Source organism: Ips typographus, linkage group LG15, assembly GCF_016097725.1.
Source record: "Ips typographus isolate SLU linkage group LG15, UJ_Ityp_2.0, whole genome shotgun sequence".
Classification (NCBI taxonomy): domain Eukaryota; kingdom Metazoa; phylum Arthropoda; class Insecta; order Coleoptera; family Curculionidae; genus Ips; species Ips typographus.
Window position 1 is genome coordinate 2306602 of NC_138436.1, and position 72089 is coordinate 2378690.

Below are 72089 nucleotides of genomic sequence, written 5' to 3' on the forward strand. Positions count from 1 at the left end.
CAATTTTCCATGCTTTGGTTAAATCTCATTTGGACTTTGCTTCTTTTGGTTTTGGCAATGCTGCTAAAACACTTCTTAAAAAATTAGATACAGTGCATCATGAAGGGTTACGTATTTGTTTGGGTTCCATGAAATCGACCCCTATTAAGGTACTGCTCTGTGAAGCAGCTGATTTGCCTCTTTCGGTGAGAAGAAATGTTTTGGCAGTAAGATTCTTGTCCAGAATCTTTTCCTTGTCTGACCACCCCCTGCTTGTCTTATTGAAATCACTCAGAATAAAATACTTGATTAACACCACTACCAGAACCCTTAATGTCCCGTTGCTGGTTCAGATGCTATTCAGATTTTTTCCTTATCATAGGAGAATTTTCAGAAGTCCGTCTCTTCCATGCTTTGTTTTTGGTTTTGAAAATCAAATAACCCCCATTAAAGTTCTTACGTTAAATATTGATAAAAGGGATTCGGACGCTAGACATCAATTTCTATTAAAAACTGAACACCTTAAAGATACTCACGTTTTTGTTTTTACTGATGCCTCTAAAAGGGAAAACGTCGGTATGGGAATCTCAATACCTAAAATAAAGTTTAATTTTGCATCAAAACTACCCAAAGAACTATCAATATGTAATGCTGAGTGTTGCGAACGAATCTGTTTTTTATTGCGCTAAATACGGAACGCTCCTGTGTGTGTCGTTTTTTATTTCGGAACGCGCTGCTCGCGAAAAGAGACATTGCGTTTTTACCTAACCTAACTTTTGTTTTGGGGTTACTATTGATCTTGCACGGCCAGTGTGGTCTAACTTACTTTTTCTTGTTATTTTATTTAAACAATAAAGTTGTTTTAGATGTTATTCTACGTGAAATTCTTAAAATCTACACACCCGTACATTACATGGTCCTTCGACACGGATTTTTCCAGCTAAAACTACGCTACTAAATACAATTATCCATCAAGACATGTGCATTGGTTTTGGAGGGAACAACACAACACAATTACAATCTAACCAAGGGTTTTTTGGTTTTACGAGCAGCTACGGGTGTTTCTGTGATTGAAGCTGCACTCTACTGAGGCCTTGTAACATCTTTGTGGAGAAATACTACATCTGGAGACAAAATTCTACAAACAACAGGTCAGTCCTTTCCAGTTTTCCTTTATTTTATCCACAAGGAAACAAGCCTTGATGTTATTTCTTTGCTTCTGTTACTCATATTGCCACATTTGATGAATAAAGCACTATCTACACAGACCTTACCACATTTTGTTGCTTTTACTGCTCGATACAAATTTTGTCTAACATTTTGCACTAGCTATATCAGTACTGACTGATCAACTACCTTCAATCAATTACATTGTTACTCTTTGCACACATTATTTTACTGTATTTTCTGTACATTGTTGATTTACTTAATTTTGCAAACATAAAACATACTGAATGATGTCTGACCTCAACAAAGCTAAAAGAACTGCTGCAAAAAGTGGTTTGACTAGATTTGCCAACTATTTTAATAACATTAAAACCCAGGAAAACATAAACTTGTTGGATTTACACTCTAGGTTAGAAAAAGCTGAAGAGTTATTTAAAACTTTTGAGGAAGCTCAATCACTGATCGAAATTGCTGACCTGAACCTTGAGGAAAATTATGAAACTATCCACAGCCATGAGAGACAGTTATTTGAAGATCAATACTTTAAAATAACATCTGATGTTAAGCAATTTCTTGACAATAAAACTGTCATTCAAGGTTGTGAAACTAACAGCACACAAGGTGTTAAACCAGCTGAAAATGCTGACTCTCTTAACTCAAGTTCAGTTCAAGTTCAATTACCACCACTTAATTTACCAACCTTTAATGGGTCATTTGATCAGTGGTTATTTTTTAGAGATAGTTTTGTTTCTATTATACATGAAAACACCAAGTTTCCTGACATCCAAAAGTTTCATTATTTGCGTTTGTCTCTTGAGGGTTCTGCTGCTGAAATGATTAAATCTTTACAAACTTCAGCTGACAATTACAATGTTGCTTGGCAATTACTTACTGAACGATTTGAAAACAAGCCTTTGCTTGTTCACAACCACATAAAGAAACTTTTTTCATTACCTACAATTACAAAGGAGTCTAAAGACAGTTTACGGTAACTTTTAGATGGCTGTCAACGTCATCTTAGGTCTTTAAATATACTTGGATGTCGAACAGAGCACTGGGCCGACTTAGTTGTTTATTTAATATCTAATAAATTTGACAACACTACTAGACGCGACTGGGAGTCACGCAACTGTTCAAACACACTACACACTATGGATGACTTACTTGACTTTTTGAAAGAACGTTGCAGAATTTTGGAAACTATGACTTCAAGTGACACACCACCTACAAGACAACCAAGCAAGCCTTTCAACATGCTAATAAACCTAAAACATTTCTAGTTTCTACTAATGACATTAAATGCCTTCATTGTCAAAAGGCTCACAGTATTTATACTTGCACTGATTTTCTAAAATTAAGTTCTTTTGATAGATTAAACACAGCAAAGCGTCTTCGCTTGTGCATTAACTGCTTATCTAACACTCATAACACAAAAAGTTGCAGATCTTGTGGTTGTAGACGTTGTGGTAAAATTCATCACACTTTATTACATTTTGAAACTTCAGATCGTTCAACTGACAACAACGTGCATCAACAGACAAGTAAACAGAGTGCACCTCTTGAACAGCCTACAAATCTAGTAGGCCATATAAATACTGGTTTGGAAAATCAGACAAGCTGTCAAGCTTTACTTTCCACTGCATTAGTCCAAGTTTTGGACAAGCATGGGTCATATCATCCTTGTCGGGTCTTACTAGATAGTCGTAGTCAATCTAACTTTATCACAGAGCAGTTTGCTAACAGGTTACATCTAGACAGACACAGTACAACTCTCATTATTTCTGGTGTAACTGGAATGACAAACAACGTTAATTCACTTGTAAATATAACCTTCAAGTCTTTTGTAAATAACTTTCAACATAAGTTGGTTTGCTTAATTGTTCCAAAAATAACTGGACAAATTCCTTCCTTACCTGTCAGTAGATCTTCGTTACTAATACCTAGAAATATACATCTAGCAGATCCAGATTTTGATCAACCTGCTTCAGTAGATCTTCTAATAGGTGCAGATATATTTTGGGACCTTTTATGCATCGGTCAAATTAAACTTGGTACATCTTATCCTATCTTGCAGAAAACTAAACTAGGATGGATTATTTCTGGCCCCATTCCTATCAATTCACATTGTAACTTTTCTCAGTGTCATTTCTCTACTGAAACCGCCTTAGAACGTCAACTTTCAAAGTTCTGGGAACTAGAAGACTGTCCTAAAACTAAGTTTCTATCGCAAGAGGAGAATTTCTGCGAGGAACATTTTAAACAAAATACCTTTCTTGGTGAAAATGGACATTTTACTGGTTCATTACCTCGAAAGCACTCTCCATCTGTTTTGGGTGAATCTAAACAGACTGCTATTAAACGACTTCTGAATACTGAGAAGAAACTATCGAATAACTCTGATCTACAGAAACAATACCATGACTTTTTGCAAGAATACATAGACCTGGGTCACATGTCTGGTTGATACTGATCTTGACAATGAACCTACTTTCTACTTACCACATCACTGTGTACTTAAAGACTCTTCGACAACCACCAAACTTAGAGTAGTGTTTGATGGCTCAGCCAAGTCTTCCACAGGATATTCAGCCAATGATATCATGATGGTTGGATCGAACATTCAACACGACTTATTTTCCATTTTAATTCGTTTCAGGAAACATAACTATGTATTAAGTGCTGACATTGCAAAAATGTATCGGCAAATCTATATTAAGGAAAATCAGAGACAATTACAAAGAATTCTTTGGCGTTTTAGTCCGAAGGATAAAATATCTGTTTATAACCTTAACACTGTTACTTGTACTGGTACAGCTTGTGCCTCCTTTTTGGCCACTCGGGCTTTACATGAAGTAGTTTATCTTCATGTAAATGATTGCCCTAAATTAGCTTCCATAATACTTGACGATTTTTATGTAGACGACTTATTGACTGGTTGCAATGCTATTGAGCAATTAAACGAAATTAAGTCTTCTATTACTGAGCTTTTGCAAAGGTACGGTTTTGCTTTGCGAAAGTGGTCTTCGAATTGTCCTACTGTGTCTGATAACGACACCAGTCATTTTGAATTTGCAGCTGATGTACAAAGTAAAACATTGGGTCTTTTGTGGAACCGCCACACTGATACTCTGCAATATTCAGTAAATATGCCTTTATCACCAACTCGAATTACTTAACGGCAGATTCTTTCATACACTTCCCAGATTTTCGATCCGTTAGGATTACTTTCACCTGTCACGATTACTTCAAAAATTATCATGTAGGAGCTGTGGAAGTTAAAACTCTCTTGGGATGAGTCTGTACCTGCAAATCTGCACACAGTCTGGTCCACTTACAAATTTCAATTAACAAAATTAAATGATATTAAATTTTCAAGGCATGTATTGTCCAAAAATCCATCTAACATACAGCTTCACGGATTTTGTGATGGCTCACAGGCAGCTTATGGCGCCTGTATCTACATTCGTTGTATTGATTCATCTGGTTTAATATCGTCAAATCTACTTTGTTCAAAGACTCGTGTTGCACCATTGAAAGTGGTTTCAGTTCCAAGATTAGAGTTATGTGGTGCTCTTTTACTGGCTGAACTTGTCAGCAAAATACTTTCAATTTGTGGAATAGACTTTGACACCATTTCATTGTGGAGTGATTCCACTATTACCTTGTCTTGGATAAATACTTCTCCCCACCTTCTAAAGACTTTTGTCGCCAACCGTGTGTCACAGATTCAATCTTTTACCCAACCTAACAATTGGCACTACGTTAAGACAGACAAAAATCCTGCTGATCTCTTATCCCGTGGTTTGACTCCGACAGAAATAATGAACTCCAAGCTATGATTTCATGGACCTGATTGGCTCACTAAACTTGAAACCTTTTGGGCTCCTCATGACATCAAGATCAAACAGCTTAATCTAACTGACATTCCCGAATTAAACATCAAACATCAAGTATTTCACATTGACCAAGTAGTACATTTTGACATTTCCAAATATTCGTCATTGTCTAAATTAAAAAGAGTACTTGGTTACATTTTTCGATTTAAAAACAGTTCTTCTAAGTCCAAGGAATTTCGGCAATACGGTCCTTTAACAACTCAGGAATTGTCATGTGCTTTTTTTCACCTTATCAAAATTGTACAAATTGAGTGTTTTCCTGAAGAATATTCATCTTTAAGCAACAATTTGACTGTTAGCAAACGAAGCAGATTACTTTCTCTTAGTCCTTTTTTTGATAAGGAAAATGATCTGATAAGGGTAGGAGGACGCTTACGACACTCTACATACGATTTTCAGAAAAAGTTTCCAATCATCCTACCACCCAAACATCACCTTACTCAATTAATTGTACAACAGGAACATTCACGCTTGATGCATGCTGGTCCTCAGGCGCTTTTAGCTTCCATCAGAGAAAGATTTTGGCCTCTTTCTGGACGAATGTTAGTTCGAAAGGTGGTTCATAATTGTGCCAAATGTTTTCGAGCAAACCCTATCCTACAACAGCACAAAATGGGTGACCTTCCTTCTTCTCGAGTCATGCCCTGTCGACCTTTTTTAATAGCCGGTGTGGACTACGCTGGAGTTTTTTTATTGCGAGATAGGAAAACCCGAAAATATCAAACCACAAAGGCTTATATTGCGCTTTTTGTGTGTTTTACTACCAAGGCAGTTCACATTGAAATTGTCAGCAAACTCACCACTGAATGTTTCTTAGCGGCTTTGCGGCGTTTTATGTCCAGACGTGGCAAGTGTTCAGAGATATTTTCTGACAACGGAACCACTTTTGTAGGCGCAGATAATGAAATTAAACGCTTTATTTCAAGTAATGACAAGACTATCTCTGAAAACCTATCTAACGACGGCATAAAATGGAATTTCATAGTACTACCCGCTCCTCACTTTGGCGGGCTCTGGGAGTCAGGCGTCAAATCAGTGAAATTTCACCTTAAACGTGTAATCGGTTATGCCGCACTTACTTTTGAAGATTTTTATACTGTGCTTTGCCAAATCGATGCTTGTCTTAACTCCAGACCACTTTATCCACTCTCATCTGACCTTAACGATCCCACTCCTTTGACCCCTGGCCACATGTTGATTGGAGAACCTCTCACCACAATACCAGAACCCAACCTGCTTTTGGTCAAGGAGAACTACCTAAGTAGATTTCAGCGACTGCAACAATTACTGCAGCACTTTTGGGCCAGATGGACCAAATCATCCACAACTGTTACATCCTGGTGCACTGGCGATAGTGAAAGAGGTTGGCTTGCCACCTCTCAAGTGGAAACTAGGCAGAATTACTGAAATTCACCCAGGGAGCGACAACATAGTTCGGTCTGTTACTATTCGAACTTCAGGAAGTGACATCAAACGACCAGTGGTAAAAGTTTGTGTTTTACCTATGCCCAATCAGGACTGAGTGCGCGGCATATATTTTCTATTTTAATATTTGACCTCTTGAAACCCGTAGGTTTTCAAGGCCGGCGGCATATGTTGCGAACAAATCTGTTTTTTATAGTGCTAAATACGGAACGCTCCTGTGTGTGTCGTTTTTATTTCGGAACGCGCTGCTCGCAAAAGAGACATTGCGTTTTTAATCTAACCTAACTTGTTTTTTGGGATTACTATTGATCTTTGCACGGCCAGTGTGGTCTAACTTATTTTTTCCTCCCTTTTTGTTATTTTTTTTCAACAATAAAGTTGTTTTAGATGTTATTTTACGTGAAATTCTTAAAATCTACACACCCGTACATTACATTGCCAATGAAAAAATATTGGTATCTTTTATAAAGGATTAATTTAAATACTCAAGAATTCAACAGGAAAAACAGTATAATTCAATATTGGTAGGAGTATTAGCTCTCAAAGTAGTTGTTTCTGATTTTTTCCTTCTCAGTTGAGAACTTTCTGATACAGAAAGGTCTGTACATGTTGAGATATTTGTTTTAGTGCCACACAGCAATACTGTTTGCTGTTATCGAGGTTAGGGCGGTGCATAAATTTTTCTTAAGGAACAAACCAAAAATACTCGTTGAATGCGGAATTAGTAGCAGGCTGAAATAATTGAAAGATGAAACCTTATACATACGTTTATTAAGTTTTGAAAATTGGGTCTTTGAAGCAAATCGATACTAGACTTTTTTAAACTCGGATATAAAAAAGGTCCATATAAAGTAGCTAAATTTGGCGACATTTTCAGGCAACGGAGATTCCTATTCCTGACAGCAACCGGTTATACGTTATCCTGGAAACTTGCGTATTAGTTGCTTTGATCGTTTACCTTAATTCCGTTTATAGGATCGTCTCATTACGATGTACAATAAGTTGTACAAATTTCTAGCAGACTGACTACGACTACTTTTTGAAACAAATATTAAACTGTTAAATAATTCAGAGTTACAAGTTACAAGCCCGATAAAGTCAAAATGCTCATAATTAAGTTATAAAAATGATTTACTTTTATTTGCTTAAATGAATTATCCTACAGTAGGATATATTTTGTTTTTTGTGCACATGAAAAAATGCGATATATAGGAACGTACCTAACCAATTGATTAGATAATTCTTTTCTTATGCCGCAGGCAGATGGTGATCACTTTGTTATTTAAGTCATCGCGGTACGATCGTTAACAAAAACTGCGTATGGATAAATATCATTGTAATTTCATTGTTACATGCAAATTTTTAGCATATGAGAATAAATATTAAGAAAAATGGCCATTGTTATTATACAAGTTAAGAAGTGTACACTTGAGTTTTATTATGTGATTTTTCATTGTATGAGTAAATCGATTGATTGAAGATCGATCGATTTTGAACTTATTGAACATTGACAAATAAAGAGTGGATTGCACGGTCAAAATGTCAACAGACTACTTATTACCTATGCTGATTTTTATACTATTTGGAAAATAGTAAGACAGATACATGGTATATTTTGAATTATACCACACGAAATAAAGAGTTACAAAAATACATCAGCTCTTGGACTAAAGCAAAAGCGAACATCGCTGCTTATTTCTACTTCGTCCGGCTGATAATCCGAATGATGACAAACTTTAGCCTTGATTAAGTTTAGTAAGGCAAAGTGAAACTAAGACAAACACTTACTACACACTTACACATACTTGCGTTTGCATACTAATAACATATTTTTATTTTTACAGAAATCAATGAGGGAAAAGCATTTAATTGAGGACATTACATCCAATTTTTGATAAAACAATCTTCTCCAAAAGGATTTGAAGTTAATTAGAAACGGTTAATGTTTCTGTATTTTTTGAAACAGGCAAATACGTTCTACTTTCCATAACATGAAAACTAGAGCGTCTTATACTTACAGAGTTCAAACTTTTTAGTTTCAGGACCGGATTCCTGATTATTTTTACATGTCAATTAACTATATAAAGTAATACGCAAGACTGCATGCAAATTAGAATTTTAATATAAGTATATTAGGCCTTAATGAACACATATTAACCTTTGTTCTTGCAATGTCACGTTTAAATTGTAAAGCCCTTTTGGCCCAACAAGTTAAACGAGACGTGCGTTTATTACTTTAATAAACGCCTTTACCGAGATCTTGTTTCGGAGGTAGAATTAAACCACTTGGTAGAAAAATATAATTTAATAACTAAATGACAGTTAAAACTAATTGACAAGATGATTGGTTTATCAACTTAGTAAATCGGAATAAAAACCTTCAAACATAATTCCCAAAGTAACACTTTAAACAATACCTTTTACATGCACAAAATATTACAATAACAAATCTGTACTTACATTTGTTAAACAATTATGAGGGCAGCTTCCTAGAGGGTTTGGCACTCGCGATTTATTATAGTTTAAGATATGGTTTACTATTTAATTAATTTGTAAACCCGGCGCGGGTTGCAGAATTCAGGACGACTACATTCTGTGGCGTGAGCGGAGTCTTCTGGCTAGGTACTGCCTTCTCTGACGTGGTGCACAGCAAAACTGGACTCGCTGGAATGAACTGAACTGAACCCCTCTCTAGGGTACAACTTCCTTTTTATAGCATTATAAGTAATAAAAATTTCACATTTTTTAATGTTTCCGTTCAAGTGAAATAAATTAGATTTATTTCATTCATGACAATATAAATAGTATATATTTCAACTCAAATTACTCAAAAGTACATATTTTGACTTCATGTATTTTGCTTGCAACTTGGCAATATTACAACCAAGCTTATGAGCTTACACCTTTTAGGTCAGTGCCGATGTGAGTGTCTGGACTACAAAAAAGCCCACAACAAGGGATCATCAAGCAACATTGCGATTTTTACAAATAAGGAAGACAATGTCTGCTAAATTTGATGATCAAAAAACTCCAAAAAATTCATTGTGGCAGGAAATTGCAAAAATATTAAACAAAGAGGGATTTTATGTAGGTTTAGGCCTAGAAGGAGGTGAAAAATGTAGGAAAAAGTTTGCCAACTTACAGGCGGCTTACATAAGATACAAAGACAAGAAACACCAAACTGGACAGGGCCATGTTCACAAACCACCCTATTTCGAGGAGATAGACGAGATATTGGGGCTGAAAGACAAAGTGACTCCACCTATAATAATTGATTCTCTTTTGATTCCTGAAATTGAAGCCCTATTAAAAACACCTTCACCACAACCTTCTCACCACATTAGAAAGAAAAGAAGATTGGAAGGAAGTGAAGATATTGAGTGCACACCAACAACTTCATTCAGAGAACACAGAAAGGGAGATTTAGACCCATCAAACAAATTTATAAACATTAAAAAGTCTGTTCGTCCAGAAAAAAATGCATTAATCCGAGAATTGATAGATATTACGAAAATTGACATAGAAGAAAGAAAAACTGAATTTAACAGAATTATGACCCCCATGGAGACAACAGCAGCCATGAGACATGAAGAAATGATGTCTATTAGGGAAAAGAAAAAAAGTAAGAAAAGCAGGAAAGATACCAGGATCCCCTCAAAATCAAAACTGTATGTACAGTCGTGACCATATCAGTGACAGCAGCAGTAGCTAAATAATTGATTTGTAACAGTTGGTGTATTTTTTCTGTAAAAAAATTAACAGTTTAATTATAATTATTATTAAAGTTTACTTTTGTTTCATTAGGACACTGTCTTATTGTAGACTTATTAAAGTTTACCCAAGTATTTTTGGGATTATCCTTTGGTTAAGAGGACCCAACTTTATATAAGTGGGTGTTAATGGTATAGATGCTTCAGTTTGAAAAAATGTTGTAGTAAAACAGTTTTTTGAAAAAAAAAATAAAATTTTGGCCCCTTAAGTAATACTTCTGCAGACTTATAGCTATTGTGCTATTACCTCCTCAAAATATATATTTTTATTATCATCCTAGTTCTAAGCTAGCGAAGGAAAGAAAAATAACTCATAATTTATATACAAAATAAATTATAATATTACATAAATAAATTTGCAATCTGTTGACGTTTTGCAACACCTAAATTTTCTTGCTCAAATCTGTACATTGGATGCTCTTCATCAATATTTTCATGATCATCTTCCTCATTATTTCCTTCATTTTTCCATTCATCATTATTAATATACCAAAAATTATGTAGCATGCAACATGTAGCAATTATTCTGCTTGCCTTTATTGGGCAATTGACATTTACATATTTTAATATTCTCCACCTCGATTTTAAAAGCCCAAATGTGTGTTCAATTTTTATTCTGGTTTTGGCATGATGGGTGTTGTACATTGTTTGTCTTCTTGTCATGTTTCCATAATTCCTAAAACAGAGATTTACTTGTATTTAATGTAAAAATGTATTGTTGTGGAGAAGGCTTAATGTTTCTCACCTACCTTTTGTAGATATAATACTATTTTTGTAACTGTGCAAAACTTACTAAAAAGGCGTCATTAGCCAAGATACAGTTGGGAAGGCTTTATCACCAACTAAATGGAATGGTTTCTCATCTCTACAAATATGTGACTATTACAAAACACCTGAAAAATGTAACTACATAATATTATTTTAATAAACATAACATAATACAACTTTACTCTTGCATCATGAACTGATCCTGGATATCCAATATTTAAGTTTGTGAAAATTTTGCTTGCTGTGGCTATGGCTTGAAATATAATGCTGTGGTTGTGGTGTGGACAAAACGAGTGCTTCCACGAGGTCCATTGTTTATACTAATATTACAAAATTGAAGGTACACTATTCCACTATTTTTCTATTCAAAGGTTAAAAAAGTCGTTAAACGTCAAACCTCTGCCAATTGTCAATGTCAGAAACGCTGTGACGTAACGCTTATTAGACAACTTATTTCTGCAAGAAATTTTTCTGTGACGTAACGCTTAAGCTGCTTATAAGACAAGCTGCTAAGACGCCACATCGCAAAAATACAGCTTTATGTTTGTGAGAATTGGCGTTAGACCGAATTTTTCATTTTTTGATTACACGTCAGTCACACCCTGTATACTCGGATCCGTGACAACTTTCAAAAAGATTATTTAGGTCTTAGGTCATCAGAGAGCAAGAAAATACCTCTTAATACTCAGACAAATAATTATTAAAATCGAGTGAATCAATTTGAAGAAACAGCCGCTCAAAAATGTTGCCGTCCCAATCTTTTTGACGAGCAGTTTATATAATTCATGCGAATTCTGTAGTCTATTTTTTCTACGACTAAATGTAATTATACCAATTTTTCATAATAGAGCAAATCGATGTATTTGGATGATTTCTATGTTTGCTATGTTGTTGCATAAATTAACTATAATATATCAAAGACTTTATATCCGTTCAGCCAATTGTAACTGCTTGCTTAACCAATCCTTAACCGCTTTTGAAAAAAGCTTCTAATTATTAAAGCACACATAATTTACAGATGAAATGTTAAAGGTAACAAATGTAATTATTACAGGTTACTGGGTCAATATTTTACACTGGACAGACATGACTGACTGACAGACCTAAATTGACATACATCACATTTGAGTTTCAGTTCCAACCAATATCGGATCATGCCTCAAGTCATGTGAAAAAAAAACTTGATTGTTTTTATTTACTGAAGTTCTAATAACAAACATTCTGGATAGTTCTTAGGAAACACACGTTATTGGCATTGATTCTTCGATATAAATAGGAGCTGACCCAGCCAACAAGTAAATGACCAATTACGTCATAGATACGTCCTACGACGTTTATTTTATTGAATACCGCAAAAAATTCGTCTGATAAGGTCATTTTGAAGACGTCACAATAAGGTCCAATGTTAACGTCTTTATCGGCGTTATTTAACGTTAATTATCGTCAAGTGGAATATGACGATTGTGGACGTCATTTCCAATCGTTAGATTACGTTGACAATTAACGTGATTCGCAAAGTTTTTGTTGACGTTACTATCGACGTCAATATACAGTGCGTTTTTTTTAACGCGCAACATAGGATTTTACATGTTAAATTTTTAAGCCCCTGTAAGACCATGCTATTTTAGAACTACAGGTGTAAAACTTGACGAGTGGCTGTTTCGTACACTGAAGCTTAAGTAGGTTTACCAATTTGGTCAAAAAAGTGATTAGAAACTGGCAAAAAACCATCTTCTTTCAAAAATATTTTATCTTTCCATACTCCCTGTATGTATGGTAGGTGTTTGTGGTTTTTGATACTGGCAGGACAGGTAGCAGGTAAAATTTGGCATAGTAAGTAAAACAGGGTGGTCAAAATGCGAATATTATCTTTATATCAAGAAAATTAAGTACAACAGAAGTATTTTTTTTAAATGAATTGTTCAAAGTGACCTCCGTTTGAAGCCAAACAGTATCCTAAACGGTCATAAAATGCCCTTTTGACGTTCAAAAGATGTCGGGCAGCGATGCTTCGAGACGCCTCAATAATGCGATCCTTCAGATCTTGCACATCCGCAGGTCTTCCTCTTGAATTATCATACACTTTCCCTGCAAGATATCCCCAATAAAAGTAATCTAATGGCGAGATATCTGGACTTCGCGCTGGCCATTTAAAAGGTCCAAAACGCCCAATCCACTTTCCCGGAAATGTGTCATTCAAGAATTCCGTCACAACTGCGGCACTGTGGGCTGGAGCTCCATCATGTTGAAAAATTACTTCTCCGATAATGTTTAATTCTTCAAGAACCGGGCCCACTTCAGTTTGAAGAAGTTCCAAATACTTCTCTGCTGTAAGCAAGCCTTCTATAAAAATTGGACCGATAATTCTATAACCTAGAATTCCCGCCCAAACATTCACTTTTTTACGCATTTGAGTATGTGTTTGTTGGATTACGTAGGGGTTATCTCTAGCCCATATTCTAATGTTTTGTTTGTGGACTGTACCATTAGTACCAAAAGAGCTTTCATCGGTAAAAAGTATTTGGCTTGTAATATTTGGGTAAATATTAATTTTATCCATCCAGTACTCACAAAACTCCATCCTAGCAAAATAATCATGTGGTAACAGCTCTTGGACATTACGTAGTTTAAAGGATTTGTACTTTTTTTTCTTGAGGGCTTTATAGCAACTACTTCGAGATCTTCTATTATTTTCAGCCAGATCCGTAAGAGTAGCTGATGGGTTCTCTGTGATTCCTAGACAAATGTCCGTTACAAAGTCTTCATTGACTACAAAACTGCTTCTTTTTCGCTTAACGTGAGAATTGACGACACAGGCTGTTGTCATAAATTGTTTGTACAGCCGAAATACCGTTGTCCTGTTAGGTATTGGTCGTTCTGTATAAGCCGCTGCAAAGTTGTCGGAAACTTCTTGAAAACTCATTCCCTTTACACAATTAGAAACCATTTCTATCCGCTCATTAATAGTATAAATCGACATTTTGTGAGCCAAATCAAAATATGTCACTCTACCTGCTACCTGTCCTGCCAGTATCAAAAACCACAAGCACCTACCATACATACAGGGAGTATGGAAAGATAAAATATTTTTGAAAGAAGATGGTTTTTTGCCAGTTTCTAATCACTTTTTTGACCAAATTGGTAAACCTACTTAAGCTTCAGGGTACTAAACACACACCCGTCAAGTTTTACACTTGTAGTTCCAAAACAACATGGTCTAACATGGGCTTAAAAATTTAACACGTAAAATCCTATGTTGCGCGTTAAAAAAAACGCACTGTATGACCAAGTCGTAAAATAATAAATGATGGCGGAATTTATTTAAAACAAACATATTTTTTTTGAGACCGGGGATCGAATCCTGTTCATCCCTCATTCACACATAATTATTAGTCATGTTACACTGCTTGTATTTACTAATTGGCTTGTCATGTGATGAACTAAAACAAACACGCCAAAAAATATTTATGTGATCACTAACGTTTGTCGACATGTCTTTAATATCATGACTGTCATGTCACTTGTATAAGCTGACGGCTGACGCGCGTCGCACCGGCGACTTGACAATCGACAGAGTCCTTTCGTCTTGGGCTTACCGGGCTTGCGATCGGTGTCGGGGCTTTGTGGGTGGCTGGTTGATGGTTGATGGTATCTTACCTTCTGATAGTTCTAAATGGGTGGCGATTATCAAATTTTCAATATGTTTTCGGTCGTCGAATATTTAAGCCCTCAGACAACGGTGATACAGGCGGGCTTGCAGTAATAAGTCAAGCGTGGTTTACGCCATTAAAGCGTGAAGCTTTTTGGCCGCCATTTAAGGATCGGGAAAAATTTAATTGGGCGGTAAAAAACTGTGCAAAAGTGGATGAAGAGAGTTGGCGACTTTTCCCAATAAATAAAATCTTGTATGAAACAGATTTTTTTTTCTTATATTTTCTCAATATCAGTTTTAATCCCCATATAATTATTATATTAGGTTTGAAGTTAGTTGATAAGTAAATGGATTCGGGCTGAGATTTAGCGTCATTTTGATGAAAATTGGATTAATGAAATAAACATTTAAACAGCAAATGAACAGTGAATATCACAGTCCTAAAATTAATTTACTCACTTGACTAAACCAAAATGACTTTGAGCTTAGGGTGCATAGGCCCAAAACTCATTTTATATGCAGGCTTCTACTTTAGCTTTTCTTTTTTATGGAAACAGCACTTTCTAGGGGGATATAAAACCAAACACATCTTTATTCATTTTTAGCATTCAAATGAGCATCTTTGCTTAAAAGGCAAAGCACATAACTATGTTAGTCAGTAAAGCCAGCTAACTTTGATGCATGAAGGCAGATTCGAGTTTGAACTGAGGTTTGAGACAATTTTTAATATTGTAGACAGTTATAGTGAGGCTCAGAAAAAATTAAAAAAAGCTGAGGTAACCTCGAATCTTGATGACTCTGATGAGGAGCTAAAAAGAGAGTACCAAAAAAAAATAGAAGGATCTCTTCATCAACAGAAGATTCATCCGATGGGGAAACCACTCGAGAAACAGTAAAGAGAAGATTTCCGAAACCTCCACTAGTAAAACAAAGGAAAAAATCATCAAGTGGTAAGAGTTGAGAGCTACTAATTAGATAATTAACCAAATTTGAGTTCCAAATTTGTATCCTTTTTTATTTTGACCTTTCAGATACAATTAAGGTTATTGATTATAACATCCAGGAGGTTGTTCAAGATACTCCTACCCCCCCACAACATCTGCAGCAAAAGAGATTTATTCTAGTAGGTTTATGAATTTGAAATTGTGTGTGACAATTAAAAATCACTTTCTTCTTATTAGGATCAATTCCAGATGAGGCAATATTGACTTCTACTCCTATAAGAAATAGTCAGCATCTGACCTGTAGCCAGTGCAGTAATACTCACCAATTGAGTATGTATTTTCTTAAATTGATATTTCAAAATATGTATTTGCAAAAAGTTGAAAATTTATTGGTTAAATTAGGTTGATTATTGGTTTTACTAAAGAGCAAAAACGTATTTTTTTTTTGTTAAAATATTTAGTTTTCAAAAGTTTTTATAATTTTTTTTACACAGGGCTGAAAATTCTGAAAGAGGTCTTATTCATTAAAGAACAAAACAAGGGGATTTTAGAAGCCCTAAACAATAGAGGCACTGGTACACTAAGAAAATTGCCCGAAGATATACCAGTATATCTGCCACTGAGAACGGAGACTGACTTGTCTATGCTTGAAACCTATTTGGAAAATAAAACTAAACTCAATGAGTTGGTAAGTATTAGCAGAAAATTGTGTAAAATGCATGCTTAAAAATACTGGGTGAATGAAAAGAGTTTGTTTGGAAAAATGTACTCAATTGATTTATTTATTTAAATCTGTTGTTAAATTTCAGATTTTATACTTTTCTGGTGACAGGAGCAACACACAATTTAACACAAACAGAATACTAAGAGCCCTGCTAACCGACGAACTGGCTTCATTATTTAGTTTTTACGGAAAACGCAGCGGGAAAAAGGCCTTTGCAAACTTCAAGCTGAAATCTGTAGTCATTGGTAAGTTGTGTTTTTTAGACTAGTTTTATAAGTAGTAAAGTTATAATTAAAAATGTAGCTGCTACGTTTTCTTTTGGTACATTTAGTGCAAAACTAACTTTTAGTTTCATGTTTTAGTATTTTTTATTTGTTTTATGGTTACATTGCAATGCCTAAGAGTCGTCGCCACTACAAATCTGCGGTCGGGACCAGGCAAATTGATAGAAGGATAAATGATGAAATAAAACTTGTAAGAACATCTTCTGATATAAAACCATTGAACACTACCTCTCATCAATTTATAGCAGAACGTAATATAATACCTCAATGCAACGCTTACAATACTTCTGAATTTACCGCTGATAATAACAATTCGTCTGGTGAATTTGTCTTAATTAATCATTCTAATGATGTTGATGCTTCACACACTACTGAAATAATTAACACAGAATTATCTCTCACAGATTCTCATCATACAGATGCTTACTTAAAAAATGGTTTAAAACAATGGGCTATTGAAAATAAAGTTAAACATGGAACCGTGAACAGTTTGTTATCTTTTCTGAAAACAATTCATCGTAGGCTACCATTAGATGCGCGTACTTTGCTTGAGACTCCGTCACGAACGCCTTTTAACCCTCGCTTTACTGAAACTGGGTCAGCGATGACCGAAATCAACAAATTGATCTATAGTTCTTGGCTTTATAACTTTTTCTTGTTGCCCTTTCTAGAATTCTTCTATTTTCTAATGTTGATGATGTTTTGACTGTAAATTTTTTCATTACACACTTTTTTCTTCAAAAATGACCGTTGGGTCACCGATGACCCGGTTTTAGTATTCGACGTTACACGCTCTACCCAAACTGGCCGAAACGACAGGATTCAACTAGATTTGTACGCTGTACTCTATCTCTCTCACACACACACTCTCTTTGTTTACACTTGTTATTACTTGGTTAGACGTCCGGTCGTGTGCGTGATCTTTCAGTCTCAGTTTATTTCTGACTTTTGTTGAAGTAATCTAGCACTAATCAGTTTGTAGTGAATAATAATGTCGCGAAGAGGCCTTAGTGAGAAAGAGTTATTTGAAATGCTTATGCAATCGTCCGACGGAGCCTGACAGGGATGTGACTGAAGACTTGAGTGACGTATCCGACATTGATGATGCAGAACCAGAACCCGAGATAAATGAGGAACACCCGTCATTCCAAGAGTTAGAAGAGCAGGCGATTGATCTACCCGTTCAGTCCGAAGACGAAGCAAGATCTGATGGACAATCATATGAAGTAAATGGTCGTGTATGGTCTACAAGAGCACCTAAAACAAGCAAGTCCAGATCGAGTAATATCTTGCGCGAAAAAAAAGGTTTGACAAACAGAAGTAATAATGTGAGTTCTATTATTGACTGTTTCAAGTTATTTTTTTCTGAGAACTTGATGGAAATTGTTATGAAATACACGAATAAAAAAGCTAGAGACTTTATCAAATCTTACAATGATAACCACACACAAACCCAGTGGAACTTTGGATAGATGTGGATTCAACAGAAATGCAGGCCTTTCTAGGCATACTGATCCTTAGTGGCAGATTTCACGAATCTAATGACAGTGCCCGAAATTTATGGTCAACTACAAATCCTGCTTTCAGTAGACCTATTTATCAAGCAACGATGTCCAGAGACAGATTTGTTAGCATTTTACGTAATCTTCGTTTTGATGATTTGTCTACAAGACCTGAACGAAAACTTTACGACAAATTGGCTCCAATTCGTGAAATTACGGAACTACTTGGCAAGAATTGCCGGGAATCATTCAACCCTTCGGCTTGTGGTACAATTGATGAACAGCTGGTATCTTTCCGAGGTCGTTGCCCATTCAAAGTGTATATTCCAAGCAAACCAGGAAAATATGGTATAAAGGTATGGACGCTTTGTGATGCAGAAACTTTTCATTGTTGTAATTTTGAAGTGTATTTGGGAAAAGTGAATAACACCGCAGAAAAAAATCAAGGCCCTCGAGTGGTGAAAACTCTGTCCAGCCATTGGTGTGGCAGTGGTCGCAACATAACTACTGATAATTTTTTTACAGACATTACGCTGGCCGAGGAACTTTTATCCCAAAATCTAACAATTGTCGGTACAATTCGGAAGACGCGCAAAGACTTGCCAAAATGCTTATTAGATACTCGTGAAATTTGTTGTTTTGCTATCTTCCATACACCATGAACATGATATTGCAGATGAAAACTCGAAATTCAAGCCGGACATAATTCTTTTTTACAATAACACAAAAAGTGGCGTTGACTGCTTGGATAAGATAGTTCGACAATACTCCTGTAAGCGAAGCACCAGAAGATGGCCTTTGCGTTTATTTTTCAATTGGCTTGACATTGCCGCCTATAACGCTTTTATTATTTGGATCCATAAAAATCCGGACTGGAATAAAACGAACTATAGCATAAAATTAAGAAGACAATTTTTTCTACAAGAACTTGGTCATATTTTGACACACGATCATATAGTAAGGCGTGCTGAGAAAATTCGTGAAGACGGTAGAGGATTTTCTGCACATACATGCACTTCTATCGAAAGTACAGGAGTTACAGTCAATAAGATGCCGTCCATTTCTAACGTCCCCGTCAAACGAAGTAGGTGTTTTATGTGCCGTGGAAATGATAACAAATATTCTTCAAAATGTGACAGGTGCAAACAGTTTGTTTGTTCACGTCATTCTCAATGTAAAGTTGCAAAAAGCATAATTTGTTCTTGTTGTTGCCAAAAAGAAGACGGAGAATAGTGCTTATCGTTTACTATTTGTTTGTTATATATTTTGATGCATGTACAAAATATATTATGTTTTATTAACTGCGTTTAGTAAGTTTAAGTTTCGTATTGTAATAAGTTTTATTTTTTGAATAATAGATAGATAATAAACCGTTATATTGTGCTTATATATACACATTTGATTATGGGTCAGTGGGTTAGTTTTAGTGAACTACGTTTTTAATTTATTTTCGTAAAGCGAGGGTTAAAGAACTTACAAATGGGCATTATTATCATCATGGTTTAGAATTTAATCTTACGCAGTTTATTTTACAAAACAACCACTATGAATTTACTGATTTCCAAATTGCGTTCAATATGGATGGAATCCCCTTATTTCGAAGTTCTAAACTAACCATGTGGCCTATATTAGGTCATTTGAAAAACATATCTTCAGCGCCTTTTGTAGTTGGTATGTTTATAGGAAAAACTAAGCCTTCATCTGTTAAAATGCATCTGGAAGATTTCGTTAATGAACTAAATAAACTGCTTACTGATGGATTAATTTATGATGCTGTAACATATCCGGTGAAAATTCACAGTTTTGTCTGCGATTCTCAGGCGCGGGCCTTTGTTAAGTACACCAAATCTCCAGGTGGATACTCCTGTTGTGACCGATGTACAGAAGTAGGAAGCTACTTTAGAGACAAAGTTATTCTCAAAGGTGTAAATACACCAAAAAGAAGTGATCAATCGTTTTTGCTTAAAACTGATTCTGATCATCACATTGCCAGTATTACAAGTCCTTTAATTGAGTTAAATGTTGGTCTAGTTTCAAAATTTTCGCTGGATTACATGCACTCAGTTTGCCTCGGAGTCATGCGAAAATTATTGGTAACTTGGGTTGGAGGCGATTTACCAGTACGTTTAAGAGCTGGTCTTGTTGACGAATTATCGTTAAAACTAGTTAATTTAAAAAGATACGTTCCCAAAGAATTTAATAGAAGACCAAGAAGTTTAAGAGAATTATCGTATTGGAAAGCAACGGAATTTCGCAACTTTTTATTATACTTTGGTCCAGTTGTTCTAAAAAAAATAATTGACAAATTTATATTTGAGCATTTTATGTTATTTCATTATGCTATTTCAGTTTGGGTTTCTCCCTTTCATATTAAAAACATAGGGGTAGACATACCACAAGAGTGCTTAAAAATGTTTGTCTTACATTGTATAAATACAGGGTGTCTAAAAAGTCTGGAATATTGCAAATATCTCGAAAACTGCTGATTTTATTTTTCTCAAAATTGGCGTCTTGTTATAGTAAATAACAGCGCATGACGTGAGGGTGAAATGAGGTTCGCAAGTATACAGGGTCAGTCACAAAGTATACCAACTTTCTTAATTCAAACCTAACACACTGTATATTACTTCAGATTTTAAGAGTACTTATAAAGGCCAATTCAACGATATACAGTATTTTTAAAACACCGAAACGGACCCTTGTTGGACAATGTTAATAGATGTCAACAGTTCAAAAGAATGATTTACAAAGGTACTGATTTTGAAGTAAATTCCCATTCCATTGCTAATTCAACATTTCTTACCAAATGCGGATATATTGCAAAACTAAAATAATATTATTAAAACTCCAGATAACAAAATATTTTTAATATGCCAGAAATATTTACAACCTTACTTGCCTTTGTATGATTATCCTTTTTCTTCCCAAAATCTAAATATCCAAAGAATCTGTAGTACTCGTATGTCGGAAAATGTTTTGTATGAGATTAGTGATATTTCTGTTAAATGTATGATATTGCCTTATAGTCATTGTTCATATGTAGTCTTTCCATTACTTCACGATCCACGTATATAATGATTTTTATAAAATATTTTCTTAATATCAACAATTATTTAACGCTTAGCAACGATTTAAACAATGTAAAGGTACGAGTCCACTGGATACATTTAAATCGCAACAATGTTGTACAAAATGCTGGAAACTCATGTTTCGATCCTGTCTACATAGCGAATCAAATATGTTTTGCAACAAAAATCGTGTTGCGGCATAACATGATTTATTTATGTTTTATTCCCCGTGAAGACAGGAAACATGAGTTTCCAGTATGTTGTACAACATTGTTGCGATACAAATGTACACAGTGGACTCGTACCTTTATATTCACTTGTGAACTAATTTTGTTTTAAACCACTCTCGCTTATTTACATATGTAAAAAAACGAACATTTAATAGTCGAAATAGTAGAAGTAGACAAACGTCAAAATTTAATAAAATATTGTATAAAACACGTGATTTAAACCTATTTATTCACTCGAAGAACTAGGCAACTCGGACCTAATTTTCTTTGCTCTTTTCGTGAATAAACAATAGTTTAAGTAACTGTATAAATAATTAATATCAGTTGAGTAATTATTGTTCACTCTGTTTAATCAGAAGATTTTCTTACAAATACTTATTTGTAAAATGTGAGGCATTTATTCCGTTCAAAGAATGTTATAAAGGGTGTTCAATAATTGTAATGGTCAGGTCACCTATGGATGGCAATTGTCAAAATAAACGTATCCCTTAGATAAGGTTGTAAACAATTATTATATGACAGTGACAGTTGATTTCAAACCATATACGAACTTATCTCCGCACTATGTTCATGCTAGAAAGAGAGAACCACAGCCAACTATACGACCATAACAATTATTGAACACCCGTTATTTACTACCGAGTCGTATTTGTTATAGCTATATGTAATACTTAATCCAAGTTAATTAAACAGTTACATGAGTTGAAGTTTTATTTCAATATAATTTTCCCATTCTTAATTAAGTATAAATGGCGGATTACACCGACGTAATTAAGGGCACCGTAGGGTCCACCTAAGCTAGGTTTTAATTTGACTGTGCCTTTTTGCACATGATCTACAACCTAACCTACGGTGCCCTTAAATATATGTCGGTGCAATCGGCCCTATATCGGTTACTTAACGTCAAGTAACGACATTATAGACGTAAATTAACGACATTGTGTCGTGTGAATGCCACGTTAAGGGACGTTTATAAAAGACGTCGATTCGCTGTGAAATTCTGCTGTCCACGGGACGTCAAGTTACGTCATTAAAGACGTCATTTAGGTTAGAAAATGACGTTCATTTACGTAAAAAGACGTTATTTTGCTGGCTGGGGAGCAGACACAAATAGATCAATTTGCTGTATGATGTTACTCAGTTGGAAATTAAATTGTATGTTTGATAGATATGAATGACTGATTGCTGGTCTTTATTCACTCCCAATGTCAACTTCTGCACAGTTACTCAGTTCGCCATGCGTAGATTGACATTTAAAGGAATGATAATTTTTCTAATACTTCACCATTTAGTCGGACATTATTATTGGCCAGATATTGTGGATAGAACAATGCTGCATATGACATAACTGCAATTTGAAATAGCAAATAAAACTACACACAACCCGCACCCCAATTTTTAGTTTATTATTAAAATAAATACAAATTCCGAGATTCACCTGGATGACTTTTTGTTTTGCTTCTTGTTTCACCGGGAGAATATCTGAAACAAAGAAAATAATATTACGACGAGAATATAAGAAATGTCAATGCGTTTCAACCGATGTTAGCTGAAGCTTGATCTTATATTGTAGCATGAAATCAGTATAAAATAGTATATTCTATATTAAGAGCGGAAAGTATATATTTGCCGCTTGCACATGAAATTTGCAGCTTGAGGCGAAGCCGAACGCTGCAATCATGTAAAAGCGGCAAAAGTACTTTTGGCTCGAAATATAGACGATATTTTTTCGACGACTGCTGTGGGGTGGATTAGAAGGACAACTCACATCATTTTCGTCGCTCGAACTCATTGTCACCGATAAATCACTTTGACGGAATGTGGTTATTTCAAACAGGTATGTCAAGCGTTGTTATGGAAACGCCGAAAAAAGTTGGTGACTAGATTGTTAGTAGAAAGCGAAAACGCTCTAGAGCAGAAAATGATTCACTTTCTGCGCACGTGCGGCGAATGACCACTTTCTGCTTTGAAATGGAAGCGTACATGAGGTACTTTCAAAGTCAGTCGTCGAAAAATTCATTTTAATTGAATCAAGAATGGTAATCTAGCACCCAACTTTAGAAACGTATGAAAATTATACGCAAAGTTGGGAAGAATTTATTTACCCTACACATTTGATTTTGTGCAAAACACGTATTTGGCAGCGCTTGGGAAACCCCATCAGTTAAAAACAGCACAAGAAATTTATTGCATTTTTGGAAAGTCTTACTGATTATAACAAAAATGTTAGTGGAACGATTCAACTTTCAAGTGAAATCGTTTCTACTTGCAAAAATTCAGGAAACCCACAGCATTGCACTTAAGGAAAGATCGAGTGCACATTCTGATCGTACTTTTTCTGTTAACCATTTAAATATGCCACTTGCAATTTTCTTTGGACAAAACATTTTTTATAAAATTTATCATTTTAAAACAAAACCAAAAAAATGGTGCACGAAAACGGTGTTATTCGTCTAACAAAATCATTCTTATAGCCAATAGGATTATCCAAAAATTCAATAATATATAGGGTTTTCCAATTAATAAAAAAGCAAAGTTTGGTCTGTCACAATGTTATGAGATACCCTCTAACTACCCACTTTGGTTAAAGTGTGGTTCCCTTAGATAAATCCCTACAACGTTTGTATTTACTATTTGTTGTTGTAAAATCAAGTAGAAACAATTTAAGGTTGGGTGCAAAATAAAACTGATCACTTTGTACAGGTGGAGCAATGAGAGAGTAGAGTTTATTATCTCATTTACTTTGAGAAATACAAAAAAATGTTAAATACAACTTTTAGAGAATATTTATATATTTTATAGTTTCAAATTGCTTTCGGGTATACAGGTTCATAAAGGCGTGACAGATAAAACTTTAGATTTTTTAAAAATAAAACCCCGTCGTTAAAACATTTTTTGATTCTTCATAAAATTCTAAAAGTTTTTTGTTAATAATGTCATATCTAAACCTAATAGATCATCTAATTATTGAATGCATTGCCATTGTTTCTAAAAGTAGAATACTCATGTTAGTTTATATGATTTCCGATTGTTTTTGTTTCGTATTTTAGATATTGGCATTTTTTTAACTTAGCAAACGACTTTTTGTTAAATAAGAGGATTAACCTCTACAAACTTATATGTTGTAATACACTGTTGAAAAGGTAAAAATAAACAGAATTAAATGACGTACAAATATATAGGGTGTTCCATTTAAAAAAATGTAAGTTACTGCCATATGTCAAAAACTAAACCTAATAGAAAAAAACCGGTTACGTGATTGGATTCTACGTGAAAAGTTATACTAGATACCGTTTTTATTTTTTTCATAACTTTTATAGCAAATGAAATACAGAGGAGGTTCCAAAATGACCAATTTTCAAAAACCCCCCGTATCTTTGAAACAAAAGAAGTTTGCGCAGCCCACTCTTCGCCAGTCATCTCAGCTCGGAACACGTATGCTACTTTTTTCTATCTATTACTGTTTTCTCTGTACCCCATAAAACCATCGAAAATGCAGCACCCTGTACACCTCGGCCGTGAAATAATGTTTTCGTCCTCAAGATTGTTGTCCTCGGCCGTAAGATGGCCTCGGAAGCCAAACTTTCTTTCAGCCGAAAAAATACCATTTCACCGCCTAGGTATACAAATAACTATTTTGTTTAATTATTTACTTTTCAGATACATGTTTGAATTTGTGGTTGAGTTTTGATAAAACAGCTTTCTTTTTAGTGTTAAAAAGAGCAAAACCTAATTATTAAATCATATCAAACTAAATTATCTACTAATTATGACAACACATAAATTTCAAAGGCATATTTGTTTAAAAAAAAAAGTAGGTACCTAAGTACACTACTGAACTAATGCCCGTATTTATAAACGAATCTCAATCTCATACTCAAGTACAACTTCGCGAAGTACGTCTCGAGTCTTAAGTACGACACAAGTTTTATAAACAAAACTTCGGTAATTCTCGGCAAAGCATAACCAAAGATAGTTTTGCTAGTAATTTTTAATTTTTTAACTTCATTTTCTAGTAACTTTCGTGTTACCTTCAGTGCCAATGTCAAAAATGTTTAGCAATTTACCTGGAACGCGGAAGTTGTTGTTTGAGCGTTGATTGTAAGTTATTTGAATTTGGTTTGGTTTGGTGGTTTTCTTTTTAAAATATTAATTATTTCCCTTGAGGTACGTATTCAACAATAATTTTATACATATCTTTACCATCTATATGCCTATAGGATCATAAAGAAATTTTTTGATGGCTAAAATAACAGCCTATACCCAAAAAGAGAAGCTTTTGTTGGCTAATTTAGTAGACAAACACAAATTAGTGGAGGACAAACGAACGACGCAGCAACTGTACACAAAAAAAACAAGCAGAATGGACAGAAATTGCTACAGAGTATAATTCCCAAGGATCTATAATAACTGTGCCCAGGAATGCTGTCAAACGTAAGAAACTGTGGAATAATTTAAAACAGAAGTAAGATGATCAATAGAAATGTTTATGTGGGTTGCTCTATATAATTTTATATCGTAGAAAAAGAAGACAACACACAGAACAAACATTTCACCGACTAGCAACTGGAGGAGGCCCACCTTTGTAACATATTTTCATCATTGGTGTATTCCAAAAATTCATCTGTATCCTCTATATCAGCATGTGCCATACTGCAATTATTAATTATATTGAAGATTTATGGTTTATACTTGAACAATTTGTGGTAACTATACTTACACAGTATCTATTTCCTGAAAAGTTGACGAAATAAACCACAAACTTTTTGATTTTTTTATTGTGTTTTGATTTGAGTTTTAAAAATGAAACCAAGCAATGCTCAAGTCAGGTCAATACCTAACTTGAGCAAGTCTCGATGTAAGCACGACAGAAGTACGCCTTAGAGGTTAAGTTAGGTTTACAAAACAAAAAACTGTACTTGAGTACGACTTAAGTCTGAGAACGAGCGAAGCATTGTTTATAAATACGGGCATAAGTGTGGCACATTATTATATTATCATACAGTGCTTTAATAAAGTACATACTGCCTAAATTCAATAAAATTGAAAAGACTAACTTTTATCAAAAATGCTTGATGCTTATGTTTTTATTTTTATTAACTGCTGTTGTGTTTGGAATGGATGTTGTAATTGGAATTATACAGGTCCCAAAAACTAAGTATTTAAAATATGTTTGGTCTTTTAAATGGCAACACCTCTTTATTATTGTATAAGTTTCTAGACTCAAGCAACAATTCTAAACATCATTCATCATTCCATGCAAGTTGTACCACAATTATTGTTCAGCAAATATTAATATTTTGAAACCAACAATTTTCCAAGAAGTCGAATTAACATCCTCAAAAATTATTGATAACATTTAAAAGAAGTTAATAAAAGGTCTTTGTTATTGTCAAACAGTCGATAGAATTAATTTTGAACTGATTTTAATTTTTTACTAGGTATTTTTTTTAATAAAAGTTGGGAGACTTATAGTTTTGAAAAAGGTGTTTTTGACATTTATTTGAACAGAATTGAAAATTGTTGTAGTAATACAAAATCTCTCTTAGAAATAAAAACATAAGGTACTGAATGTTTTTGTGGAAAGTAAGTCCCTTCCATTTTATCAAATTGATGCAGTACTTAAAAAAGCCACTGTATAATACATATTTACTGAAGGGTGAACAATGCAGTTTACTAAAGTGTATAATTATTAATTATTGTGTTCAATGTAACAATAATAAAAACTGCAATGCTTGGATGTTAATTTAAGTAAAATCAGTATACCTACTGACCTTAAAACTTGGTTTTTTATCCACTGTTCTAATGTAAGTAGTTGAACCCATTGCACAGCATTTCACTCTTCAACTATGTTGCAATCTTCTTAGTGGGTAATTTGTTCCTGGCTTAGGTCAATTTTTTCATAAAAGTTGTGTTTTTTCATCCACATGAAAAAGTAGTAAAGTATTCAGCATATACAGGATACAGATCTTTGAAATAGGCCCAATTTCTTGCTTGAACCACCCTAAAAAATGTCAGACTACCTATAAAAGTTAGTAAAACGATCTCCAATGCTTCTGTATGAATCTGGAGTTGCTAAAATAAAAATAAACAATTACTGGAATATAAAGTTTTCTAATACCTTGAAGGCTAATTAAAAATACTTCTCATATAACTTACCCAAAGTCCATACTGTTATTAACAAAGCATGCAGTCTTTTAATTGGCGGTCTTCCAGGGCCAATGTCTTCATTATATTGTAATTCAGAACACAGATTCTTGAAGTAAAAGTTTAAAAGTAGATAACATTTTCTTAACTCCTGTACTAAGCTTACCTCAATTGCTGCCTTTGTCAGTCGAAAATGCGATTTAAAATCATCTAATGAGTACCTAGAAACAACCTGCTCTATGTATTCATCTATTTTATGGTGCTTCTCTCTAGATGCAATCAATAACAACTCATCTGAAGAAGAACATGAAGAATCTGAATCGTTTCTTTTTTTTAGTGTTGCCATTGCTGCAACAACTGCAGCAACGTGTTCCATTTTTTATGTTAATCTTTTTCGCTTCAAAACTTTCTCAAACCAAAAACCAAACAATGTTTAGGTTTATGAGGTTTAGACACCGGTTTAGGTAATTTAAAATACAAATTTGTAAAGGGTGTTTGTTATTTCAACGGTATTTTGATGCCATCACATCTATTGACAACCAATTGACAGATCATCAGAGAAGCACCGAACTTCCATCTGATTCACCATAGCATAAAACTATGTTGAATTTAAAAACGCCCCTAAAGGTGAAGCCGGCCGGCAAACGAAACGAGTTTGTCAATAGTGTCACACACGTCAACATATTGTCACGATCTAGTTTTTAGTCGTAACGCGGGGACGTGTAGGCTGGGGTCGTAGTCAAGTTAAACTTTGTATAACAAAAACAACAACGTTTAGTCATAGAGAGAAACAAATAAAGAAAGATTAAATGAAAACTGAATTTATAAAAAGCATTGTCAGACATAAGTTGGTTTAATTCAAATTATAAGGTTCGTACTTACATGATAATTAATTCACAAACCATTTTGGACGGGGGTAAGTATCAGGGTAGAGTTCCCTTAACTTTCGCGACCGAACCGTTTAGTTTCGCGGATAATTTCTGACTAACTTCTTTCCAAATTTCTCGGCTATTTATTGTAAGGTATTGCGATCCCTTAGTCAGTTCAATTTCTTAATTGCTTGTCTAAGCACTTGGATCATTGTCCGAACAATTGATGACTTATTGCTGACTGGCGATTGCAACACCTTAGCTAGCTTCCGTTCTAGAAGGTTCAATTGCTTACTCTTCAATTTGAGTGGTCAACGACTTGTTTCGGTCAGTGGCCGATTATTTGCTGACTAAGTAATTAACGTATTGGTAGTAGTTAGTATTAAATTAATTAACGAGAATCTACTTGTGACAATATTGCGGGAAAATCAAACTATTTGTGAAACGATCGGCTTTACGAATGACCGAACGCGATCCGAAAGTGGCCTGTGATGAAAGTGTAGAAGAATTTATAGCCTTTGCAGATTGTTCCCAAGATTGTCTTTTTAAATTTGGGGTACCTTTTCCCCACTTTAAAACCTCAGAACTTTCTAGCTCAGTTAGAAGTTGAATATATTGCTGTCTTGAGGCTTTCTTAGACATACCTAAAATTGATTTAAAAATTAAGTTTGGTACTTTATCCTAATTTTGAATTAAGTACTTACCGTTGCCGGGAAAAAAACTGAAAAACACCAAAAGCCGTTTAAAATTTACATAATTTGTGAGGTTAGGTCGGTACTTCTCCGTCTGGTTTGGTCTGGCCATAACACAAATGCAATGTTGCCATAGTGAAGCTTGAAATTTTATCAATCAATTGAAGGGTGCACGGGAAAAACAAGCTAAGTCAATTTTTGGCCAAATTGAGAAAACAGCTTCACCCGATAGACAATAGCGATGCTATACAGGGTCCAAACTTAGTCAGAAGAAAAACGAGCTACGTCGTCTAATAGAACATATTTTAGGTTAGGCGTACACGGGAATGACCTACTTACCTTTTATCCTTTTTAGTAACTAATTAGTTTAATAATTTTTTATCAACAAAAAAAAAACAAGGTTTCAACTAATTATTTTTTGATATACATTTTAATTTATAAATTATCTTGTTTGCTACTTAAGTTTGACGAATTTAATATTTATAATATAAATCTGGTGAAAAACAGGCTAAGTCAAGACCTATTTTTGTATTTTCTTCAACAACAACCTTGTAATTATTATATTAAATAAAAAAGCATGCTGCTTTATATATAAAAAAATATTTATGTTTCTAATGCCTATAGATGACCAGTTAACAATGATTTTAGAAATAAAACTGCTGTACTCAAAAACTTCAAAATTTGACTTAGCTTGTTTTTCCCGTGCACCCTTCAATTGTTACCTACAGTTTTTTTAATCAATTCTCCTTAGTGCATATCTATGTGACCAAAAATGTAAATAGTGTTCAATTTTCATTGAAATTATTTCAATATTGATATTAAGTCAATGGATTTACGGCATAAGGCTGAACATCTGCATATCAAGTACTATAATTGTAAAGAAAACATCTTTGTGCTGCTGCAATGTTCTTTTAAAACAATAAATCCAATACTTAATAAATATACATTTTTAGATATTTCGTTTAGTCGAACTTACCCCTTCCTATAAATACCATCTCAGAAGAATGTAATGACTCCACTCTGTGAAGATGGACTATCAAATAGTAATACCAAACCACGGACAACGCCTGTAATTCCTTGGGTATTAAGTGCATATTGTGCACCCGAGCATCCACTGTGACGTCACCCGGCGTATCGCATTGAGAAAACAAGTTCCGCTGATAGGCCAACTTGGATCTGTTGTGATATCAAATGCCAACTTGTCACTTGGCTTTTGTTTTGTTGTGTCAAAAAAATTAACATGCAGCTAAAATAATTGTATTTTTATTACAATAGTCTAATAATTGGTGAAGATTATACACTGAATTCAAGTAAATGTATATTATTCAATGGTCATAATGCACACAACCCCTGCTAGCCCAGGTAAGATTACAATGACAATTAGGCAATTTCATACCTAACCTATATAATCTTTGCTGATGCATCACTTGTATACATTACTAAAAATTTGTCTAGTCTGACAATTTTTTAAGGTTGGTTCAACTAACAAATTGAGCCTATTTCACAGATCTGTATCCTGTATATGCTGAATACTTCACTACTTTTCCATGTGGATGAGAAAATATAACTTTTATGAAGAAATTGACCTAAGCGAAGAACAAATTACCCACTAAGAAGATTGCAACATATCAATCAAGTTGAAGAGTGAAATTGTGTGCAATGGGATCAACTACTTACATTAGAACCGTGAATAAAAAAGCAAGGTTTAAGGTCAGTATAGTAATTTTACTTAAATTAACATTCAATTGAAAACTAATCCACACAAATATACAAATCCATCTGTAGACCAGTTCTAGACTATGGACACTTACTTAGAGCAAACGCTACTGACAAAACTAAAAGATATACCCAGACTACGGAACAGATTGCTCTAAGACTAATAACCAAAATAAGACACCCAGAAAACCCACTACACAACCCATCCAACCAACTTCTCTATGAACGTACAAACATGACCAAAATAACAGACAGACTTATACAACTACAAAACAAATGGAAAAATAATCCAAACAACCCACTGTGCATAACAAGACAAACCAGACAATCCCGTTACATCTTTCCCACTGCCACCCTACTAGAGCACTTTAACTAAGATTACTTTTTTTTTTTTTTTTGTAAATAAATTGTAAATAATTAGAATAAGTTAACTTGTATGCTAAAACTATAAAAAAAATCCCACTGTAAACATAGGCAGAAAGACCAAGTGGTCGATAGCCTTTTTTCTATTGAAAATAAAGATTATTTATATACAGTGTGACCCATTTAGAATGGAAACACCCCTATAAAATTTTAGGTTATTAACCGATTTCAATGATTTTTTTTTTGAAATAATTAGGAATGAAATGTCTATTAGGGGAGAAAATTTTAAATATTTATTTCAGTTTTCAGGTCATATTACAATACTTTTTCTTGATCGAAAATGGAGAATTTTTATTAGCGATTTTTTTATTGAAAAAATTACTACGCCACTGGATCTATAGTGCTTTCAAATAGCTGTGACCAAAATTAAAAAAATAATTTGTAATTTTTTTTTTTTTTTTTTTTATTAAATTAATCAATTAATAATAAACAAGTAAATAATAACACCATTTCTATGGCAACAGTTGATGCAGGGTGTTCTTTTGTGACTGTTAGCTTAGAGGATTTTTGAATTTTAATTTGTCATAACTTTGTTATTAATGAATGGATTTTTATGAAATTTTGGTCACAGCTATTTGAAAGCACTATAAATCCAGTGGCGTAGTAATTTTTGAATAAAAAAATCGCTAATAAAAATTCTCCATTTTCTATCAAGAAAAAGTATCCTAATATGACCTGAAAACTGAAATAAATATTTAAAATTTTCTCCCATAATAGACATTTCATTCCTAATTATTTCAAAAAAAAATCATTGAAATCGGTTAATAACCTAAAATTTTATAGGGGTGTTTCCATTCTAAATGGGTCACACTGTATATACAGGGTAATTCAAATTCGACCCTCACCATTGGGATCTCGGAAACTATAAGAGATACGAGAAAGTTTAAATTGGGGCAAAGTTGCGCAATTCAAAGCTCAACCAAATGCTGTTTTAAAAATTTCGATTTTCCAAGTACTTCCGAAGATATCCGGAAAAAACTGAAAATTTGATTTTTTGTTTTTATTTATTTCTAACCTTATTTGAAGAGATATCCCAAAACTAAAAGCATCTTTTCATTGCCACTTTTTCTTAGCTATTCAATGACGGATTCAAATTTGCCACACGACGTTTCGTTTTTTGGCAGTCATCATCAACTTTCTTTTTTCTTATGGGCGCCATATTGGATTTTTAGCCCACCAAATAGTACGTTTTATTCTGATTTTAATGATGTATAATAACTTATGATTTGCTTGATAAATGACAAAATAATTCAATAAAAACTAATTTTACTTTAGTTATTGGCTTTGAGTTAATGGGCCGTTTTGTGAAATGTCATTATTTGACAGTACTTATCAAACACGATATGTCGGACGATCATTAGAGCGAATCAATCATAGTTAAAAATGTATCTAGAAAAGAAACCCCCACAGAAAATGTTATTATTATACAAGCATTGCTGAACTATTTAGGTTAATCAGAAAAAGAGATTTGTCAGCATTATCTCTAACTTAAACAGCTCATTTATGTTTCCAAGAGAAATATCATCATTTAAGGAACTTTATTTTTTGCCAAATTTAAATTTTTTATAAGGTTAAGTGCAAGTTTATAGTTATTTATACAGCAAGTGACTTAAACCATTTTTTATTCATTCATATTTATTCGAGTGAATAAACCGGTTTAAGTCACGTGTTTTATACAGTATTTTATTAAATTTCTACTTCTTATATTAAAAAAAAACTAAAATTACAGTTCTATTAAATTTGAACCCCGCCCCGTAGATGTAACAATGATGTTTGTTTGTTTACATCCTGTAAATAGGCGAATGTCATTCAGAGTGATTTAATAGTTATTTATACAGCAAGTGACTTAAACCATTTTTTATTCACGAAAAGAACAACTAGGTCCACAAGCGTAGCGTCGAGTGGCCTAAGCTCTTCCAGTGAATAAACCGGTTTAAGTCACGTGTACACCTTTATGACTAAATATGTTCAGGCCCATTCCGTGTGACAAGTACTACCAAGTAATCTTCATAAAACGTCTCATTAACTCAAAGCTAACTAAGGTAAAATTAGTTTTTATTGAATAATTTTGTTATTTATGAAGCAAATCATAAGTTATTATACATCACTAAAATCAGAATAAAACGTACTATTTGGTGGGCTAAAAATCCAATATGGCGCCCATAAGAAAAAAGAAAGTTGATGATGACTGACAAAAAACGAAACGTCGTGTGGCAAATTTGAATCCATCATCGAATAGCTAGGAAAAAGTGGCAATGAAAAGATGTTTTTAGTTTTGGGATATCTCTTCAAATAAGGTTAGAAATAAATAAAAACAAAAAATCAAATTTTCAGTTTTTTTCGGATATCTACGGAAGTACTCGGAAAATCAAAATTTTTAAAACAGCATTTGGTTGAGCTTTAAATTGCGCAACTTTGCCCCAATTTAAACTTTCTCGTATCTCTTATGAATTTGAATTACCCTGTATATACAAAATATATGAAAACTAATGCATTTTTCATTATTGTTTTGTTTAGTAATTATCATTGTACACTTTAGTAATCGGCATTGCTCAACATTGAGTTAATATGTATTATACAATGTCTTGAATGTGATGAAATGGAAGGGACTTAAGCCTAGTTTATAAAGCAAAATTTAATTTTAGTTTTATTATTAATATTAGGACTAAGAATAGAATCAATGCTTATGACCAAAGTAGTTTATAAAAAAATAATTTAAATTTAGTATTAGTTATAACTGAATTCACTTAAAAACCAAAATTTTTGCTGCAGTATGGTTAACTTGGCATTGACATGAATATTATCACAAAAGTTATAGTTTTTAGGTACATGATTTTATTAACTTTTTTATTTTTGTTTTGGGTTCTGGCTTAAAGAAAAAGGATTGCAGCTACAAGCTACAACTTTTTATGAAATATTTACTATTTATGTACTGGCACTTGTCAGTCTATATGTCATGTAATAACCTCCATAAACTTATCATTTATAATCACCTTTAATTTTTACAGTGAGTACTAATACCTACTAATACTTAAACTAAGATTTAAAGTGGGCTTTACTTGTTGCAAAAACACTTGGAACCTTATTTTTATAGGAGGTTTTGAATTCTACAAACAATCCTTAACATATTTCATGCAACATAGTCCATACTGATATTCAATTGTTTTCAAACAAATGTCAAATACACTTTTCAAAATTATAGATCCTACAACTTTTACTTAAAAAAATTGAAAGAAAATAAAATCAGCTGTTCAAAATGAACTCTATATGTAATGTTACAATAACCAAGACGGTTTATTATCTTTTTAAATTTTTTTCAAAAAAATGTCATCAATAATTTTTGGGGATGTTAATCTGATTTATTAGAAAATTATTGGTGTCAAATTATCAATATTTACAGGACAATTGTGGTACAAGTTGCATGGAACATATTTAGAATTGTTTGTTTCTAGAATCCAAATTATACAATAATAAAGAAGTGTTGCCATTTAAAAGATCAAAAATATTTTAAACACCCAGTTTTTGGGCCCTGTATAATTCCATTTCATATAACACAAGCAGCGGTTAATAAAATACATGAGGGGGTTCGAGAATTTTTGTGAAAAGTTAGTCTTTTTAATTTTATTGAACTTAGGCAGCATGCATGTTACAAAAGCACTGTATGTAGTGTTATCCAAATGCACGTTTGAAGGAACAGTAATAATCTAATTCATATACGTGTCACTTCTTCAGATCAAATGATGTCTACGAAATTACTTAGATGATACCTTCTGGAGGCACTTTTTTATGCTCTTCAAGAAAATAGTTTTAGTTTTCAGCTCAAACATTACTTTTTTAGATACCAACGTCAACTTCAAATTTTCAAATACCGACCTCAACTTTTTATTTCATTTTTTAGTAGCCACAGACTTTCTGAAACTAATGATGTGTCACACTTGTGACAAAATATACCTAGTGTACTCGTATTATGTACTTGGTATTTTAAGATTTTTTAAAAAAATAAGCAATTGAATTTGATATGTTGTCATAATGAGTAGATAATTTAGTTTTATATAATTTAATAAATAGGTTCATTGCTCCTTCGAAAAAGATCGAGAGTTTCTTATGGTACTTTTCATTTATTTAAAAAAATATGTTTTTTGTTTTTTCATTATGATAACATATGAATTTCAAATGCATATTTGAAAAAAGCAAATACCTAAGTACACTAGGTATAATTTTTTGACAAGTGTGGCACATCATTATTCTCGGTAGGTTGGTAGCTACTAAAAAAACGAAATCGAAACTCCCGGTCCGTATTTTAAAATATTAAGTTGATGATGGTATCTAAAAACGTTGTAGCTAAATACAAACATTATTTTCTTAAATAGCATAAATTAATGCCTCCAGAAGGTGCAATTGATTTTCCAAAATAATCAATAATAAAGTGGAAAAAAATAAAATAGAAATTTGATTAATTGTTTGTGTTGGATATCTCCAGATGTAATGAAATTTTTTTTAATTTTTTTTTACCAGATTATTTAGCATTAAAATGCGCAACTTTGCCACCATTTAACTAAAGCTCTATCAACTATACTTTCTGAGATAGCAATGCTAATGCATCTAATTTGTAACACCCTGTATTTGTGCAGCTGCAATGTTTTTTTTAACAATCCAATACTTAATAAAATTCAATTTTTCGATATTTTGATTATTTGAGCTTACCATTTTCTATAAATATGGTATATCTCAGGAAAGTAGTGCGTACATTCTGTGAAAATAGATTTCTAGTTTCTACTGTTCAATGTAAAAAATAATATAAAAAGTTTTAAGTGCATATTGTGCAGCCTGAGCACCCTACTATGACGTCACGCGGCTTATCACTTTGAGGAAACAAATTCAGCTGATTAAGCCATCTTCCATCTGTTGTTATGTCAACTAAAGTTCGAATTTGTCACTTTGCTTTTGTTTTTATTTTATTATGTCAAACAGATTCCCATGCAGCTAAAATAGTTATATTTTTAACTTTTATACAATATTTCAATAATAGTTGAAAATCATACTCTAAAATCAAGTAAATGTATATTTTTTGAAGGACATAGACCTGACCATAGCCTGCTGGTCCAAGTAAAATTACAATGCCAATTTTAAACTTAACCTAGGCATTTAACCCTGCTGATGCATCATTATTACACATTTTTTTCGTCTGGCAATTTTAAACCTATCTTACAGATCTGTATCTGGTATATGCTGAATACTTCACTACTTTTTCATGTGGGTGAGAAAACATAACTTTTATGAAGAAATTGACTTAAACAAGGCTCAAATTACCCACCAAGAAGTACTACATTAGAACAGTGCATTAAAGAGCAAGTTTTAATGTTAGTTAACTATTTTTACTGAAATTTACATTAAAATGAAAAGCATTGCAGTTTTCATTATTGTTTTACGTTAACACAATAATCTCAACGATAATCATCATTATTTACTGGTAAATTGCATTATTGAACGTCAAATCAATATGTATTATATTTAGTGTCATCTAAAAGCATGTTTAAAGTAATAGTAATAATGAGGTAGTTTGCAGTGAGTACAAATGATGAACTCAAGACACCGCTTGTATGAGATATCTTCTATCTTATGAGTACTATGATTATAAAGCAAACACATTTGTGTAGTTGCAGTGTTTTTAAAACCAAGTAAATTCTTCTGAATTTTTAGATAATTTGATTATTCAAGCTATTCCCTTTCTATAAATAATATCTCAGATAGACAGGAATTAAATTTAAGGTTGATTTGATTATCTTAATTAGAGTAAACGATTTGTGTAGCTACGAAAAGTATCTTGTAAAACTGTAACAGTCCAAATTGTCTTTGTTTTATAATGTATATTATTGAATTTTTGATTCATCAGGAAGACTTGTTACATCTAGCGTGCACCGTTTTGTGATCTTTGTTTTTTATAAGCTATGTGATAATATTAGTTTTAATTTAGGCTGGGCAATTTTTTTTAAAACAAAAATTAGAAATGTTTTCTTTTTGTTATGACTATGCAGGCTGCTGCATAACTTCGTGGCAGATAAAATATTGGTATTTTTAAATAGAACCACATTTTTTAATACATTTAAAATTCTACACTTAATTCTTAAACTTTTACCCTATACAGGGTGTCCCATAACTATATGACAATCTCTCGGGAGCATACAGGGGAGGTCAAAATAATACGATTTAGTCATATAAACGTTTTTCCTAAAGTCACTCCTAAGGGAGATATCGAGCCCCAAAGAACTGCCTTCCAATTAACGTTTTTGGCCGTAACTTTTGAACCACTTTGTATATTGTAATGATTTTTGGGTTTAATGTTTTATCGAAAGAGACCTTCTATTTGACATCAAAACCAGGTATCTCGTATTAGCAGAAAGACAGGAACTAACTGGTACTCAAGACACAATTTGCTTAACTTTGACAGCTGTCATTATTTTGAGCTGCAAACGCCATTAATAGATACTCTTAACATTTTTATCGAAAAATCGTTCTTCTTATTTCGATAAAATGAACGGTTTTCGAGATAAATCCATTTTTCATTGAACTGCTTAAAACCCAACGTTATTAAAAATATTTCTTGAATTCGTTTTTTGTTTAAAATACACATGAAAGGCGAAATTAATGCAGAACGAAACGAAAAAGTATGAAAGCTGATAGGAACAGTAGGGGTTGGCAGAGGTGAAAAATGAATAAAATAATAATTAAAAAATTAAATTAATAAAAAAATAAATAATTAAATGCTTATTCAATTAACGAGTATTCTTCCATATCTTTCGTTATTCTGTACATAAACTTTGAATACTAATTTACATAAAAAAACTAGTTTAACGAATATTTTTAATAACATTGTGGTTTAAGCAGTTCAATGAAAAATCGATTTATCTCGAAATCCATTTATTTTATCAAAATAAAAGAAGAGTACAATTTTTCGATAAAAATGTCAAGAGTTTCATATTCATTAATGGCGTTTGCAGCTGAAAATAATGACAACTGTCAAAGTTACCAGTTAATACCAGTCTTTCTGCTAAGACGAGATACCTGGTTTTGATGTCAAATAGAAGGTCGACCCGTTCTTTGGGGCTCGATATCTCCCTTAGTAGTGACTTTAGGAAAAATGTTTATATGAACAAATCGTATTTTGACTTCCCCTGTATGCTCCCGAGAGATTGTCATATTGTTATGGAACACCCTGTATACAGGGTGTTACAAGTTCGATGCATTAGCATTGCTATCTCAGAAACTATTGTTGATAGAGCTTTAGTTAAATGGAGACAACGTTGCGCATTTTATTGCTATACAATTTGGTTAAAAAAAAATGAATTTTTTTTATTACATCCGGAGTAAATTCCAAAATAATCATTAATAAAGTGGTAAAAAACAAATAGAAATTTGACTTTTTCGGTTTTTGTCGGAAATCTCTGGATGTAATGAAAAGTTTTTGAATTTTTTTTAGGTATTCAGCTGAAATCGGTTAAAACACGTTGACGTTTTTTATGTTCTTGTCGTAATATTATTTTCTTTGTTTCAGATATTCTCCCGGTGAAGCGAGATGTATAAAAAGTCGTACAGGGGAACGCTGGAATTCTTATTTATTTTACTAATATACTAAAGATTGGGGCGCGGGTTGTGTGTAGTTTTATTTGCTATTTCGATTTGCTGTTATGTCATATGCAACATTTTCCTATCCACAATATTTGGCCGCATAATTTTTATTTAATGTCCGACTAAATGGGGATATATTACAAGAATTATCATTCCTTTAAATGTCAATCTACGCATGGCGAACTGAGTAACTGTGCAGAAGTTGACATTGGAATTGAACCACACCAGCAATCAGTCATTAATATCTATCAAACGTACAATTTATTTTCCTGACTGATCAACATCCTACAGTCCTACAGCAAAATTAACTTTTTGTGTCTGCTCAGCTTCGATTTACATCGAAGAATCAACCTTTTATCAAGTGGGTTTTCTAAGAACGAGCCAGAATGTTTATTATTAGAACTTCAAAAAAACCGCGTCTTTTAATGTGTATACAATCTTAGAACGCGCTTGAAACACTTTTTTACACTCAAAAGTTTACACATTGTTTTATTTTGTACCTTCCTTGCGATTAATCTCTTTGAGTAAAACTTCTTTTCTTTGCTACTACGCCTTTTTATAAAATTTCAGTTCGAAGTTTATTAGATGTCAAATATTGTATGACGGATTTTTTGAAATCTGTGATCGAGATGGTTTCTTGTTCATTTTGTTTGTACAACATATATGTATGCTTTCGCCATAGATATGATCAAAAGTAACTCGAAGGCGACTATCTTATCAGATCGACAGACTCGTTAGCCCTGATATAATCCCAAACAGCTTCAGGTTTTAGTTTTACCTCTATTGTGCCCCTCACCTCGATCATTTTGTCAGTATGTTTACTTGACAGCATAAAAACATTTATGTTGTCTTTCCAATTTATAAAAATTAGACCCTCCCTACTCTGCTGCGCAAATATTTGACCTTTTTGAAGTTTCTTTAATACAACTGCTTTTGGCAAACCACATCGTTTTTTTCCGTACCGTACCTACTAAGTGAGTATCTGAATCGATTAATCGCATAGCTAAAGGAATGTTGGTGTACAGGGTGTCCCATTTTCGACACTTTTGTAAGGTATCTCACTTATTTTGAAAGATACGGGGTTGCGGTTTTTGCGACAGTGTGTTACTTTTTTGTGAAATTTAACATGGCGTCAGCAGAATTATCATAACCCATTTCGTTGTTAAGATACAGGGGAAAATTGAAAAATATCATTGTTGAGGCAGCCGCCGTATCTCAAATATCTTTAAACTTTTTGAAGAGGTGAAAACGGATTCTTATAGATATTTTTCCGTAGAATCCAGTGACGTAGTTTATTTTTTGCTGAAATCTTTCGTTTTTTAATTATGACATAAACATATGTTGAATATAAAACACCTTGTATCACAACGTAGTACCCTGCTGTGGTGGGTAATTTGATTAAGCACAACAAAACGTTGTATTTGATTTTTTAGAAAAATTATATAAATTTTTACTTGCTTTTCTCCAATCCTTCCATTCCTTACGTGGCACTGGAACAGAACTCAGAATATCTGTTAATTCACACCATAGTTTTGACACGTCTTTGTAAGACACTACATTTGAAAGCTTTCCGGTTTGTAAAATTGGGGTTTTCTTTATAAATTCCATCATAATTCACTTTTGTTCTTCCGTCATCGGAGAACTTTTAGTTTTTAAATCTATAAACATAACACATTATAACAATAAATTAACGTAAAAGTAGATTTTCTTACCCGTTTTTCAGACTTTAATTTGGTTACTCATCAATAAATTATTAATCACAGATATACAGGAACAAATGTTACAATAATAATATATTAAATAACACCGTTCAGGGGGGTAACGTCGTTGTTTCAATACAATTTAGTTTCTATGTTTCTTTGTTTCGTTATTTATGTGACACATTTACATCTTTTTTAAGTTTAAACGTTCGTTATATGTCCCGCAACTCAACATTTTCCCTGTTACGTTAAAAATGTTCCTTTTTAGTTTTGACTCTGTTACGAATCTGCAACAAACCTGTGTCAACTTACAAACGTACAACCGATTATGAAACGGTTATGTTTGATCTAGGACGTTTTCCTAACGTTTCTTTATAGAACATTTTCGTTTTGGCTACGACATTAAACCGAAACTGTGTCTAACCAGTATCGACACATGCTGGTGTAAAAATCGTTCCAGCATCGTTTCCATTTCTACAGGTTTAGTTTCTATAATGTGACAAGCTGAGGTTGTTTATTATTTATTTTTCAATTTAGAAAAAAAACTTATACAAAGGTTAAGATATTTGCATAAATATTTTATACGTGCTGTCAAAAAAAAATAAACGTAGATAGCAAATCAAGAAATTCGCCTGAATATACGTTTTTCCAAACGAACACTCTGCATATATTTTACATAAATAAATTGGCTGCATTTTGTCATTTCAAAAATACATAGGTAAAGCACTGACATTTTCGCCTTTGAAACGGCAGAAATGCAGGAAAGCGGTTCATTTATGTAATAACATTTTCCAGTGTCATTTAAAAATGTAGATTTTGTTAATTTCATTGTTCTTGGTGTTTTTGTCAGACAGCATGTATACAAAATACCTATAACTTTCATATAAGAAATTTTATTATAGAATTTATTAACTTAATTATTTATTACTAAAAAATAAAGGCACCACAGCTTGTCACATTATGAAAAGTAACTCTGCACATGAATAAATAAATCTCCTTTCTGCACTGACATATACCTATAACAGATCTTAAAGTTTAAAAATAAGTCTTTTATGAAAATCCAAACCAACCAAATAAAAGTTACTTTCAGGTAAATAACATTAAGTAAAAAGTTTTGATACATCAAAATCCTTGTCGAGAGCGTTCAACAAAATGGTTCTGCCTTACGAATACGACTTAGTGCCGTAGCAGTAAAGGTATAAAAAATATTATTAAACCACTAATGTTAAATTATTATTTATGGTATAATAAAACATATTCCTGTTAAAACAGATCTTTTAGTATTTCACATTATTTGCATATAAAATGCAGGGAAAAAAATATGTATTTAAAAAATACATCTAAAATAAATTAATGAACAGATTCTAAATAAAAACAAATCTTAACTTTTACTAACTACAAATATACAGGGTGTCCCGTCACTCGACAGACAAAAGTATACCAAGACAAAGGGTTCTAAAGAGTTATTCTGATGAACAAAGTTATTGCAACCATAGGTCAATTCGTTTTTGTATCAGAGATATTCAAGAAAATATGAAAAGCCTAATAATGAATAGTAAAAGTTGTTTGTTGGATATCTAATTTTTCCAAAGCAAAAAAGAATTTACCTATATGTATAGTGGCTCTGACCTTTTGTCATCAGAATGACTCATAGAACACCTAGACATGGCAAAGGTATTGTCGGTCGATTCACGGGACACCCTGTATACTTAACTTATATTTAGTATATCATATATCTTATGAGTATAATAATAAAAAATAACTACGCCTAACCTAATGATAAATCTTGTTCACTTGAAAGTTTAACATATATTTTATTAATGTATTGCATTAAATAATCCATTTAAAAATATCAATTTGAAATTTCGATTTCTTATTTATGACTGCTCTGAACGCGATGAAATTAATTTAAGGACCTTTTCAATCTTTGGTCCCCATGTCGGAACCCCATCATATACGTTTCAATCTCTTTATCCGTGGCTGACTTGAATACGTGCTGTACGGCTTCTGTGAAGTAGATACATAATAAATGTAAAACATAATACATTTATACAAAAAAAATTGCCTTTTAATATCCGAACAAATTCAGAGTCTTTTACTCTGAAATTATTTTTTTGGCCTGTCCAAGAACACTGAACCGCCAATTCATTGGTAAAAATTGTCGCTAATCTGAAATGGAACTTATGCATCTGAAATGTTTACAAGTGATAACATACTGCCACAAACTTTCATTGTAAATTCGATGTTACCTACCATTTGCTTTTTATTCTCTTCCGTCTTTATTATCTCATTTTCTGCTTCTAAAAGGAGAGTTATTGAAGATACAGGTAGTTTTATTGGCAGCGACAACTCCATTATGTTATTTTCTGGAACCTGCTTATTCGAAATTTCTAATGCGTTTAAACGCATTAATACGAATTTTAATGTGTTCTCAATGCTAATTAATTTGTCCATAATTTGAGTGTTGGAAACTTCTACATCTATGACTTCTATATTTTGGTTAACTTGTGAAGTTCCTAAAAAAACATTGAGGTTAAAAATAACCATTATTATAAATCCGTTTGGGTTTGACTTTACAATACATTGTGAAATAAATACTTTATAGACAGTTTCATAACTAAGCTGTTAATAATTTTTGACTAAAAAACTTAAACTAACTTATTCTGGTCTTCATACAAAATCATTAAGAGTTTTTTCCTTTTTTCTTTTGCAACTTCTGGTGGCAAATTATTCAAAACAGCGCAGATGTGGTCAGTACATGATTTATTCTCGCTGTGCGGAACCTTTATCTGCTCCGATATAGTTCAGGCAACGGAGAGCAACTCTGTGGCCTCAACAATGGGTTGTTGACTAGATTTTTTCCTTTTTTTTTCTGAAAAAGGGTACAGATTAAGGTCGTTGTCGAAAATATTTAAAAAATACTCATCATTTATTACCAGATCGTGGTGTTTCTACAGGATCTATTATTGGATCATGTGTTGTAACTGTCTCTTCTTCTAAATGTTTGCTAGTGGAAGCCTCAGGCGACAACAGCACCTCCATAGTGTCCCATATGTACCCTGGCGACGATACTGAGGCAATTGATGACGCTGCCGAAAGCGGTCTTGTCATTGACGTAGTTGGGAGTGGGGTAGTCGTATGAGTTCTGTTTGAATGACATACCCATGTAGTGCCATGTACTTCATTGAATCATGCAACATCATTATCTAAACTTACTTTCTTGGTCGGTGGCACTTTTCAAAAAACATCATTTTTTTATATAATGGCCACCTCACTTCTGCCGAAGCTCCCGACTTAGGCCCTTCGCGTTTCTCGCGGGTAAACTTGTTTCGTAGAGTCTTCCACATCTTTTGGCAGTCTTTTACTAAAAAAAGAACGGTATTATGGTAATAATTGGATAATAAAAACGCATCTCAAACAAGATACCTGATATTTTTAAGGCAGCCGCCATGTCAGCCCATGCGGCTTCCTTTTTTATATTATTTTTGTAGTCCAAGTTGTACAGGTATTCATAGTTTTGAATCAGGTCTATAAGCAGTTCCTCTGTCTCTACAGACCACCCTACTTCTACTTCACTTTCTCCTTGCGATTCCTCCATGTCCATCTCAAACACAACACAAAACGACGCAACACAACAAAAAAACGCACAGATAACCCAGCCAAGCCAAGAAAACGGTCGAATGACTGGAACGTGCCTTTTAATAATTTTGTGTTGGCGTTAGAAATGTCAATATTATCTGATCTGTTTAAGCACTCTCATTGGTTGAATCGCGAATTAAAGCTCTATTCCGATTGAAGATGTTTTAAAAAAAATATTTATTTTCGAAATAAGGCACTTATAACTAATGAGCAATACTTAAACAGCAACAAACGGTTAGCTTGGCTTTGACATAAGTAATGATGATAGTACGAACGCAACAAATGGTTTTAAAGAACTATTCTGCTTACTACAGCAGTTTTCTAGCTTACTCTAGTGTAGTACGTGGGTTTAGGGACATTTCTCCTCCACCCTTAGATTTTTCAACGTCCTCGTTGAGAAACTTTTGTAATGTTTTAATAGGAATATACTTCAAGTATTTTTGTTTTTTCCATTGATAGATTACGATACCTATAATACAAATAATCAATATGAATACAATAATAAAAATACTAGTTGTTATAATGTTTGATTGTGACTGTGCAAAGTCTTCAAATTTGATAGGTTCTAAGAGATCTTCTTCAATTAGGCCTGGATCATTTAAATGTTTTACTTTAAAATTCAACGTATAGTTTGTTATTTCAAAATTCAAAGATTCGACTAACGTTGCCGTTATATTATTACTAGCCAAGGCATATCGATATTGATTAAAAATTACATCACATTAACTTCCGACAATATTACAGCCTTTTAGGTGTTTTTTCTCAAATTTGAAACAGTTTTCATAGATTACTTCACTTGATTTAGTACATATTAATAATGCCTTATGATAAGTTAAAGAATGTACCTTATAGTTATTTGCTATGTTTGCGTAATAACAATTCTTCCTTAAAATACAACTATTTTCTAAGGGTTCCGCACAAATCCACTTCGCGTTGATTTCCTCGCACTTTTTGAACCATAACTCGCCACAATAGAACTTACTAGGACTTATAAGGATTTTAGATTGATTATTTGGGATTGGGTAGACGAATTTTAAGTCACAAAAACTTTGTTCGAACACTGGTATTTTAATCGCTAGAATGACCATATCATTAAGTATTAAAGCTCCAGTTTTACAAATTAATGTTAACTCAAGTCATGTGACTTATTGACCATAGGACTTTCTTTGGGTAGTGATATAGCAAGTATTGCCAGATTTCACTAATTTCTAATGGAGAAAGAATTTCTAGGTCTAATGTCTCCAGATGAGCAAAAGAAAGCACTCTTATAAGTTTTTCCAATAAGTCATTTACGTGATGAATTTGTATGTATAAATCTCGTATTGACAGCGTGAGCATCAATTGATTATTGATTTGCAATATTTGTTTTTGAATCATATCAGAATTATCATTAATGCTTTTCAAAGTGTCTCTGAATTTTGACATTACATGGCCAGCAATTGAGCTGAGTTCATTGATTTTATGCATTGAATTCAGCTGATTTCTTTTAAGAACTCAAAATTTTGAGTTATAGTTTGCAAATCGTTATCGTCTAGATTTCCGGTAACAAACTTAATACCTGCTCCAAGAAAATTGAATAATCCTCGTTTAGTGCGGGTTTCCTTATGTAACTTTAATTTGTCATATGTGTCAAAGGTTCTATTGAGCAGTTTACATGTGTGCAAATATAGTGTTTCAATGGTGTTATTTGTATGTTCGTCCACTAGAGGCTTAATAATTATTATGTTAGTAAGAAGCTGTGATAAAATATTTCCTATATTAGTAATATTAAAAGGGATATAAGTTGTATGATAATGATTAATTATTTGCGTACGAGCAATATCTTCTTCATAGAATCCGTTGTTTGCCAGTTCATGTATTTGAAGGGCCTGGACCGGAAGAGTCAGAATCAGGAGGATCGGGATCAATATCCTGTGGAACAACAGATTTTTTCCTAAGTCTCTTGATTTTTCTAACGTGAGTATTAATAGTTTTCTTTTTCGATTGCCCAGAAATTTTGTTTCCTGACGCATGAGTTACGTTTGTAGGAATATACTGGGGATTCATTTTATTTCGTAAGGGGTTTTTTTCGATAAACAGTGTCACCAGTTTGAATTACAGGGGGTTGTTCGACATTTTTATTTTGTTTCTGTGTATTTTCAGATTGTTTCTTGTATGTAGTTTTATATACATGCTCATGGAACGGTAAAACTTCCTGTTTTCGTTTTTCATTGTATTGTTCGTAAAGGGTTAAATCAGGATCGAACTCTGGTTCATTTATGTACGGACCATATAGGAGGGAAAACGGTGAATGACCAGTAGTCGAATGAATACTTTGGTTATAAATAAGAACAGCAGAAATCCTTAAATTTTGGGGAGTCTCATCAGGATTCTTAATTTTCATGACACGTAACTTTTCAAATAGCGTGGAGTGTAGTCTCTCTACTGGGCTATTTGACGAGGAATTTCCAGGAGTTGTATAATGTACTTCGATATTAAAAAGTTGACAAAACTCTTGAAAAACATGATTTTGAAATTCTTTTCCTCTATCAGCAACAATTCTTTGTGGAGTGTTGTGATGTGAAAAGTAGTGTCGTAATTTACTTAAGACAGTGATAGAATTTTTATCTTGAATAAAATATGCTTGTGCGTATTTTGAAAATGAATCGATAATAGTTAAAAACTGACAATTAGAAAATTGGAATATATCGATATGTAATGTCTTAAAGGGTCTTTCAGCTAGTAAGGGTCCTTCGTAGGCAATTCTGTAAGGGTGACGTTCATACTTACTTTGCAAACAGATTTCACATCGATTTATGTAGGTAGTGATTTGATCTCGTAATTTCGGCCAATAGTACTTTTGTTTTAAATGGTTATAAGTTTCGTTTATTCCATTATGATTTTTCTGATGGTAAGAACTAATGAGATCAGCTTGATCTTCTGTATTGGTCACATCTATTAGGTTAATGTTTGAGAATACAAGTTTGGTTGTTGTGTTTAAATTTGCAGCAACTAATCGCTGAAATTCTAGTTTTAATTCAGGCTCTTTTATACAAATTGTAAACACTACGTCAGGCTTAATTATTTCTTTAAAAATTTTAGAAATTTGTTCTTGACTATTTTCTTTCTTAATCTGAACTAAATGGTGATTTTTGTTAAATCGTTTGGAAAAAGTATGTTTGAATTCATCTCCATATCTGATAATCAATCGATTGGAGGCGTAATTCACTGGTAATTCAGAAATAGGTAGACCTTTAGCATCAGGGTCATTGTTAGAGTGAACTGTGGTGTCAGAAATATTATCTGGGTTAATGTTTACTGGCGTATTCTTATCGCTATTAAGATAACGCTGATTAACACAGTAGTCCGCTAGATCAAATTCCTGCAGGTTTGCAACTGTATCGTCAGCATTTGCGATATGAGATTGCGTTTCTGTATTATCGTTTTGTTTTTTTGTTTCACTGACATTGAGGTCAATTCTAGATAACGCATCAGCAACTACGTTTTCTTTTCCTTTTTTATATTTTATTTCAAAATTAAACTCCTCTAATTTTAATTTCCATCTTACTAAACGTGAGTTTGGTTCCTTGATTTTTGATAACCATACAAGTGGATTATGATCAGTTTCGATAATAAATTTGGTTCCATAAAGATAACATCTAAAATGTTTTGTGGAATCTAAAATAGACAATAATTCTTTCTCGATAGTTGAGTAGTTCTTTTCTGCAGAGTTTAAAGTTCTTGAGTAAAATGCGATAGGATGATCATTTTGAGATAAGACCCATCCAATTGCAATATTTGAAGCATCTGTTGTTAATTTAAATGGTTTCGTAAAATCGGGATATTGAAGTATTGGAGAGTTTTTGTTTTCATCTACGGGCACCAGTAAACAAACATTAATCGTACATATCACAGTTAACGATAAAGATAACGTTCCTGTTTTACTTGATACGGGAGCTTGTAAAAATATAGTCGACATAAATTATATCAGTAACATGAGACGATTACAAGGCAATATACAACTGATAACAGCAGGAGGTTATCCAGTTCAACCTCTCGGCAATTCAGAGGTAATTATAAAAGTTAATGGCACAATTATTTTCGTTGAGGCACTAGTGGTGCAAAATTTATCAAAAGCCTTAATTTTGGGACATAACTTTTTGGCTAGTAAAAAATCATTGATTGACTATAATACCAATACTGTGACATTATACCATGAACTTGACCCGTTGATTTTACATTTTGGCAACAATGTCAACAGCAACATAGGGAAAATAGAACAAATGGAAGATACTAATAAGGTATTTGCGAACGTCGAGATTGAGTCAACCGCGCGAAATTTGAAGGTTGCACTTGAAACCGACTACATGGTCGAGGTTGGTCGCGAGATAACGGTACGACTGAACTGTGCCTTATCTCCGCACGAGTTCACGAAGTACTGCTTTATCGAGAACGATAAATACCTACGACCAAAAGGGTTGATTTGTTCAAATATTTTTGTAAGAAATGGCAAATGGTACATCAAAATTAATAATATGATGTTTAAAAAAGTGTTCATGTTGAAAAATTCCACAATTGGTTATTTAGAGAAAAATATAGAAATGGATATAGCAAAAATTCCAGTTCATTGTATTGATGAAACTGAGGATGATAAAGAGATGATTACCATGAATGACCATAACCTAAGCAATATAACGAACCCAGAATTGTGTAACGGATTGCAGACATTACTGTCAGAATATAGTGACGTTTTTTCAAAAACACCAAAATATATGGGAAAAACCGATGTCATTGAACATGAGATTGATGTAGGGAATGCTAAACCGATAAAACAGAAACCTTACAGAGTGGCACAAAAAGAAAGAGAGATAATAGATGAGCAGATAAGGGAAATGGAACAATACGACATAATAAGGCAAAGTAACTCGCCCTGGGCAAGTCCCGTCGTATTAGTAAAGAAAAAGTCTGGAGAGACACGATTTTGCGTGGATTATCGCAAGTTAAACAATGTGACAGTAAAAAATTCATGGTCAGGATCTAATATTGAGGATATTTTGACTTACTTAGGAAACGCCAAATATTTCTCATCGTTAGACATGTATTCAGGTTATTGGCAGGTCAAAGTAAAAGAAGAGAGTAAGCCACTTACTGCCTTTACAGCGCCAGGTCACGGATTATGGGAATTTAATGTGATGCCTTTTGGATTGTGCAATGCCCCGGCAACATTTCAACAGTTAGGAGATGTAGTGTTTAGAGATTTAAAATGGAAGGAAGTTTTAATTTACATGGACGACATTATAATTTTTTCTAAAACGATAGATGAACATTTGGAAAAATTACGTAAAGTTTTCAATAGACTTCGAAGTGCAGGCTTAACACTAAAACCTAAAAAATGTGAATATTTAAAAGAAAAAATTAATATTCTTGGTCATACAATTTCGAAAGATGGAATTTTTCCGGATAAGTCGAAATTAGTTTCAATTGAAAATTTTCCAAAACCAAAGAATGTAAAGGGTGTACAAAGTTTTTTGGGACTTTGTAACTACTACCGGAAGTTTATAGAAAATTTTGCAAAAATTGCACGTCCTTTACATGATTTAACAAAGAAGCAAAATAAATTTGATTGGCAGGACATACATGACAAAGCATTTGAAACACTAAAACAAAAATTGATTAGTGAACCAGTTTTGGCACATTTTCAACCAAATAAAGGATGTGAATTGAGGGTAGATGCATGTAAAGATGGAATCGGAGCAATATTATTGCAGGAAGATCATGAAAATGCGTTACACCCAATAGCATATGCAAGTAGAAGCCTTAGTAAAGCTGAGAAAAATTATTCAATAACAGAACTTGAAGGGTTAGCAGCTATATGGGCGCTATCCTATTTTAGACATTTTATTTATGGAAAACCTATAAAAATAGTGACTGATCATCATGCGCTATGTTGGTTAAAAACCTTGAAAGAGACTACTGGACGTCTAGCGCGTTGGGCGTTGAAGTTATCTGAATTTGACTACACAGTACATCATAAATCAGGAATTGCTCACAGAGATGCAGACTGCGTAAGCAGATATCCTGTTTTGCCAGCAAATACGAAAGTACAAGAGATTGACGAAATACCAACCTTTTTATTGGATATGCGTAACATTGCAGAATTGCAAGCAAAAGATAAAAACATTTTGGAAATAATTCAGGCTATAAAACATCCTGAAGAAGCTACAATTGGTATACGTAAGCAAGCGAAAAATTTTAGACTTGAGTCAGAAGTTTTGTACCGTATAAACCCGCATGAAGTGGGCCGGACTAAACTTTTAGTGATACCGCAACAGTTAATAGGGGAAATTTTGTACTCCCACCACTCAGAACCGCTGAGTGGCCATTTGGGATTGTCAAAAACCCTAGCGAAGATAAAACAAAGATACTATTGGCAAGGGTTGCAAAAGGACGTGGAACGTTTTGTAAAAGGATGCCCGGATTGTCAGGCCAGGAAAGGCCAACAAAATCAAAAGCCTATCGGTCTGTTACATCCTATTCCAGTTGGCACCCCATTTGAAAAAGTTGGGATAGATTTGTTAGGTCCGTTTCGCAGAAGTAGCAGCGGAAAAACCATGATAGTGGTAGCGACAGATTACGCCACAAGGTGGGCGGAGACTGACGCATTACCGAGCGGCAAAGCCGGACCTGTAGCAAAATTTATACTGGAGAGAATTATTACAAAACACGGTGCACCTAAGGAATTGTTAAGCGATAGAGGGAAGGTTTTTCAATCAGAATTGGTTACGGAATTGCTAAAAAAGATGGGGACAACGAGTCAGTTTACTACTGCATATCATCCCGCAACTAATGGCTTAACAGAAAGATTTAATAAAACTTTAGCCAATATGTTATCTATGTATACTAATACTGATCAATCAAATTGGGATGAATATCTTCCACATGTGACTTTTGCGTACAATTCTGCAAAACAAGATAGTACTAAATTCTCACCATTCATGCTGGTGTACGGTCGTGAACCTATTTTACCAACAGAAGCAAACTTGTTGCCACCCTTAGAAAGTAGTAATAGCGACCAAATTAGAGACATTGGTTTAGCAGTCAGAAATTTGGCAGTTGAAAATATAAAACGGCGTCAAGACATAGATAAATTACGTTATGATTGTAAACACCGCCACGTTGAATTTGAAGTGGGGGACCAAGTAAAAGTTTTCACCCCTATCAGGAAAGTAGGAAAAAGTGAAAAATTACTGCTTAGATGGTTTGGTCCTTATTACATAAATCGGAAAATGTCTGATGTGGACTATGAAATACGAAAGGGCATTTCGCCAAAATCTAAAACTGAAGTGGTCCATGTAAGCAGAATTTTACATTACCATGACCCATGGACACCAGAAGGAACCCCGCAACACAAATAATACAAGCATTTCGGTTAATAATTTATTTTCTTTGTTTTAAAAAAAATAAAAGTTCACTGTCTTTGCATTGCTGCCTATGGCTTCGACAGCCAAACGCGGCGCCACCGCTGTTGAGGCGTCGTTGACGCCGCCTTCCTCCTCTGTTCTGTCTTCCTCTGGGGATGCTGGAACCCCAGGAGGAGCCTCCACCTCACCTGCCACTTGAGGAGGAGCCTCCACCTCACCTGCCACTTGAAGGGGAGCCTCCGCCTCGCTGGCCGCAGAGGGACCAGCTTCCACTCCTGGCCCCAGTTTGAGGCTGGCCGCACCCACGGTGCGTCGGGCCCGCTGGGCAGCCAAGAGGGCCATCAGACTGGCACCGCGGCCCCGGCCCCGGCCCTTTTCGGTGGCGACTTCACTTCCAGGTTCCATCTGAAAGGGAAGATATTGTTAACATTGGATAGTGAAACAAAGTGAATTTTTCTTTGGAAGGAAAAATATATGGAAATAATGAATAAAAAGGAAAAAAACCACTTATACTTACTTTCAAAAATAACACGATAAAAATACACTACAAAAGTCACGACTAAAATGCACTGTGAAGTTTCGTGTGGGTCACAGGACGAACTGTGGAGAATGTGATAAGAAAACCGTATAAATACAATTCAGATCCCTCTCCACCGGAAAGCCAGGATGCTGAAATTAGCAAATTACTTCCAGACGATGAACTTGTCAAATGTTAAGGTTATCAGAGAAATGTTTTCCCAACAGTCAAATGGTGCACCATGCTTAAACCCATGGGATTCGCTGATTTGGCCAGTTCGGAATAATATCTTAATGAGACCAGACATTGTTCAGTGCAGACCGATTAATGCATAAAATGCAAAAATGCAATTAAGCATAATGTTGAAACAAAGTAACAATTATAATGTACGGCTCCACATATTGAGCTATGTACCTATTTTTACAGGGCCCAAGGATTTTATTCTGTTATCTGCGTCTGAATTTTTATTGCGCAAATTCTTAAAATTCAAGAACAGATATCAGTTTAATTTTCCCATGAGATAAAAAATGGTTACATGTAATGGAAATAAAAACATTGAATATTGTTATTGTGATGTAGGTACCTACAAACGAATAAAGATAAATAATGATGTTGTCGGTGTAATAATCACCTTGACCATATAGTTGTTTATGCATTTGGTAAAGAAAGCAACTAATTCGCGAGCGATAAGACAAATTTGATTCATCGCTACGCGCAGTTACGAATAATGACTAATTACTGGATTAGTTTAAATAAACCCGAATGGGACAACAATTTACAGTGTCATTTTAGAAATCGGTCGTGAAGTAACACTTGGGTAAAGTTAACCTATAAGTTTCGCGAAAGTGCCAAAAATGGAATGGATTGTGAATTTCTTGTTTTACATTAGGTGTGTTACCGAAATAAACACCAAACTGTATTTATACAAATTGGCACTATACCACTTGTGGGAACTGCAAGGAGAGTTTGATCGAGTGGTACCAATACAATTGTTAGGGATTACCAAATCTCTACTTGGCCTGTGGACTCAGATCATTCATACGGAGTATACCATACTTCTACTTGGCGAAAAAGTACGTCAAGGGGGCACTCCGTTTTCGACATGTGATTGTGCAATTTGCATATCACCCCAACAACCTCAATATCGACCTGAGGATTTTTGGCGAGCATGGGAAAATGTATTTGTGCAAGGATGTCCTTGTGCTACATGTGTGTACGGGAGAACTCAATTTTTGAGTCAACCAGGTCATCCGCCATATCCGCATGCTTATGTAACGCATGATATGACATATCAGTTTCGGGTACCAGTAGTGCCCCAAACACAAGAAAGGGATGAAACATCAGAAATCAGGTCTGCTGGCACATCTTCTGGAGGTGCATTTGGACCTCCTGAATCACACACAAGTCAGGTCGACCGCAATCCGGCACTATGCCCGAATCCGGAAAACCTGGCGCAGGTGCAAGAAGGGGGGTCCATTATTCAGCAACAAACTGAAGAAGTTCTTAGACACGCGGTAACACAGCCGTTTATCGCGCAATTAGAACCGTTTGACGACATGGGGCCATATGCTACGTATCAGCAGCTATGAGATCTGCAATTTAATTTATGTTACCTTATTATTGTTTTGTATTTTAATGGCTATATATATATGCATATGTTGATACAGACGTGATATACACAAGTGGATGATATATAAAAAAATATATATACAATAAAAAATTTGGAATGTATGATGTCATATTATCCCCAAATAGCGAGTATAATCTAGTCATGAAATTAATCCAATTATTTTTTAGCGCCATGAACTAATAGGTGTGATAAAAAATGTTTCGCTGAAGAGGCGAGTATTCCTGACACGACGCTCCGACAATCTTGTTGGTTGATAACGAGCTACTAACATAAAAGTTCGACGTTGTTTACATGACTAATTTTGATCACGCGGTGCATACACGGGATTCCTTGCTTTACAGCATTTGGAAAATGAATTTCACACGTTCCATTTTTTATTTTTTAATGGAAAATGGATCGTACATACTAACAAATAAATAACGGTTACAAATGATGCTAAAATTAATTTTGTTATAAGACATAATATTGTATATTAAGCCTTAAGTAACACATACTAACCTTTTGTCTTATATTTCATGTAACACTGAGGACTATGTAAGAAAGAGGCGAACTATGATGAGCCATTATTGTTGTTGGAACTCCCGATAGGCCTGTACGTTGATACGGAGGTCCAAGCGAGCCGAATCATCGATTCAATAATCGACCCACACCACAAACATTTATGGAACAGTGATCACAATGGTGTTCAGTGATGTGAGATGCGAAGTTTGGCTCATAGGACTAAGCCTCTATTGAACTTTTCTCAGTGTTGCAATATTTTTTTTGTTCTGCCATTGCCGGAACCGAATAGATTAAAAATATATATATATATATTGTTTATGTATAATTTCAAGAGAGGAAAGATTTTATTGAGTTTCTTGTTAGAATAAGTACTAACTTATTATTAAGAAATGATTATAAACTTAACTGAGTACTATGAAATACTCACATATGTAAACTTACTAACCATTTATCAGGATGCCTTGGTATGTACACATGTAATTTTTAAATTTATGTTAACGATATGTTTTTTCTATTGTTTAAAGTTTTTATTATTGTTCATTTAAAACTGGGGACCAGTTTTTCTGGGGCGGAGGCATATGTCACGAATGGAAAATCCGTTAATTGAAAAGATGGACTGATGAACTTAAAAAATATAAAAGTATTCGAGGATTGCGAAATATTAAGCGCACGAGGCAAGGTCGCATCACGATGCACCGAATGTGTCATGCACCGAGTGCACCGTATCGGTGATGAGTTACCACCACCTGCTTTACAGAAATGTGAAAAACAAGCGACAATAACAAACTGCGTCAGCCGATCAATCGGGTATAAAATACGCCGATTTTAGCAGTATAGGATAAGTGTGAACCGATCAACGGTAGTGCGACCAGCTGACCCGAGAAGTCGAAATGTCGACTCTCCTCGGAAAAAGATCAAGTTAATTAGTCCGTTCTCCAAAGTTGTTCAAACGCGAAGTGACCAAGCCAGCCACCAGAAATGCTAAGTCCTTAGCTTGTGACTATGTAAGTACAATTGTAGAATTGTCAACTTTTAGTGCTTATAACCGTATTGTGCAGACACGTTTGTGTATACCATATTTAATAGATTTAAGTGTTATATGAGAAAAACTCAGTGTTTGATTCCATCCCTAAAACTCAGATCCCGGCGCGACGTTTAACGTCGTGAGTCAGTTTAATTGGTGAACCCAGAAGGGCTCATAAATTAAACGTGACATTACTAGTGCTGTGTCTGTTATTGCTGGAAATGTAAACCCGTTATGTTTGCTTTTCCTTAAAAAGTTTATTGCATATTCCTGTTCGTCACAAGTCTCCGTCACCTGGCCTATATAATATAATACTCTCTTTTTGGTAGACAATTTAATCAAAAGAAAATCGTTTACTCTAATGGGTGTGTCCTCTAGAAGAGATTCTAAATCATTGTCTCTCTCAAAATCTTCATTGGAATCAGAGTCTGATAACCCATCACCTTTTTTTCTTTTTATTTTATTTTTGGGCAACTATATCTGATTGGGATGACGAGGTTTCTGCTAATAGTTTCCTTTTTGTCAGTTTCTTCTTGTTCCTTGGTTTACTCTTCTTATTCAATGTTGCTTCTTGGCAATCAGGTTTCGGCACTGGTTTGAGTTTTTCAAGATTTCGTTTTGCATTTTGAGTGTCTAGTTTCACCTTTCTCATTTTTTCCAGTTCCTCAAGCCTGTCTTTTTCGGGTGTGCTCGTATATATCCTTGATTTTCCACTTTTTCGAGTGCGATTGATTTTTCTAGGGCCTGCATGTGGATACGGTCTAATATCTGATGGTTTCAACGTGACCACCGAAATAATATTAACTTTTCTTTCAGTCGCCTTTTCAATAAGTTTGTCTAATATACTTTGAACTAGTAAGCTGGCTTCATCATCTACAGATCATATAAAAAAGCAAAATAAAAATTAACTTAAATTTAATTTTAACTAACTGCAGATTATTCCTTATCAACAGACCTAAACAAAAACAAAAGATTTCAGCCGCATTTGAGCTAAGTTTTAATAATTTGACATTTTAAATTAAAACAGCATTTAATTTTAGGCACGCATTAAGACGGTTTTTATTTTTTTTTACTGGGAAACGATGCCTCGTAGCAAAAAATAATAAAAGGGGTTTTATTTTTAGAATTGAACAAGGAAAACAAACGCAAGAAAATTGTTGTTTCTTGGAAAATTTCCTTTCCTCGTAGCTACTGACACCTACAAAATTTTGTTTAATTACTTCAAGTGGTTTGGCCAAAATCATTAAATTTTTATTTTTTCAGTAAAACTTTGACACCCTGTATCTTCGTTATTGTTCATATTTCGAAAAAGAGTCATAGGAAAAAAAAACTTATTTTTTGAAGCCCTATTAGCAGGTGAAAGGAAAGCACCAACTTTGGAATCACCCTGTATTGTTTATTGAAAAACTTTGTAGGTATGGATCCGCGCTAAGTTTGGCTATTTCACAAATGGTGATAGGCTTTCCAGCCTAGGTTGTTTAAAATGTAATCATTAAACGACTTTTTAATTCTTGATTTAAATGGTCCAAAAATTGCTTTATCAAGCGGCTGCATCTGATGGGTGCTATGGGGTGGAAAAGACAGTAGCACAATTCCATTTGCCCGGGAATACAAAATCGCTTCTAAAGAAATGTGGGTTTCATGGTTGTCCATAATTATCAGAATTTTATTTTCTGTATTGCAACTAGTATATTTCTGGATGTGTTGCAATACTTTAACAAATATATTAGCAGTCATCCATCCAGACTGACCTGCAAATCCAATTGCTCCCGTTACAGCCCCATACATGAACTGCTCCTTCATTCTAATTCTGGGGAAAATGTATACCGGAGGGATGGTATTGCCAGAAGCCGATATTATTCCACACATTGTGACTAAACTACCTCTTTCTGCTGATACCGACTGACCGACTGAGTGATTGTGATTGATCCCTTTTCCGCAATAACTTTGGTAGCTTGAACTACTCTCTGAATCCTAGTTTCATCGATATTATAAATATTATTTGGCTGAAAATGATATCTTGACTGAACTTCTGAGTAATTATTAAAAAATAAATCAACGTTTGCTTGATTAAAGGCTGAAGCTCTAGCCATGCTGGTATTCTCAGGTTTTCTGTGGGACAGAGTGCAATGTCGCCGCATTTCATTTTTATTCCAAGATAGAGGATAATTCTTGCCTAAACGTACGGCATACTGAAACGCCAGCTTTCGGGTACCTTCATATGTGAGGCCATAAAATATTTTTGAAGACCGCTTTAGGTAATTCTCCAACTCTTTTTCTTCATTTGTAGAAAAAACTTGCCTTGTACCAAATTTATTCCTATTGTCTTCTTCGCTTTCGTTGCCTGAATCATTACCTCTTTGCAGTGTAAGATTCTTTTTCTTCTTAACCCGATCGTAAGATTTTCGAATATTGTATGCACTTGCTGCAGCACGTATTGACGTTCGACCTTGCAAAACATCAGCTACCGCCTTCTTCATATCTTCCTCCGATACTTCATCTTGTAATTTCTTTCTTTTGTATGTGCGTACCATCCTATTTGGAAAAAATAAGACTGTTTTCATATTAATTTTTTATGTTACACACACGAAATATTCCAGAATAAACTACTTCTTTATAGGTACTCTTTATTTCCCAATTGTGGGGCACCTTCGGACAGTCCGAACGTGCCCCCAATGAAATATCCGGAACTGCCCCACTATGCATCTGAATGGAATAATAACAAATATGCCTACTGCATTACTTCAACGCGTTCAATTTAGAGGTTATGTTTAAGCGAAATCTATTACGAATGCATTAACGATTTCAAATTTACCTTAAAATGGTTTGCTACAGAGTAGCCCCTTACGGCGACGTTTGCACTAATTACAATAAATGACTACACAACAAGAATTCACAAATTTTCGATTTATGCCTTAACCAAAATGTACTTTACAGGTTGCCATGCACCAGTGTTGCTAGATTGTGCAAAAGAAATTATCGCAATAGCCGAGAAGTAATGGGGACACATAAACTTTCTTTCTAAATTAAAATGAAAAAATAAAACAAATAAAAATGTTATTGTGATTATGTGATTAAATGTTATAGATCAGGGCACTAAATAGACCGTTGCACGTCATCAGTGAGTTTGACGTTTCCAAAATGCATTCGTTTTGCTAAGCGATTAGCCGCGCGTTAGTGCGCTCTCTTTCTAATCCGCAGTGATTTAAGGAACACAGATATGACACTAACCTGACCTTCTTAATCTCGATTTTTATCGATTTGGGTGCATTGTTGCCAGATTGCCAGTGTGTTTTGTTTACTATTTTGCTTTTAGAAGCCAAACATATAGTTTTAGCAATTTTGTCATGGATTCGGAATAAAAGTCTATTAACAAAATTAGTTATTAAAATCTGTCTGTAAAAAAAACTGTTTAAACTTTTGCATAGGAAATAGTACATATAAACCTAATGTAAAATTCGCGTTTTAATGATAAATAAAAGCATCTGGCAACGCCCCGCGTTAAACGTCAATGAAGTTTTCCCGTGTTGAGGTTGGTTGGCGCGACGTCGACGGCGATGGACTGGACGGGTAGAGCTTAGCACTTGTCATATTGGCGATCATTTCATTATTGGGTCTGAAATGAAAACAGTTTTCTTCCAGTTTTACTCGCTGAGCAGATAACATGAGACCGTTAATAGTTGCTGTAATCAGTCTGTTCCTCGACTTAGTTTTTATTAAATTCACTTTTGAAAACTGAACGGAAGAGCAAGAACATTCAAAACAAAATTACACAAATCTGGAAAAATGCATTCATCACTGTAGTCTTTCTCAAGGCTTAGTTTGTAAAAAATTCGTCGATTTCCATCGTATCGGGAGTATCCGACATTTCTTTCTTGTTGAGTGCTAAGTATATTTCTTCGCTTGCTATTAGGCGATGCTCTAAATAGCTAGAGGTAAAAAATAATTTCAAAGGTTCCCACTGCTCCAAAATTCGCTTCACAACTTGCAGTAAAGATAACCAGCGCGTTTTCGATGGCCTAAGAATCTTATGTGGCTCTATATTGCAAAAATCTTGAAATTCTTTAAACATTGCTTGCCTTTTGGCACTATTTTTGAAAAACCCGTATATGTTTCTAGCTAAGTCTTCACATCTTCTTGGTAAGCCTCACTAGCACATAAATGCAAGGAATGACATACACATTTTTGAAGCATCAACCCTGGTATGTCCTTGGCTAACTTGCTTGCGACTGAGTTTTTACTGCCAAACATGGTGTTACAACCGTCTGACGCAAATCCTATGACATTTTTGAGGGGAATAGAGTTCTGTGATAGAAGGTTTGTTATTTCTTCATAGAGCCTTTTGCTTGTAGCTCATAAATTTGCCTTTTCAGGTTCGTCACCTGAAAAAATCTGCAACAGCTTCCAGAAAAACGTATCAATTTTGCACATTTTAGGGTGAAAAAGCCGTACACAAATGCACAAAGTCTTCACAGAAGAGATATCGGTTGATTCGTCAATAATCAGACTGAATTTGGTACTCTTTAACAGAGAAACTATTTCTTTTTCGGCACAAGCACCTATTACATTTTTTGAGATTTGGGTAGGTTTGTATCTCCCCAATGACATTCCTTGAGCAATTTTAGAGTCGGGAAAACAACTTTTTATTAAATTGTTTAGGTGGTCCGTAGAATTGAATGAAATGTTATGTTCTGCTAAAAATGCTGTAATTTTTATCTCTGCTACTTTGGTTTGAGTTTGAGAAGTATCAGGCTTATTTAACATATTTACTATAGATGTTTTTTGTACCGATTTCATTTTTTGAGTATGTTTGGTCGATTTGGAGTGGTTCTTAATCACAGTTACTTCGGCATTGAACTCTAAGTTGCAAGCACGGCACCTAGCCTTTGTGCTGTCTGAAAAATTGTCTTTTATATAAAACTAAAAACAAAGTTATTTGACTTATTTTACCAATACACTTGACGAGCCAACCTTTAAATCTCGAGTCCGGTTCCCATTCTACTCGATACTTTTGCTTTCGCCTGGCAACACTTTTCGAGCTCTCGCAGCGTTTCTTCTTCTTATATTCTGGTGTTGAACACCGTCCCTCAGACTCTGATTCAGAATCTGACATGTCTAACTATAGACACACTGTTTCAATATTTAATATCAAATAATATTTCAATGTACCTTTACCACCTAAAGTTTAAATCGAACCACTTAACTTGAATTTAAAACCTATATCAATTTTACGTATGCAAATAGTCACACTATCACAAAAACAAATTCACATTACAAGAACTCACACAAATAATCGCTGTGAATAACAAATGAGCAGGGCCAAAAATATAATCACAAACATATCCATATCGCGGGAAGTTTTAGACAAAAGTCGGGCTGTCGGCTGTCGGGGATTTACACAGCGAATGGTTGACAATGCCGGCAATGTAGAGTTCTACTAGAAGTGAGTGCTATATGACATTGACATTTCAAACACGCAACTCACCAAAAATTTCTATTGCATTCCGCTTTTAAAAAAATGTGACTACGTTTTCAAAATAGTATTAATATATTAATTCTTTCGTGAATATTGACTATAAAATGCAAATATTTTTATATATGCGAGATTATCGTACAAAATGCTATTATCGTACATCGTACATTGGAATGAATTATCGTACAAAATGATAATTATCGTACGTCTAGCAACACTGCCATGCACTCGCATCTTAAATAGGACTATTAATGCGGCGGTGTTGGTAGGACCCGCCCATTTTAAGGCGGGCAATTTGAATTGTCCGGAAGTGCCCCGTGTCCGTACCTGCCCCACCCTACCCTATCTCAAACTTGACTCTTAATATTAATAATTATGTTGCCTTCGTCATTGTGTATCAGGTTGGATTCAGAAATTTATGAAATGAGCACTGTAAAATGTTTCAAAAACAATAAAAAATGTTTTTCTTAAAGAGATATAAATATATTATTATGGTATTGTTTTGCTAATAGCTTGGCCTTTCTAACTTGCACATTATTCAGGTACATATAACATATTAAAACTAAGTTTCTAACTTTTTAGTTTAGTTCAGTATCATAACAGTAAAGGATGATTATAGTAACATAAATAATAACACGCAAGACAGCACATAAGTCTTACCAATTAAAATGGGTTATTTTCCTGAGATGACACTTAGGTATTATTTATGTTACAAATGTCACTCTAGAAAAATAAACTATTTCTATTGGTTTTTACAGAACAATAGCCTGCTTTGTGAGGCCAATAACTCCTAACATCTAATTTAAAATTACACCTACCAGAAACTCTTGCAGTTCTGAATTGCACAGGAACGTTTCAAGTGCCTTAAGGTCCTCTTCTGTCTTGATTGGCAACAGCTGCATTACATTTACTGTCTCCGGGTTACTTATTTTTGTAATGCCTTCGGAAGTTTTATCGGTCAGCAAACGAATGGAGTTTACTAGTATCCCTACTTGGTCCATAACGTTATTCAACTTGATATTGATAGTCACAAGTTCATCTAAAGCTTTCTTTTGGAATTGTTATGATTCACACTGGATGACCTTCCTTGTCCTGACGTGGAGAGAAATGGGTTGGATTTATTAATTTGCATTATAATGTCCACCTCACTTTCCTGAACGGATTCCTGACTGCCGTCCCGGTTCTCTCCAACAGTACAAGAAGGCCCGTTTGTTTTGAACATTTTTACCTCACAAAAAATCACTCCTAGTGTCGAACCACAAAATAAAATAACAAATGAATTTACTTTTATATTTTTATTTTTTTTACGTCTTTCAATAGTGGATCCTCAAAGGTTTCTTGAATCTAATTTGCATCTAGATCAAGGAAGGAAATAATCAGTTTGGAACGGCTCTCATTGGTCGAACAAAAAAGGTTTTTTTAATTTTATTGACTCCTAGTAAAATAAAGGAAATAATGAATATCTTACGGCTTTCAATGGTGGTACAAAGGTTCCTTGAAGCCTATTGGCTCCTTGTGAAATGAAGGAAATAAACAGTTTGGCTCTCATTGGTCGAATTAAAAAGTGTCTTTAAGTTTATAGACTCCCAGTAAAATGAAGAAAACAAATCAGTTTGGAATGGCTCTCGTTGGTTTAGCAAGAATGGTTTCTTTAATTTTATTGACTCCTAGTAAAATTAAGGAAGTAATGAATATTTTACGGCGTGCAATGATGGAACTAAAAAGGTTCCTTGAATCTTATCGACTCCTAGTGAAATGAAGGAAATAATCAGTTTGGAACGGGTCTCATGGGTCGAACAAGAAAGGTTTCTTGTATTTTATTGACGCCTAGTAAAATGAAAAAAATAATGAATATTTTACGGCGTGCAATGATGGAACTACAAACGTTCCTTGAATCTTATTGGCATCTAGTACAATGAAGGAAATAATTAGTTTGAAACGGCTCTCAATGGTCGAACTAAAAAATGGCTCTTGTTGGTCTAGCTAGAAAGGTTTCCTGAATTTTATTGACTCGTAGTGAAATGAAGGGAATAATGAATATTTTACGACTTTCAATGTTGGAGCTTCAAAGGTTCCGTGAATCTTATTGGCATCTAGTACAATGAAGGAAATAATCAGTTTGGAACGGCTCTCATTGGTCTAAAAGAACAGGTTTTATTGACTCCTAGTAAAATTAAGGAAATAATGAATATTTTACGGTTTTCAATGGTGGTACAGAGGTTCCTTGAACCCTATTGGCTCCTTGTAAAATGAAGGAAATAAACAGTTTGGAACGGTTCTCATTGGTCTAAAAGAACAGGTTTTATTGACTCCTAGTAAAATTAAGGAAGTAATGAATATTTTGCGACGTTCAATGATGGAACTACAAAGGTTCCTTAAATCTTATTGGCATCTAGAACAATAAAGGATATAATCAGTTTGGAACGGCTCTCATTGGTCGAACTAAAAAGGTTTTTTAAGTTTATGGACTCCCAGTAAAATAAAGGAAATAATCGGTTTGGAATGGCTCTCATTGGTCTAAAAGAACAGGTTTTATTGACTCCTAGTAAAATAAAGGAAGTAATGAATATTTTGCGGCGTTCAATGATGGAACTACAAAGGTTCCTTAAATCTTATTGGCATCTAGAACAATAAAGGATATAATCAGTTTGGAACGGCTCATAATGGGTAACAACGTAACTTCCGGCTTGCTGCCTTCACACCAGTGTGTAATCTTACCTGGGCTAGCAGCCGTTGTATCCATTATACTTATGCATATCAAAAAATATACATTTCCTTGATTTTAGTGTATCATCTTTGTCAATTATTAGATTATTGTAATATAAATTAATAAAACTACAATTATTTTAAGCTGCATGCTGCATGGCCGTTTTTTGACATAATAGAGAGATATGGTATAAAACTTTAGTGACTGATTTTTAATAACTCCATGCTGTAACAGTAAAAAAGGTCAGGCAGTGTTTATACAGTTTTGTAGTACTATGGAGATGTTAACCAAAGATATTAATATATACTAACGTATATACAGGGTACACTTTTTTGGAAAAACATCAAATATTTCGAAAACGGCTAGAGATAGGCATAGGGCATAGTACACAAAAGTTGGTCAGACTTTTGTGAGGAATCCAAATATGTAATAATATATAGGGTGTTCTATTTGAAATAAGAAAGTTGTGAACGACATCCGGTATAAACGGAAGTGCAACAATCTTAACAATATTTTAGTTAAATTGGGCATGCCCACATCAGTATCCTGCCAAATTTTCAAAACTCTCCTATTGATACTTTTTCCAATATCAATCGATGTCTTTCGTCGTGGGACACCCTGTATACTCAAATAAATTATTCAGAATATTTATAGCAGATTATTGATTTATTTGATATTAAATTACTTACGTTTGATAATAATATAGGAGCTTCTCTAAGTGCTTTATTCTTGAAAGCTCCCTGGAGAACTGTGGAGATTAATTATCACTGTCCATTGAAAAGTACGCACTAACAGTTGAGAGGAATTTAGACATAATTAAAGTTTTCCAGGGACCTTTCAAGAATTGTGCATCAAGTAGTAAATAACAGCGTCGACAATAGCATTTATAACAAAAGTAAAACAAATAGTTTGTTTCCATTTCTCCTATTTATTTTTCAAACCCTCAACACCAACATTTTATAACAATAAAGTTATATACTTTCCATATAAGATTTTACAGAATTTATGTAACATTGTTAAAGAACTAACTCATGAAAGCCCTAAAAATTATCAAACCTATTCCACTGAAACTCAACAGAACCTTCATTTAAAAAATACTTTGTAAACTGTTCCCTAATTTCAGCTGCATTTTTGCTGTAGGTATTTGTTCCTAGTTTTGTAACTTTTTCAATTTTTTTTGGTGAAATTTCTCTCCACTTTCCTAAAATAACAGCCTCATTTTCCAATTCGCTGTCAACAAATTCATTATTGCAATATACTTTGGTTTTATAATTTTTTTCAGCTCTCATTATAAAGTTAAGAAGACATACAGTAGCTTTTATAATATTATCTACTGTAGACAAGGAACAATTTATGGACCTTCTAAAAATTCTCCACCGTGCTGAAAGTATCCCAAAGGCATTTTCAATGCATCGACGAGCTCGAGATAATCGGTAGTTAAAAACTTTTTTTTCTCTTGTCATCATACACTTTCCAGAATATGGTTTTAAAAGAAAATGAGACATGGTAAATGCAGCATCACCTACTAAAACATATGGCATGAATGGTCTCTCTTCAGATATACAAGATGGTAAAGGTATATCCAACTGGTTATTGTTAAATAATTTTCCTAAGTGAAAGCAAAACTCAAAGTCGATCTCCACAAATATATTAATACTAAGTTGTTATGTGCCTAACATGTTTTGGGTGTATTCAGACACCCATCATCAGACACCAGGACGGCCTGGCAATGGGCTCTAGTCTCTCTCCTCTTTTATCGGAAATCTTTATGTCAAACATTGAATTATCCCTTAATAATTCTCCTTTATTCTCCAAAATTCTCTTCTACAGGAGATACGTAGATGACATCTTTTGCATCTTTAATGGCACTTTGCTTGAACTCCACCAATTCTTTGACTTTCTTAATACCTTACATAATTCTATTACGTTCACCATGGAATTGGAGTCTTCACATTCACTGCCCTTTCTTGACATTCTTATTTCCAGAGTAGACAACAGGATAGAGTTCTCAATATACCACAAACCCACTAGCACAGATAGTATCATTCCTTTCTCCTCTAATCACCAATGAAATCACTATTTTCACGCCACCTTCGCTTCAATAACCATGACTTCAACGTCGAAGAGGGCTTCAAGCCTCTCCATTTCTGCGAAAAAGGCAATCTACTGGACCTTCTGGAGGTCCTTGAAATCAACAAGGCTTCATCCAACGATAGGGTGGTCTGCCTTAATGACCAGCTTAGACTCGGCTCCACCCCTTTCTTCAGATCCCTCAATTTCTAGTTCCCCAAGACACTTTTTCCCGGTACCCCTGTACTAGATTTCAACCCCTCTTTACCTACCCATAATCAATTGCCACTGTTTGGATACTTACGTTTGCCTGTGACCAAGAACTGTGTTAAATCTGTACTTTTATGTCTCCAGGTTGAAGGTTGCTTATTGTTTAACTTTAATTTTAATTTTAATCTTCATTTGTTAACTAGCCATGTCATTATTTGTACAACCTATAATTTAGCCGTCAGATAATTAGTATTAAGTTCTAATTTAACCTCACTTTATTTGTTTACACTGTATTGTTTTGATGGAGTAGACCGACTACACATGTATTGTCACCTGTCAGCGGTCTGTCATGTCCGGCTTTGGGTTTTTTGACCTTTTCCGCTTTTTGGGGGATTTGGTTTTTTGTTTTTTTCGGGTTTGGCAATATGATGCTGCCCCCTAGACTTCCGTTTCCTGCAACCTGCCCTTGGCGTGGGTTGGGAACCATTTTGCCCACTCAGTGTCCGGCCGCACCCAAGCCATGAAGCCCCGCGCGGTCACAGTTCCACAGTGACAAAAAAAGGGAAAGTTTCTCCTATTTTAATCTGTTCAATGTTCAACTTGTGAATGTCCACCGCGGTTTTCGTTGTGTGACGTCCCTTTCGTGTCTATTTGGTCTCCTTCAGGTAAGATATGCAGTTTTTGCCCCTTTAACTTACCTTTTTATTTATTTTTTAATTTTTTGAATTATCTGCCGCCCCCCATTCCATATATACCCTTTCAGGGCATCCTACTTCTACTCATGCTCTTTTATTACAGATAAACATGCAGCTTTTACATCATTCAACTTCTTTGGGTTTTGATTAAGTTTTTTCCCCCTTCAAGAATAAAAAACCAAGCAACTAACTTCATCTCTTTGACATCAACACTGGGTTTTGATTAAGTTTTTTCCCCCTTCGAGAATAAAAAACCGAGCAACCTGTCACCTCAGAACCAGAACTGGGTTTTTTGATCAAGGTTTTTTTCCCCCGTGTAGAATGAAAAAAACACCTTAGTACATCTGGGTTCAGCTGTCCCCCCTTGTAGAATGACAGCCAGCAGACTAGTGATCTAGTTAAGGTAGGCTTCCATGTCCTTAGTTTTGTAAGTATTTAATTAACACACTGTACAACTTTCAGCCTCTGAAGATGGGTGTCTGAATACACCCGATACATGTTAGGCAGATAACAACTTATTATTAATATATATTTGTGGAGATCGACTCTGAGTTTTGCTTTCACTTTCGTTTATTTGCTAACTTCTGTTGCTTTAATCGCCGTCGAAAGTATATGTAGCCAAATATGTATTGTTTTATGGTATTTAAAAATTGTTTTGATTTTAATCTGCATCTGCCCATGACGGAAGCTTTTAAGATTAAGATAGGAGGTTGAGGTTTGAGGTTACGTTATAATTTTTGAAATGCAAGAACAGACGAGTAGAACACCAGAGACAGAGACACAAAAGAAGCCGAAAAGTGAAACTGGACTTCACTTCTAGCAGCAAATAAATGGAAAGAAGCAGAATAAAATCCGACCAATCACGTGCCGGGAATAAAAAAAGCAGCTGCAAAAAAAGCTCTTTGTGCTGCAACCTTTAGTTGATTGGTACTTTTGGCTTTTATTAGCGTTGTCACCACCTGAACCACTGTTACCACAGATTGACGGGAACTCTGTCTCCAGCTGTTTAAAAGCTACCAGGGCATACGAATTGTGTTTCCTGGTTCACTTTTCGAAAACTCTAAATACTTTATTGAAACCAGGTGGCGCCCGAGGCAATTCTCATTAACTTTAGTTCTAAAACACACTTTATTAGAACTCTCGAATAAATAGCGTTACACCGTTTTCATGGCTACTTGTGCTCACATGTTCCCAGTACCGTAATTACATTAACTGAATTATTCTTTGATTAATAACTCAATAACGGTTTAAGATAAAAATAAATTATTATATATTTTTGAAATCGTAAAAAAATTGTCCTTTTATAAATGTAATAATATACAGGGTAATCCATTTAAGTAAACTGCGAGTAACTAAATTTTGGATAGAAAATTCAGTTTAAACTCTCTAATTTTCATACATAACTTTTTTTTCTACGAGCAATAATAGCGATGATAAGGGGTAGTATAGTGAATAACGCTGTACAATACGGTACTATTAAATTATAGATTTACGACTACATTTGGCATCCGCAGGAAACCTTTGTTAACCTCTGGCAACATTGAACCGTTTGTTGACGTCAAACCAATAATAAACGTTTTTGGGGCATGGCTAAATTTTAAATAAACTTCACTTTTAGATTTTAATTTTCTCTTCGGTAAGCAAGAAAAGTAAAAGTACCGTTGAAAAGGTAAAAATTAACAGAATTAAATGACGTAAAAATATATAGGTTGTTTCATTTAAAAAGAATGTAACTTACTGTCATATGTCAGAAACTAAAGGTCATAGAAAAAAACTGACTACACCATTGGATTTCCTTTTTTGATAACTTAGTAAATGAAATACAGAGGAGATTCCAAAATAACCAATTTTCAAAAACCCCTCGTGTCTTCGAAACAAAAGAAGTTTGCGCCGCCCACTCTTCGCCAGTCATCTCAGTTCGGAAAAAGAGATCGGAACACGTAAGCTACTTTTTTATATCTATCACCGTTTTCTCTGTACCCCGTAAAACCATCGAAAATGCAGTGCATTGCATGACAATACTACAAGCTATTACAACAATATTGTCTAATAGTGGCCAGAATGAATGGTGAAGACATGCATGTGAAGATAACATTTTAAATTCTCTTAGTTTTCGTATGACCCTTTCAATGTGGACACGTAGAACTGCTATTCCTCTATTCTTTTTGACTTCTAGCTTAGACAGTTTTTGTCCTTCACTAACACTTGGAGGTCGAATTAACTCACAACCTCTATGTGTAAGTACAGCTGCAACATGCTTAAAACCCCTGTCAGCTAAAACTTGACTACCTACTGGTACAATGTCTAAATAACAACTATTTTCAAACAAATGTTTGTCAGTGATTCTTCCTCCATATGCTGTGGAGCTATTTATTCGGGAGTACTAATAAAGTGTGTTTTAGAACTAAAGTTAGTGAGTATTGCCTCGGGCGCCACCTGGTTTCAAGAAAGTATTTAGAGTTTTCGAAATGTGAACCAGGAAACACCATTCGTATGCCTTGGTAGCTTTTAATCAGCTGGAGACAAGGTTCCCGTCAATCTGTGGTAACAGTGGTTCAGTTGGTGACAACGCTAATAAAAGCCAAAAGTACCAATCAACTAACATTGTTAACGTTTATTCTCCTTGCTTAGTCTAAAACGCCAGCAAACTTAACTAAACCAATTATTTATTTAAATAAGCGTATCTTAAATCCCCCCTCCCCTTAATTAGACAAGAACGAGAGTGAGAGTGTGCAACTTAGTTACGGTACGGGTCGGATGCGATGCAAGACAGGTCAACGGGGACAATGCAGATCTACGTTTACAACTAAGCAATTAACCGTCCTAGTGCAAATAAAGTTAGTGTCACGGGTCGGTAAAAGAGTCGGCAGGGTGTACTGCTGCAACCACCCGGTCTATACGAGCTTTGTAGTGGTTCCTGTCGGCAACAGGATTTAGAAACTTGCTTCCTACGACCGGTCTAGCGAACCATGTAGCGTTTGTGTTGTATGCGGAACTAACGTGTAGCGCCGGTCTTGTCGAGCCTCGACGCTACGAAATTAATAGGGCCGTAAAATGGCCGGACTGGGGGAGTGCCACAAACGCCCGGTCTATCGAACCATGTAGCGTTTGTGTGAAGCCTGCAGAAAACAGCAGTACGGGGTGAAGAGGCGGTGCGGTACTACCGAGTAGTCCCGGTAACAAGGGGGGAACACCCGGTCTATCGAGCCTCGCTGTTCAAATAACAGGTACATAGTGCACTAGGAGGGCTAGCCACCAAACAGGTATACTTACTATGGTGCGGCGGTGCTGCTGGGAGGTTGAGATGTTGCTTGGGAAAGCTGGCGATTTCAACAGACCACGAACTGGCGGCGCACGCCAGTTTTATAGACAGTTTGGTTCCCCACTTTCGGGTAATGGGAAACACGGCCCTACTCGAGTGATGCGTACAGAACCGCAGTACTGCAGGAAAACGGTACGCTCCGGCCAACCTAACCGGCTATGTCAACTCGCGAATCTTAATTACAAGGAAAGCCGCAAACCATCAGCCGCATCATACTGCAGCGTTGTTGTAAACCCTGTAATTCTACCAATTGTTTCCAACAAGAACGGTAAAAATCCAACTGACGGATACTGAGAAAAATATAATAACTTAAAAATACGGCTTATCGTATTTTGGAAAAGTACTAGCACTGGTTACTTGACTAAACGGCTACTATTAATAGATCATTTATCTGCAATTCGCCGCAGAACAAACGGCACTAACGGACGGATCAGAAAACAAAAGAAAAATTATTCGTAACTTAGTTTGATTGAAATAAAATTTATCAAGCCCCCAGGAGTTGACGAAATAAGAAATTTAAATGTGTTACACTTTTTATATTTCGACCAAGTTGCTTGATTTTGTTTCTCAAAGCAGTCAATAATGGATTGTACACTTCTGTACCTGTAGCGAAAAGATATTGGTAAAGTTTTTTTAATTGCAACAGGTTCAGGCCAGAAAATTAATTGTTGAGCAATGTTAGCCATCTGAGGTATTGTTGAAGTAAACACTCTTTGTACATTTGAAGATGACAGAGAAAAGTCATCAGCCAAACGTTCATAAGCATCATTTTGCCTAAATTTTTTTAAACATAATAAAATATCAACTTCTGTCACTTTACAATTATTTGAAAGTAATGTGACATATATGTTTCTGGTGGAAGGCCAAATTAAAATCTAGATTTTTGCTATCATAAAATCACAGTGCTCTTTTTTCTTTCCATTGGAGGAACTGTAAATTTGCCATGTCCTGAATTGCCAGATTGGGATGGAAGAAACTCATCACAAGTTGAATTCAAACTTAAAGTTGAACTGTTTGAAGTCTTACTGCTCAAAGAAGACTGAAATACTTCAACAGCAACTTCTGGATCCAGTGGCTTACGCACGGACTGATATTTTGATCTCATAGGTGAAGTGGCAATGCTCCTGGGCTTGGCTTTCACTAAAACTCCAACACTTCTACACTTTTTTTTAATGTTAACTTGCACTGCCCGGTTTTTGGCACATTAAAGTTTTTTTCACTACACTCTGCAGGCTCTTCTGCTAACTTTATAAGCTCTTCGACACTTTCAGAAGGCTTAAACAATAAACGTTTTGCAGAATGTGGTTTTTGGTAGGATTCAATGCCGTATTGTTTCCTCTTTTTTGCAGAGTTAGTTAATTGAGATGTTGCACTCAGTGTTGCATAACGGTACAGTGCCTTAGATACATTTTTATGGGGCACAACATCTTTCTTCAAAACCAATTTTGTCTCAAACATTTTGTAGTAGTACCAGTTATCAACATCACTTTCAAGCTGAAACATAGAGATATTTCAATATCTGATACAAATTTTTTTAGTTTAAATATAATCATTATTTACCTCAAAATGATCTTCACAATACCAGGTGTCCAAGAGCACCCGGGACATAGGAGATTAACAGTTTTAATTTTTTTGTGCCTGTAGGGTTCATTTAATTGTAAAACGCTTTAGGTAAAAGTTGTAGAGCAGATTTCCTATCTCAAGCCTCTTCATAACACTACTAAACGATTTAAAGTGATGAAAACAGTGGACAATGAAGATCTTTGAAGATAAGTTTCCTACTGCACAGGGACAACAAAGGGGCCAAATACTTCCTTCAAAAGTGATGTGATTTAGCTTCAATGTGCTTAACTTCATGGACTATCATCAGTGAGGGTCTTCATGAGTGTTGCAACTAAAACTTAAAATAATTCAGTGTTGATATCTGACTTAAATCTCAAAATTTGATCCGACTGAAATGTGAAGAATTTTAAACTGGCTATAAAACTTCTGAGAAACGGTGGCAAAAGTTTTTTTATATGGGTAGGTATAATCAAAAAACCAACTTTTCAATTGAGCTATCTACATGAGCTGTTCTATTCTAGGTTTATTAACATTATAATTGTGTTCTTTTTTGCACAGACTTAATTGTTCCAAATAAAACTTTGTACACTGAACGTTTGTATTAATTATTTATTCACAGTTCAAGGTACAGTATACATTTACCACATAAACAGTGATTGTTCCACAGATTGAGTGATGAGTGTGAGCGGGTGAACCTTTCACCATACAAGCTATGCTAAAAACAACTTTGTCTTATTAACCTAATGTTTGTTTGCA

The 72089-nt window shown here is 34.4% G+C and overlaps 3 long non-coding RNA genes across 3 annotated transcripts; 2 read left to right on the forward strand and 1 right to left on the reverse strand.

The window, feature by feature from the left end:
• The first annotated feature begins 15154 nt into the window (after window positions 1–15154).
• On the forward strand, window positions 15155–15914 carry LOC145738475 (uncharacterized). Its single transcript, XR_014180764.1, has 3 exons — window positions 15155–15607; window positions 15689–15780; window positions 15839–15914. It is a non-coding gene; the product is annotated as an uncharacterized LOC145738475 (long non-coding RNA).
• A 6885-nt stretch (window positions 15915–22799) lies between these two features.
• Window positions 22800–27495, reverse strand: LOC145738301 (uncharacterized). Its single transcript, XR_014180695.1, has 2 exons — window positions 27184–27495; window positions 22800–22891 (listed from the first exon to the last, which is right to left on the reverse strand). It is a non-coding gene; the product is annotated as an uncharacterized LOC145738301 (long non-coding RNA).
• A 2573-nt stretch (window positions 27496–30068) lies between these two features.
• On the forward strand, window positions 30069–40339 carry LOC145738260 (uncharacterized). Its single transcript, XR_014180668.1, has 3 exons — window positions 30069–30479; window positions 30625–30827; window positions 38809–40339. It is a non-coding gene; the product is annotated as an uncharacterized LOC145738260 (long non-coding RNA).
• The last annotated feature ends 31750 nt before the right edge of the window (window positions 40340–72089 follow it).